At 38.8% G+C, this 72,089-nt stretch overlaps 1 long non-coding RNA gene across 1 annotated transcript; it reads right to left on the bottom strand.

Moving 5' to 3' along the window:
- Positions 1-30,099: 30,099 nt before the first annotated feature.
- Positions 30,100-69,764, bottom strand: LOC150064113 (uncharacterized). Its single transcript, XR_016535112.1, has 3 exons — positions 69,589-69,764; positions 32,250-32,356; positions 30,100-30,360 (listed from the first exon to the last, which is right to left on the bottom strand). It is a non-coding gene; the product is annotated as an uncharacterized LOC150064113 (long non-coding RNA).
- Positions 69,765-72,089: the final 2,325 nt, after the last annotated feature.

Here is a 72,089-nt window from a genome sequence, read left to right as displayed (position 1 = left end):
ATCTTGTCTGTGCTTTATACTTTACTATATAAATATCAAAATAATTTAAAAGAGGAGATTCTGCTCCTAGTTCTCCAAGCCATTGTAAATGTTGCTCTTCAGACTTATACTATATTCTATTTCCGTGCATGATAACAGTTTCAGCAGCTGTTGGATGGCGGATTCACTGGGCTTTCTGGAGTAAATCTGGGAAAAGGTCATTTTAGTCACTGTTCACAGATTGATCCTAGATATATCCAAATTCAGTTTTGAAGCCTTAGAGAAGAATCAGTGGTTTTATTTCAAATGCTATTATTTAAATACAAATCACAATGGTCACTTAAGTGTTCTGACTTTGTCATTTTGGCTTTAATTAATTAATGGATTAATTAGCTAATGAATTACTATGCAACATATATGTGTAGTGTAGCCAGACACACTCTACAAGGAAGGCTCTTGTATTCTCCATTCCTGTATGCATTATATATTATCATCACTCAATAAAATATATTGATTGATGAAGAAAAAAATCAAATAACCAGAAAAAGTTACAGAAAAGGATAAGGAAAGCTAGGAGACGATATGAGGAGGAGGTAAGACTGAAACCCACCCCGAAGACTGTTTTGGAAAATCATGAAAATGCAGTAATTTTTGAAATGTGTAATGATGAGATGTAATTGCTTGCAGGCCATTGCAGATGTAGCATATATGTGCAATATAATCCAGAGCTGTGAGCAGGCTGATTGAATTTCTTTTTCATTAGCTATGGCACAGACTATAAAATATTTATGTTCATATTCTAAATATGTATGCCTAGAGTAAATAAATAATTTACTATATAGAGTATAAATTATTCACTAAGTTATTCTAAATATATACCCTATTTGCATTTTACTGCAACCAAAACAGGTTGGGATTCCAAAATAAAAATATACCTCTTGGAATTCCAAAATAAAAATAAAAAATACATCCCTTGGGATCCCAAAATAAAAAGCTATATAAAAGAACACATACCAGTGAGACTTTAGCTATGATGTGTTTTCTATGAAGGAAGATGAATAAGCATTAGTCAGCCTCAAATATATTGACAAAAAAAGGGAAAAGAAAATTGGCCTTCCTCTTAGAAAACATCAATTTTATCTTAAATCCCAAATGTCCAAGCATGAATTAACGTGAAATTTCTTAGCTGAGCTGAACTTTTGGAATAGAATACTTGTGAGCACAGACAAATACTTTAAAAAAAAACACTAACTATCTTAAGGTTTTTGTTACTTCAAAGACATGAAGAGGATAATGTGCTGTTCAGGTTGGATGCTCAAAGAAATGTTGCCTTGCATCTGGTTCATTCTTTGGAATCACTCTGCCAATATCACATCCTCAGCAATAGTCTTGAAAGAATGCTTCTTTTTGAATAAGCTTGCTTTCTTCTTAAGCATCTTATCTGTGGACTCGTCAAGCAGCTCAGACTCATTGTGTGGCAAGCACAATTCTAAGTCAGAGTCATTTTCGTATTGTTGTCATGTCCATCTTGACCCTCAGACACTGGAACCATGTCTTCTTGTTCATGGGAGTTCAGTCTACAACAAGGGAAGGTATGGATTCATTGCCCCATTCTTTTCTTTTAATTTAATTTTATTTTTTTGGCTTGAACTCAGGCCCTGGACGCTGTCCTGGGGCTTTCTCAAGGCTAGAGCTCTACCACTTAAGCCACAGCACCACTTTCAGCTTTTTCTATATATGTGGTACCAAGGAATCAAAGCTGGGTCTTTGTTGCTAGGCAAGCACTCTACCACTAAACCACATTCCCAGCCCTCCACTGCTCCATTCTTATTTTAGTCCTTGAGACACCATGTGGACATTAATTTTTTTTTGCCAGTTCTAGGCTTGAGCTTAGGGCCTGAGTACTGTCCTTGGATTTTTCTCAAGGATAGAACTCTACCACTTGAGCCTCAGCACCACTTCTGGCTTTTTCTAAGTAGGTGGTACAAAGGAATTGAACCCGGGTCTTCGTGCATGCTAGGCAAGCACTCTACCACTAGGCCAAACTCCCGGCCCAAATGGACATTAATTTTGGAAAGTGATTCTTTCTAATGTACCCTGAGAACTTATTTCAGCTGCATACTCACAAAGATCCTTTAAGATTTTTTTTTATTTTAAACTATAAAGAGGTTACAGTTATATTTGTAAGGTAATGAGTACATTTACATTACTTCTTGAACATTGTTACCCCTTCCTATGTTAAGTTTTTAACAATATAATTATAAATTAAATTCCAACATGTATACACATATTATATCTATCATGCAAATAATGAATGTTAGAGTCTTAATGTACTCTCCAAAATTCATGTGTTAGAACCTTGCTCTCCAATGGGGTTGTGCTGCAAGCTGAGGCCTATTGGAGATGCTCATATCTTGGAAGGACTACTCTCATGAATGGATAAATGCTGCTGTTACAGATTGATTTTTGATTAATTGATTCTTTATAAAAAATGAGTTTGACCACATCTTGTTTGTTCTTCTCCTCGTTACCCTGTGCCTTTTTAAGAGACAGCAGAATTCCTTGGCATATGCCTGAACCTAATATTCAACTTTGCAGGCTTTAGACTTAGGAGAAATAGTTTTCTTCTGTTCACAAATTACTCATTCTTTGCTGTTCTTTTTATAGAATCCCCAAGCCTACTAAGACAATACCTTATTGGTGCATTCAGTATCTTTGAATCAGAGATCCCTTTGTTAAGCCTGAAAAAATTGTTTTCCCCTGTTTTGTGTAGGAATGGAAATGATGTTCCCCTGATATTTTCATTAGTGTATGGTGCACTCATCTAGAAATCTGATGTGACTATGTCAAGAGAAAAAAGAATCACTTGAGCTTCTTGTAACATTTTCATGTTGTGTTGGTGGGTGTATCTTACAAGCTTTTTGCCCATGATCCTACATTGTAAATCACATTTCTTTTGTGGTAGGATCATTGATATCAGGGTACTTTGCTAAGAATACTAGAATACTTTCTAGAATTCTAGGAACATAAGAATCATGGCAATGTTCCAGTGACAATAATACAAATACCCAAAAATCCTCTCTCTACATGGAGTTTGTTGGGTTAAAGGAGGTTGACTCTTATAGTAGCCAAAAGAGAGAAGTTAGTGGAGAAGTTTCTACGTGCAACTCAGGATGGATCCTGTGCTTGACATTTTGTCAAGCTGTGATTGGAAAAGGGAGATAATGACTAGGCCATGATCAGGTAAAAAAATGTATGTTTCTTGGAGAAGACCACCTGTAAGGGGAAAGAAGCAGCCTACCTTGAACAAAGACACAAGCATAAGAGGTAATTGAGTATAAGCAATAAAATCAAAAGCTAACTGCAAAGTATCTGGCCCACTGAATGACATCCTTGTTTTAGCCAGACCTTATGTATACAGGTATTAGAATAGTAATACAGAGAGGAAATATTAAGTGACATTTTGTTTTGTCCTATAATAATCATCTTTGATACATATTAACTTTTTTTGCCAGTCCTGGGGCTTGAACTCAGGGCCTGAGTGTTGTCCTTGGGGTTTCTCAAAGCTAGAGCTCTACCACTTGAACCACAGCACCATTTGTGGCTTTTTTTTCTATGTATGTGGTACCAAGAAATTGAACCCAGGTCTTCATGCATGGTAGGCAAGCATGCTACCACTAGGCCCAACTCCCAGCCCTTATATATCTCATTTTTATCCTTAACATTCACACTGTTCTCACGTCTAATGACGTCATGTCATGTTCATTAAAACTGAATTTCCCAAAAGGAAAGAGGAGCAAGGATGGTGGGGCTACTGGCTGTAATGCAGAAGGAACTTCCATTGTCATAAAACTGATTTGACAATCTGATATAATAATGACCATGTAAACATGCCCTATCTCAATTATGTTTGCTTTTGGGGATAAAATACTTGACAAGTATTTATGTGGTTGAATATGTAGCCATGAATTGAGACAACACTTTCTGTCACTAAATTATTTGCTAACTAATCTAGAGGTCAAAGTCCTATCACTTTTTACCATCTCTTTTTCTGTTTTTCTCTTAAACTTGTTCATCCAATTTTAATAATGCTTTTTCTTTCAGATAGTGAACTTTTTAATGTTCTTTTGTGTGCCTTTGTGTATATGGTAAATATTCTACAAAGAATCTCCGTCACTTTAGTAATCAGAAAGAAAACTATTAAACTAATAATTGTGGTACAAAAGAAAATCTCACAATGTTTCTCATGAGGTCCTCTGTTGGCTTTCTTTCATGGAAACGTTTCTTCTCTGCATGTGAGGAAAAATAGTGTTCAGTGTTTTTCTAAAAAATATTATAAAGTTGATGTACAGAGGGGTTACAGACAAAAGGGGAAAAACAGAAAAAAACACAAAAAGTCAAATTTAAAAAACCTGTTGTTTCTATTTCTTACAGTTCATTTAGATAAGCATCATTTTATACGATCATATGTATATAGCCATTGAGCTCTTGTGATCCTCTCCTAAGAATATCTTCCTTTGATTTCACTCTGTGAATGTTTACACTCGGTTTAATTTATCATCCCCAAGTGTAATTTTTTTTGTCTTTTGCTACCCATTGGGCTTATGTGTAGTTTTATAGGTACATTCTAATTATTATAAACAAAGGAAAACATGTAATCTATGTTTCTTTGGATCTGGCTTACTTTACTTAATATACCTTTTACCAGTCTTTGCTTTTTCTAACAAATGTGGTGATGTCATTCTTTCTGAGGGAAGCATAGAATTCTATTATGTACACATACCATATTTTCTTATTATTTTTGCCCTGTCTTCTTTTTTAATGTTATCACACCTCATCTTACCACTCCTGTTTTTACTGTTGTAATGAGGTAATTCACAAACAGGAAATTGATAATGATCTCACTGATGCTAAGCTGTTTTTATACTGTTTATACCCTACCTGGTTTAGTGCCATATAAAATTCAAATTCTATGATATTGACCATGAACCTAAGTGCTCTCCTGAATCTCTTTCCCTTCACCACATCTGCTCAGCTAACACTTTGTGGCTGAACATGAACTCCAAAAGAGAAGGCTACATGCTGTCCTCTGTCTCTCCCTTCTCATGGCTTCTCCAATCTGGCACAGGAGGGGTAAGGATGATTGATATTCTAAGTCCTGTGCTAGTACTTTCCTCCCGTCATCATAATAAATGGGAAAACATTCATTTTGGTTTTATTTGGGCAAAGCTTCTATCTGTTGGCAGTCTATCTTCTACCTTTTACATTTCTTCCCCCACCCACATTGTGGGTGCCCTTTCCCCTGTAGCCTTTCCCTGAGGCTTAAACTCAGAGCCTTATGTTCTTGTTTGTCCACTTATGGCATTTTTCTGACTAAGAATCTCACAGACTTTGCTGCCCAAACTATCTTTGTATCTCCAGCTTCAGAAGTCAGCCTCCTGAGTAGCTAGGATTACAGGTCTGAGCCACTGGCACCTAGTTTACATTTCTTTCTTTCTTTTTTTGCCTGTCCTGACTGAGTTCAGGGCCTGAGCACTGTTCTTAGACTTTCTCAAGGCTAGAGCTCTATCACTTGAGCCTCAGCACCACTTCCAGCTTTTTTCTATGTATGTGGTATCGAGGAATTGAACCCGGGTTTTCATGCATGCTAGGCAAACTCACAGCCCATACATTTATTTCTTAACAATTAGGAAAAGATAAAAGATGCTTCTACTATATTCTGTAACTATCTACTTTCCACTCAGCATGCAATGTCTGAGCCAAGAATGTTGCTGCCTTATTATTATTCTTCCCTGTTTTCTCCTTTCTGGAATAGCTCTTTTGGAAATCAGTCCAGAGCTCCACTAATCTTAGGACCTGTCAGTCCATGGAGCTTCTGGCTGTGGCTCCGGCTCCTTCGATTCCATGTTTCATTCTCCTGAATTTTTTTTTAAAGACATATGGCATTTCTGGGTATCCGTCTACTAAGAAGCTGTCATAGATTCCTCATGAGCAAAGAATGAGGAAGCGCATTTTGAAAGAGAAAAGGCTTCACATATACTGAAGATGTAAGCCTTCCACATTGCAATGGCTGAGGATGCCTTTGGAGGTCAGAACGTTGTGACGCTGCGTTCAAGCGGCACTTGCTCTTCTTAAGCATCACATGCTAAGTGAAGGGCCATTTGCCTCTCTGTCAGAACACTATCCTCCCACTCTCCTGCCTACTTTCTACTTTAATACACAAGGCCAACGCCTACCTTTCCTGGAATTATTTCTTCTTGCCTTAACTCATGAAATATCTTTCTCCAGGACTCATTTCAGCTTAGCTATATGACCATCCTATGATCACTAACTCTGGACCATAGACTTTATCGCTTCCCTCTTTACCTTGGTCTGTGATTCTTTCTTGCACTATAATTGTTTATTTAGATTGTGATCAGGTCGGGGGAATTTTCAGTGCAGTGATCGGTCGTGGGGCCTGAACTCAGGGCCTGGACAACTGTCCCTGAGCTTTTTCCCTCAAGGCTAGGGCGCTACCCCTTGGAGCCTCAGCACCACCTGTCAGTTTTTGAGTGAGTAATTGGAGATAAGAGCCCTAAGGACTTTTCTTCCCTGGTTGCTTTGAACCATGATCCTCAGCTCTCAGCCTCCTTAGTAGCTAGGATTACAAGCATGAGCCACCCGGCTTTTGGAAGGCATTTTTTGAGTGAATGAGAAATGATGGCTCTGGTCCTACTGTGTCAGGGTCAAATACAAGAACCAGTGATAGGGGACAAAGGTCACTGTGGTTTAGATGTTTCTTCCTGTGATACAAATAGCTAGTGACATATTTCCCTAGTGGAAATATGAGATGAGTATAGAGTCAAGTTTTCCTGCAAAGGAAATCCTTAAGAAGCCTTGGGGACTTGATCGTATGGGGCCATCCTGGAAAGGGCTAAGTTGTACAATGGTATTCTTCATCTCCAGTTACTAGCACTTAAGCCCCTTATGAAACTTTCATTTTGGTTGTCTTTGTGCTTCTTAATCTCCAATGTTGGCAAGAGGGAGTGAGCCAAAAAAGTCTCTTATGTTTCACGGCAGTTTGGCAGTCACTTGCGGCTTTGGAAATCTAAGACCATCCCAACGCTCACTGCGCTGTGGCACAGCTCCAAGTGTTTTAGCTCTGAAAAATGAGCTCCATTTCTGTCTGTGAGCTAACATATGCACTTGCACACACTCTGGCGTTAACTATGTGGAGATAATGTCCTGGAATAAAAATGCCAAACCTGAACAGGCTTCTTCAGATCACAGCCTCTCTCTCTCCCCCCCCCCCTCTCTCTCTCTCTCTCCCCCCCCCAAAGAAGCATGTAACAGCTAGAGAAGTGAGGGTATTTGTTCAAGGTCACAAAGGAAGTAGGATCAGAAATCACGTTCTATATCCAGTCTCGTTTCTCATGTTTGTTCTAAACATTATAAACATTACAACTTCCTAGTCTTGACTTGGAATCATATAGGGGAAAGGAGAGAGAGAGGGAGGAGGCGGGGAGAGAGATCTTTTGTCCAATGGGAATAGTGTAAATGAATGAGTTCTAAAAGGGCTGGTATTAGCCCTATGACTTTATGGAACCTCCTGGAGGCTCAGTTTCCTTGTATTTAAAGTGAGACTAACAATAGTTATCCTCTGAATTGTTTTTGACAATTAGATGGAATCATGTAGGCGTAGTGTCTGGCACAGAGCCTGGCCGCAGAGGATGCTCAGTAAACAAGATTGCTTATTACAAACAAGCATGTTGTCCAGCTCTGTTCCCTTTCCCGCTCCAGAGAGCTTCCCAGTGGGTAAATCCACGCTGCAACCCATTGGCTATGAAGCACTGGAGCAGGACAAAGTAAGAAAGATTTGAGAGCAAATCTACTATATAAGAAAATATCCCAAATTCCCACAAAGCCTAATTATTTGCCATGTTTATTAATAGCTCTGCTCCTGCCCTTCATCCCCAGCAACAAATTAGAATGTGACGTGAGGTATAGCCCTGAATGAGAAGGGCCTCATGCCTTTCTGCAGGGGAAATCGCCTGCATAATGCACGCTGGCATGCGAAGGGAGCCTGGATGGCTGCCTGCTTTCAGCCTCCCATTGTATCTCCCATCATTGTCCAGAACAACCTTCATTTGCGATTTGAGTTTCTTTTATTGCATGTATAAATAAAACCTGACAAAAGTGTAAGTAAACACTTCAGTGGCAAAAGCTGTTAGGAAGAGGGCAAAAATTAATTTTATGCATGAAGAAATCCCATTAAGTAGCTTCATGGAAACAAAAAGAACTGGCATCAGTGGAAGTCCGCTTCTTTAGTCTGTCTGTCTCACGGCCTCTGTCAGATCTTCCTGCTGGGTCTCAAGGTCACCAAAGGCAATGAACATTTCACCTTCTTGGAAAAGTTGTCTCTCATTTAGGCAAAAACTGCAACACTTCTATTGTTGTCCACAGGGCATGCAGGAGGAAGGAGTCAGAAATGTCTACTAGGCTCAGATGTTTTGCCAATAAGGTTGATTCAGAATCCACTTTTGATTGATGGATGGATACCATGTCACATCACTGCATGTTTCCCTGCTTTTGATTCATATTGTTGAGAATCAATGATCCATTACAAGTGAATTGTTTCCTTTCCTGGAGAAGTTGTTGACATAAAGGCAAAATGGATCTGTTCAGGCTCTTTCTACTCATTACTGCCTTCAGCCATAGTGTGTCCTGGGCTATGGCATTCATAAATACACGATGGGTTTACTCATTGCTTCTGGTTTCAGTATCATCAAAGGCCATTTCTTACAGAAATCACTTACTACAGAAATGATCTGTGTCGTCAACAATTTAAATTCAATATATTTATTCCTGAATTGTATTTAAATGCAAATATAATATGTATGCTGATGAAATATAACGTTTTAATAAGGGACTGTGCCCTTAACTAATGTTCCAGCATCAACGAGTGTCTCATATAGACCAGACAATCAGATACCATGGGGCAGCATTGAATGTCACAGAAAACAAGTTACAAAACAATTAAAAACACGAAGGACAACAAAGCAATGATTAAACCATCTCTTTGCTAATAACAGTCTGCTATTGATTGAAAACTAGTCCACAGCAATAGCATCCAGCAATCCTCTAAGGCTGAGAAAGCACCAAAGTTGCTAGCAGCATTAGCTTGTATGCTTGCATGTTACAGTAATGGTCAGAAATCGAGTCAACTGCCGAAGCAGCAAGAGGCAATGACTAGTTCCCAGTACTGACTTAATCTCATCTAGTTCCTGAGACCTTGTGTTAAAATATTGCTTTCTGCAGGCTTCAGTCACATTGCAGTTGTATCACAGACAGTCCATAAATGACAGCTCTTACGAGTTGTGAGGGAGCTGGGATTGGATGTATAAGGTGAGGCAGATTGTAATCTCTGGGCTTCTTCCCATCATGTACATCTGACTACTGCTCCATCTCACTGAATATTTTTGGTTCCATATGTCATGCCTTCGCTTTGATAACAGTACCAAAGGGATTAGAATAAAGAGCAAATACATTTTTTGAAATGTCAGCCCCAGAGTATTGTTTGGACTTGGTTTCCAAGTTCCTCTCCAAATTGTTTTCAAAGAATTCAATTTTCCTTCTTAACTATGCTTGCTGATCAAAGGCACCTGCTAAATTGCTTGGGAATGCTTTTGTCTATGAAAGCCTGTTGCTGTCAGAAGCCCAAATTTAATTGCCTTGATCTCAATTGCTAATTTTGCCTTTTGTTTTGGCTGTGACCACAAAAAGTAATATTCCATCTATTAGTACCTCATTTAAAGTAGGAAAAATTGGCCAGGCATGGTGGCTCACACCTGCATCTACAGCTACTTGGGATGTAGAGAACAGAATGATTGTGGTTCCAGGCCAGACTCCATCAGAACAAACACACTGGGCAGTGTGTACCATGCCTGTAATCTCAGCTATGCAAGAGGCATGCGTAGGAGGATTGTGGTCTAAGACCAGCCAGGGGACACAAATGTGTGAAACCTATCCAGCAAAAAAGGCTAGGGGTATAGCTTAAAGTCCTCAAGTTAAATCCCTGTATTAGCAAAATATTTTTTAAATAATAAAGCAGAAAAACTCTAAGTTTTTATTGCTCCTATAATTCATTGGGGAGTTATTTATCTTGATTAAATGAAAATAGTCCTAGTTACCTCAGATTGTGGAATCCATGCAGCCTGTTTGATATTTTTCGAAAACTGAACTCAAATCCATACTTACTGCTTAAACAGTGTAAAGTTACTTATTTCTGTTCTCATTTTTTTGTGATGGTTCAATTCTTCAAGCTACTGTGTGACAAAATCGAAGGGAATGCTACCATTTTCCAAACTAGCTGTCATTCTGCCTTTGGGTGACTATAGAGCAAATCCTCTTCCCTAAATATTTAGGACTATGGTTTAAAAAACTTTTTAAAATTCCTGTTGTCCTATGAGCTTCTATTCAGAGAGCATTAAATTAATTTGAAGCACACATTTAACAATAGGAGAAATTAGAGGGCAGTGGAACCACAGCAACTTGTCAGAGTCACAGAGCTGGACAGAGGCTGATCAGATTTTTGAACACTACTCTTTAGTGTTCTGAATCTCCCTTTAAATGTTGCTCCTAGTTGGTTGGACAAGTTTTCATTCCTACCGACAGTGGAGTAGCATTCTCTTTTGGCCATATCCCCACGATTATCTATTACTGTTAGTTTTCTGAAATGTGAGCTTCCTTATGACCCAGCAATTCCGAGGCTTAGTGTGTATCGAATAGGCCACAAATATGTCCACACCAGAGTTACCAACACAACCATGCTCATTACAGCATTATTTACCATAGCCAAGATATGAAATCAACCCAGAGGCCCCTCAGTAGACAAATGGATCAACAAAATAAGAGTGTATATATATATATATATATATATATATATATACACACACACATATATGAATTCTATGTGTCCATCAGAAAGAATGGCATTGTCCCATTCATAAGGAAATAGAAAGACTTGGAAAAAATTATATTAAGTGAAGTAATCCGAATCTAAAGATATACAGGTTGCATGGTTTCCCTCATTTGTTGTAACTAGAAAGTGACTATAAATCTACAAGTAAGCATACCAGATGGTTTAAAAGACACAAAAATTATACTTGAATGTGATAAATTAAGCAGGGTTCTAAACATTCACACAGTGAGACCATAGAAGGATATTCTTAGGAGAGAATCACAAAGGTTCAATAGGTATAGACATATGATCATATAAACTAATGATTATCAAAATCAACTCCAAGAAATGGTAACAAGAGGTTTTATTTTGTTTGTTTTTTCTCCTCTGTCACTGCTTTTTTTATTTCTGCGTCTTTTGTCTTGTATGTAAGTTCATCTGTTTGAAGAATGTTACAGGGAATCAAAGAAATGACAGAACAAAGAGTGAGCAAATGCAGTAGTCATGCTAGGTATTATGTGGAAAATGAACTATACATCTTGTGGGGGAGGCAGTCAGGAGGGAGAATCTAGGAGAAAACAAAGGGAAGACATGACATAGTTTTAAAACAAATGTAGTCATTACCTGACTTATGTAACTGCCACACTCTGCCCATCACCTTTACAATAGCACTGCCATTCTCTTAAATATTGCTCCTGGGAACAACTGATTCAGTGCTGTCTCTGTGGAACAATAGTTCCATTGGTATATGAGTGGAGCTATAGAAATGAACATTATAAGCAGAGCAAGTAACTGAGAATGAGTTGGAGATATCAATAGAAAAATCTAAGACTGCAGAGAATGGAAAGATAAAAGAAATCCCCAGTTTGGTTTTCTCAGTTGTTTTCCAATCTGACACATTGAGTCTTGGTGTGGTTTACCAAGATATCCTTGCTAATGTAGGCGAATAAACCAATGGCCCAAATACAAGATAATAGGGCTAAAATGGGTAGACAATGGCATAACTTTTTTTTGCTGGGAAGTAGAACAGGATCCTCCTGTCCCACAACTTTCAGAAATCATTCATTTTTTTCCCCGAATATCTGTCTCTTATTATCTTCAGACTGGCATTAAGAGAAGCCAATGGGATATGTGGAAGCATCAGAACTTGTCCAATCACTGCAGACTAAAGAAAGATTTTGAACTGATAGAAAAGGTTCACCCATCCCATCCTCAGACACTACATTGTGTTGGCAGCAGAAAATTACTAGGACTGTTTTCTCAAAGGTCTCCTTTGGTGACAGAAACAAACCTCCCCAAAGCCTGAATGGCTTGAGTTCCTCTGAAAAAGCACAATATAAAAATAATTTGTATAATAAACTTATTAAGTTCTGGGCCTTGGTAGAAAAATAGGAGAATTCAGCTCCTAGAATACCTTTTGGGTATTAATTACAGACAAATAAATTAATAACAACTAGTATCTCTTCGTCATGTAGAAGTGTTTTCCTGGTGAAAGATTCCAAATCCTGCTACCAAATGCAGAAACAGATATGTTCATATTGTTGCACTGGCAGATTTAAAAGCTATGCTCCCAAAGCATTTTGTATCAGTGGAACATATTTTAATTAGTGTGCTTTTCATAATACATTGCAATTACTCATTTTTAGGTAACCCCCTCTGCTAGAGTTTTAGCTTGGCAAGAGCAAATCATTTATTTTGGCATCCTTGTTTGTTGGTGTGATAACTAGCACATAGCAGTTAGGAAGTTCTTCAGGAAGTATGAATCAAGAAGGCCTCTCTGTCTCAGAAAGACACTGGGAGGCGGCTTACAGCAAACAACACAAATTTCTCATTTTAAGAGTCACGCACATCCTGCTCTTGGAGTGCTGGTTCTCCAAATTACAAAGGGTTGAAAACTAGCCTTGTCTTCCTCCTGCTGTCTTCCACTGCTGTGGGATAGATGTCTTGGCAGAGATGAAGCAAGAAGCCATTCTGCTAAACTTGGCAACTTGCTATAAATTTGGATAGATAGATAGACAGATAGATAGATAGATAGACAGACAGACAGACAGACAGACAGACAGATAGATAGATAGACAGACAGACAGAAAGACATATGTACAGCATTCTGCGTTTTCTCTTGTCATTAATCCTTTTAATCAGGTGATCACTTCATTGTATTTCTTCCCATTATAGAGGAATAGAGAAATCAGTTCACATTAAATCTGGTAAGCTGGTAACTGAGCTGTTTGGCCATTTGCTGAAAATAGTTTGAAAGATAGCTTTTTAGATTTTAGTTTTCTGCACAGATACATTATTGTCTTCTTGATTTAGCAACAATGCCTAGGAAGTTACAACTGGTCTATGCATTTGTTCAATAAATGTTTGTTACGGTTTGAGTAAATTGGGCCAAGCTTACAGTTACTTTTAGAGATAAAACACCAGGTAAGTAAGAGTGTATTAGCAGTTTTCCAGAGTGTTTTAGCTGATTTTTGGTTCATTTCTGCCAGTGTAGAATCAGCAAATGTTTCAAAGCTGACTCCTAGAATGCATCAGCGGTCACATTCTAGGGCCTTGGCAGATAAGAGTAGGCTGATCTAGATGATGCAGAGGGAGAAAGTGGGCATTATTCTCTGGCTTGCATACTCTCCACCCCCCACCCTAAATGCATTTGTGCCCATCATACTGACTCCAAATGAGCTCAACCAGAGCCTGGCAATTTGGATTTGTTCTTCTTTTCCCTTAATGCTTTTTAAAAGGCAACAGGATAATTGCAAATAAAGGAACACATGAAGGAAGGAAAAGATACACCCTAAGTAGTTTTTAAACAATTCGTCTGGAAAGCTTATGCACAGCTGCCTAGGTGTCTGAAGGCCATTACTAGATCCTGGAAGGATAATATCCCTGCTTTCTGCTTGCTGCATTTATCTTCTCTGCTTGGCAGAAGAAAACTATTCTGCTATGCCTCATAGGAGGCCAGAGAACAATTTTATCTCACCTGCTTTCATCTGTGTTCATACCCCCCCCCGCCCCGCCCTCAGAGAGTGCTGGGTATAGAATGCTCAGTAAATATTTGTGTACTTTACACAGTGGTGCAATTTTCTTCTGCACTAACCAAAACAAGACAAAGTCATTTGAAGCGGAGAGGTCTGCAGTTGGGTCTCTTTAAAACAGTGGCTTAGAGGATTCCAATGATCCTTAGTAGAGCCGTATACCATAACCACTCAGAACCATCTTTTCACATTCAATGTGATTCTTTCTAAATCCCAAATCAATATACTCACTCCACTGTTTACTGCTCCCTAGTGGTTAGTTGGGATATTTTGAAAAGGAGTAGAGCATACCATTAGATTTCTGAACCCCCCAAAACATTTTTAATCTTCTTGGGCATTTATTTTCTTACTTAAGAGGTTAAAAAAAAAGTGGGACTTAGATCATCTCTAAGACTAGAGTGACTTAGGTTTTCCTCTGGGAACAACCATTTCTCCATTGATAAGCCCTGCCTGGACCATGACAGGAGCTGATTGAAGTTTGAAGGCCCTGTTCTGCCTCTGGTAAAGAGTCAAATATCTGTGTCAATGGCAGGAATGGAAACCAGGCTGAATAGATAGATGGAGTGCTATACACACAGCTCACAGGTATGTTCTAACCCTTACTAGCTATCTTGCAATAAACAAATTAGTACAATATTGATATCTAACCTGTGTAATGATGAGAATTCAATATAGTGTTACATTCAGAGTGCTTTGTACAATGATTAGGACATCAACTGCACTCAACAAATATTTAGCTATTAGTTTTTCTAATCTCTAGCTGTGCCAAGGGGTTTTCATTTGACACATAGCTATTATTTTTGAGGTAGTTAATGTTCTATTTCAGGTATATGCTTAAAATTTCTTCCACCTCTGATGACTAATTATGAAAGTCAACACTTGCACTAGAAGACAAAGCACTAGGCCATCCTTTCTTTCACTGTTCATTGAAAGGCTTGACTTTTGGATACTCAGGTAAGAAGTGTCATTTGTGTTTTTTTATGAGAGTCAGGAGCAAAGAGAATCAAAAGAGTGATAATTATATTCAAAGAATTGTTTTCTTCTAGTGACTAAGACTCTTTGCTTAGCCCAACTTTTTTCAGTCGCCAGAATCTTCAAGATTAATCTGTATGCTGTTTTAAAGTCTTGTGGCGCTGATCTTTTAAAATCATCTTGACAACTATCTGCCACTCTAGATCTGGTCTCCTATGCGATCTGACCAGGTTCTTTGTCTTTCATCAACCAGAGGTAATGTCTACTCATCCTGGTTTTTCTTCCCCAGGAATCCTGTTATATTAATTTCTAGTAATTTCTGTTAACTACCCTAATAGAACTCCATGGCTTGCTCAAGTGGTATCCAGAGTTGAATCTCTGCTCTCTCCTCTATTTCAAGGCCTCCCTCAATCTTTCCTGAATAAATATTCTCCTACAATGCTTTGACAAACATCATTGTATATTAACAACATCAATCTGCCTTAGGCTAATAACATGTCTATTTTCAAGTGGACTTTTATGCAATGGTACATGCAAAAAGGATTCCTTTCTGCTTTTTATAGTTTACTAATTCATAAAAGATATATTTAGGGGCTATGTATGATGTATCAGATACTACTGTACATATTATAAATTCAGTGGTAATTAAAACAGGAAAGATCACTAGTCTCAAATAGCTCATTCTCGTGGGAGCAGTAGGTAAGAACCAGTAAACAAATACAAACATCTCAGACAGTAATTGGTGCTATGCTAACGGGGTAGCAGTCATGCAACAGAGATACTTTATGCTGTGTGGGCAGGGAAAGGTTCTCCAAGGATCTTCACACTAAATCTTGATCCATAAATTAGATCTTACTCAAAGAAAAAGCAGTATGAGGAGCATTGTTTCACCCAGAGGAAATGACAAGTGTAAAATCCTTCATGTGGAAACATACAGCCAGAATCTGAAAGAAGCCTGTGGTAGCCAGAGCCAAGTTAGCACAGCAAAAGAACTGGAAGTTCTCAGGTGAAGGTTTAGTCAAGGGCTAGATAATTTTGGAAATTCTAGGCCTTGAAAGAAAATGAGCTTGAGCTGGAAGTTTGGCCTAATGGTAGAGTGCTTGCCGAGCATGCACGAAGACCAGGGTTCAATTCCTTGGTACCACATACATAGAAACAGCTGGAAATGGGGCTGTGACTCAAGTGATAGAGCTCTAGCCTTGAGAAAGCCCAAGAACAGTGCTTAGACCCCGTTCATTCTCCAGGACTGGAGAAAAAAAAATGAGCTCGAGTTTTAGTGCCCTGGGTAGGACAGAGCATAATGTACAGGTAAACCTCAGAAAATACCACATGTGAGAGAGTTGCAGAGGGCAGTATCAAACCATCAATCCATTCTGGAATAAGGCACTTATATCACTTATATGTTAATAGTGCATGCATTCAGGATTACATTAGAGAATATATATGTATATTATATACATATATACACATTAACAGACTATTTTGGCCATTCTTTTTATTTTGGTTGTTTTGTTATTTCCCATTTTATGAGATCAGAAATAAAAATAACATTGTAAAAAAAAGAAAATGCATTTTTTCATATATTTTTATTGTAATTAATAGAAGGGTTACATTATATTTGCCAGATAGAAGGTACATTAATTTACGTACATTGATACCCTTTCTCATGTCTTGGTTCCCATTTCCCTCCCCCCACCCCCACCCCTCATCTTGTTTTCCCCCTTCCCTATCCAATTTCAAATAACCAAATACAAATATATCCAATATATCAGATAACAAAGTAAGATACTGTATTGTTCTGAGAGTGTTACCAACACTATCAGAATGTTAAAAGTAAGGAAGTAGCACAATCTAATACCCACTTGGACGTGATGGTTGTAGTTTCTTTATGACAGGGAAAAGGGGACAATAGTTTAACCAATTGTCACTAAGTCTGGTGAGAGCTGAAGAGGCTGGAGAGGTAAAGAAAACACTCACACTTGAAATATGTGTTAGAGGTAGAGTTTCAAAAGGTTAACTTCAAAAATAAATGACATCCTTATCTAATGTGGTATTTGCCCTACATCTGGAAATTTCTCTAAGGCCTTGTACCCAGAATTTGCTGGAGTACTTTTCTTTTGTCTACAAGTGTTCAACTTGGTGTTCCAATAGCTGAAATATGTAAATGCAACTTTTATGAATATTTGTCTTGGAAACACAAAGGTGCTTACATGCAATTCGCACACTGAGAAATTAAATCAATAGGCACTGCCAAAATAAATGTCATTGCTTGGTCTCTTGGAGATGTCACTGTGAGTTTTACTGCTCGTACACATGAAATAAATTACATAAATGTCACAGCAAGTAACTACATGCTTATTAGAGCCTTCACTTTTTATAGAGGGAACAGAAAGGAATTTAGCTTCTCAAGCAAATCTTCAAACCTTAACAGCCTGCTGGTCTGAGCCTTACATGTCTGGACTCCTTACTTGTTGCCCTCCCTCAGATCCCTTGCCATGTGTCCCAAAGAGAAATACATTTCAATACAAATTTTGCATAGTCTTTATTTCAGATCCATTCATTTTTAACATATATTATCTGGGATTCCTGCCATCCTGGAGAGGGGTGGAGGCTCATATACTTCCTTTTCCCATTCAAATGAGGCCAGAGCTCTCTTCTTATTGGTCTTCCTGGTCTGAATATTTTCATATATGTCTGTATGTTTCTCCAGCAATTCTGGGTTCCATCATGAGCAAGGTTTGTATATGGACTTGAAAGGTATGCGAACTGTAATTAACTGGCTAATCATTCTGCATATTATTTAAGCTCATCTATTTAACCAACCATTCTTTCTAGCATAACCAGATTAATATGGTTTACTGGAAGGGGAAGCATGGAAACTTGGAAAATGCCTACCTCTGAGGCAAGAGAGCCAATGAAATCCAGAGATGAACTCACACTGTGGAAGAACGTATTGGAATGCCTCTGCCTTTCTCTCTCTACTGCTGCTCTTCTAGCCCACCACTGGCCCACTGTCTCCAGTGCCAGACTCCTGCTGGTGTCTCCTGAGGCACAGCGGTTCATTTCCCAGGTGCTCCTCTTCATGCCTTAGCCATCTCCACACCTAATTGCTATTGATCCCCATTTGTTGTGTCACTCTACCCAGACTCAAGGTTTCAGGAGGTGGCAGCTCAGGCCTTCCTTGGCAGGAATCCAAAGAGCTAAACTGATATTTAGAGAGTCTTTAGTAGGAGGCAGAATTCTGCATCTCAATCTGTTATTTTTTTAAATTTTTTATTGTAATTAATAAAAAGGTTACATGATATTTGCCATATAGAAGGTGCATTAATTCTTATATGTAAACATATAGTTCAGAAATTTCTTTAATGAAAGGCTATTGAGAGTAGTGCTTTCAACACATGATGACATTAAACATCTTTATATTTTTCCTGTTTTGTAAGCATATGTATATATGTACATATTTGTGTGTATACTTATGATCTGGCTTTTCAAATGAAGTAATAATATACATGGTGACTATATATTTGTGCACATGTATATGTACAAACTTTTCAGCACTCTTAAAACTTTCCTCAAACTCCCTTGTTTTTTCTACTGCCCCACATGGCTTCACATGGCTTTTCCCAACAACTATAGATTAACTTAATTTTCTAGAAGTCTATGAAACCTTGACCATCCTCTCTCTCTCTCTCTCTCTCTCTCTCTCTCTTTTTTTCTCTCTCTCTCTCTCTCTATATATATATATATATATATGTGTGTGTGTATGTGTGTGTGTAGGTATATATATGTATATATACATGCACACACATATATACATATATATAATTTTATATCTGAATTTTTCCTAAGCTTAATTATTACAAATTGTACATGTCTTCCCTATGTATTAACAGCCCTTTTTATTTTCTTTTAAAAATTATTATTTTTAAGTAGTTGTACAAAGAAGTTGCCAACTAACAAAGATGTTTATGAATACAATATATCTTGACCAACATCATCCATTTCTACATTCTCATCAATCCCTTCTTTGCCCACCTTTTTCCTTACTCTTTACATTGTGTAGTATGCAGGCTGGATTCTTGTCTGCATTTCCCCTCTTCTTGTCTTGATTCATCTCTCTCTCTTCCCTTGACTCTACCCTAATCTTTTTGAATACCCCATTCCTGGTCTTTTATCTTGCTGACCTTTGACTTTGCCTTTCTAAGGAATTATACTATTTGAAATCTCCCTTGAATGTACAGTATTTCAGTAAATGTAGTTATATATACTTACATATCATCAATGTATTTACTTATGAGTTTGTAAGCTACATTGAGCTTCCATAATTAAAGGAAAGCATGAATCGTTTGTCTCTCTGGGCCAGATTTGTGTCACTTAATATAACATTTACCAAGTCTTTCTATTTCTTTACAAATGGTATCATATCTTGTTTTCTACTGGGTGAGTAAAATTACATCGAATATATATACATGTATATGTATATATACATGTATAATACATACACATACCATTTTCTTCATCTATTTGTTCATTGAGGGGCCTCTGGACTGATTCTATACCTTGCATATGGTGAATAGTGCTGCAATCAACACAGTTGTGTTGGTGGTTCTTTTTATTTTCTAGTAGCATTGCACTGGAAATATATACCACAGTTTGAACATTTTGTTTTATGGATACTCAAGTTTGGACCTTTTACAGATAAAATTTTTAAATTAATTAAATTTGCTTACATATTTGCTTATATGTGTACCTATACCTTTATTTTTGATGAATAATACTCAAAGGTAAGGTATAGAGGTTATATTGTAGGTGTTAGTTTTTTTATTGTCAGGGTAATGTATAGAGGGGTTACAAATACATTTGTCAGGTAGTAGGTGCAATACTTCTGACACATTGATACATCTTCTCATGTTATTGTCCCCATTTCCCACCAGCCACCCCCTTATTTTTTTAAAGAAACTGGCAAATTATTTCCAAAGTACTTAGGCTATTTAACCAGTATCAATGAATGAAAATTCTAGTAAGTTCATTTCCTCCTCAATGCTTGATATGGAAAAAACTAGTCCAAGTAAGCTATTGGAGTCCAGAAAGCAAATATTTACAGGTCATGTTCCAATGTAAAGAGCAGTTCTCCTTACTAATGCTGGATATAAAATAGTAGAAAATAAGTTTACCATTGTGCAATACTGTTCTATGATGTTATTGGTGAGGAAAGAAAAGATTCTACAGTTTCAGAAAATAGGGAACGCAAGATTCCCTAAAGCTTGGAAGGGTCATTCTACCATTCTACCAAAGGAATAGGGATGAGACATTGGATCAACAAGACACTAGAAATTTGAAATTTGTTTTAAGTTTAAGGCATGTCAAAACTGAAGGAATCCTAGTAACCATGTTCCAAAGAATGTATAAGTAATACACAAAGATTAGAAAGTGAAAATTTTATGTTCGTAAGAAACAAGGCAAGAATAAAAAAATGACTAGAACTTAATTTTAAAAAGCATATAGTGTGTCACCTAAGGAGGAGCCTTTACTGAGGACCAGTAAGTGATCACTGGAAAATTAGAAATGGGTCCTAGAGAATAATTCTCTGAGCCAAGGAGGAGGGACATTTTAGTGGCTTTTAGGATAGTCTAGAAGCTTTAAGAAGGTCTCCTGAGCTAATCCATCCGTTAATTGATTTTTTTAGTCATAATTAAAAGTCTGTCAGCAAATCATGTTTTCATATGTTAAATAAGAAATTCAAGTATTTAATTATCCTAAATTAAGTCATTCCTAGTTTTCACCCTCAGTAAAGGTCCTGCTGTGTACCACATCTTTATCCTCTGGTCTAGTGTTACTTCGATAATGGGAAAATGATAGAAGAGGGACGTTAATCAAGATGCATTGTACTATAAGCTGAAATGTTGAATTGTAACCCCATCCTACAACTACTTCCAGTTAATACAAAAAAATTGTGGTTAAAAAATAACAGTTGGCCATCAGTGGCTCATGTCTCAAATCCTAGATACTCAGGAGCCAGAGATTTGAGGATTATAATTCAAAGCCAGCCACAGAAGAAAAGTCCATGAGACTCTGATCTCCAGTTAACTACTAAAATAGCCAGAATTGGACCTGTGTGTCAAAAGAGAGACAATTTCAGAGATAGTGCCTAGACACAGAGTTCAAATACCAGGATGGACACACACACACACACACACACACACACACACACACCCCATAGCCAGGAAAAATAATAATGGGTTTAGTTTTTAAGTATGCACTTTCTTTATTATAACTGATGAGTAGAGTAGTATTCAGGTAAAGAATTTCACTGTTTTTCTTATTGCACATTTATTTTCTCCTTCTGTAATCTTGGTATTTCTGTGCATTTTTATCCTCAGTCTAGAGATGACATCTACTGTTGATATTACTATTATTATGCAGTTCAGTTTTCTGATGCTTTGCAAAATAAAGCACACCAGAGGAGCGGTTGGAATATGATGGTTTCTGAAGTGTTTCGGAACTTAAAACTATGTGAGTCATTTCCTCTGATCAGGTTGGAGTGAATATTCCATGGAATTTATATGAAATTATTGCTATTATAATGAAGTATTTCACTGAGGGATAATGTGGATATTTGAGTTTTGGAACTAAGGTAAAGAGGATCATTGGACATCTAATGTTTCAAATGTATGGCAATTACACAAGACTATGCTGTAGCTGTCTCTTTTATTCACTTGATTTCTCTGTTGTATTTTATTGCTGTGATAGATCTGTTTGCTGTTACAAATCGTGTCTGTGAACATAAGCACCACTGCTAGGTTCCTTCAGTTATGAATATTTCCTATAAAACAGACTGATGGGCCTTGTGTTCATCCAATTTCAAATTCTATGTTCTCTGATTTAAGTAAAACTGAAACAATCTTCAATTCCGGAAGCAAGATGGCCTGGTTTTGCCAAGGTCATAGCTACTTGAAAAAATACTAGTGTTCTATGTATTTTAACATGTGTGGTTAATTCTCTCTTGCTCATGTCATATCAACAGAGAGGCTTCTTCACTCTGAAATTTAGATTTCACTGAGTCAGGAAAGAAAGACTACATATAGAAAATGTCCTGCAAATGATCTTTTTATTTTACTGTCAGGGTAATGTATAGAGGGGTTACAATTACATTCATCAGGTAATAGGTGCATTACTTCTTGTGGGTACTTCCAAGGTAGTGGTGTAGGAGCCCAGGTTACCTGTGCTTCCATGACTCCATGCAGGAAGGCACGTACACTCCTGAGCACACTCAGTGACACAAGCAGGCAGGAGCCAGAGGGCGCCTGGCCCCTCCCGCCTGGAGCAAGAGGTCTGGATATTCCAGGCAAGTGTCTCAGGACACCACTGACTGACAGTCTCATTAAGGAAAGACCCAACAACTGCTGCTGGTATGACATGGCGGCCACCGCTGGATCTGTATTTTAGTGAGCACGTTTTCTAAAATAAAGTCAGATCTGCACCAAGAGTCTGGTCTCCAGAGTCTGTGTTCCTGGGATTATTCATGGGCTCTGTCACCATTTTACCCCCTCCTAGATGTCCAAGAAGGACCCCAACAACTTCTTGCGCATTGATACCCCTTCTCATATTTTTGTCCCTGTTTCCCTCCCTCCACTCCTTCCCAATCATTTGTTTTCCCCCTTTCCCTTTCCTATTTCAAATAAACATATATACAATATACCAGGTAACAAAGTCAGATACAGTAACAATATGAGATTAACCAAAGGGCTAAAAAAGAGAAGAGAAATAACATAGTACATTAAGAACAACAATGGTCTTCTTAAAGGAATCTGTGTAACTGCAATTACAAGATCCCTATGGAAATTTAACAAAGTAATAATAATGAAAAGGGAGCAGGAAGAGAAGGAAGCAGAAGAGGAGGAAGAGGAAGAACAGGAAGAGGAGGAGGAGGAGGAGGAGGAGGAGGAGGAGCAAGAAGAAGATATTTAGAAACTGTTAATTTCTAAAAAAAATTTACTGCAGGAACAACTTTGTGGCAAGGTCTTTGAAAGAGATATATCCAGAGTAATTTTCTGTGAACGTAGCAATTCATAGAAAAATTTCTCTCTGTATAAGTTTAACATTGCAGTGATAACTTTCCTTCATTTTGTTGATTGGATTAAAATTGTCATCACTTTTGTTTTTTCTTTTGTTAATTGTGGGGTTTTTTTTTTGTCTTCCTTTTTTAGGTACTGGGAATAGAACCCAGGACGTTGCACTTGCTAGGCAAGTGCTTTGCTGCTGAGCTACATCCCAGCCCAAGATTCTCATCACTTTTTATCATAAATAGCTTTCAAGGATATGCTTGATTTGAATTATGGGGACAATTAAAGGTGCTAGGAAAAAATAGGAGGAAAACGTCTTTCCCTTACTGTCTAATAGCACAACCAAAGAAAACAATCACCAAGAAAACTAGAACGCAGAATTATGATACCTTGCTTGGCTAGTGCTGGTCAGCTATGGGAAAAGCAAGAGCATGAGTTCTTGGCACATAGAACTACAGTATGAAATGAAGGTGATGGAATTCATTTTCCATACAATGATATTTATGTAGGCAGTGGTGATGGATAGTGGTAATGCACCATTGTGTTTTTATCCTATTCATTTCCTATGTAAGTAACCTATGTAGCAACCTACAACCAAGAGTGAATCTCCACCCAGTTTTTTCCTGATTCTGACATACCACAAAAGACACTACGGGTACAAGTAGTTATCACTATTGTCTGGGCCAGCATAATCTCAGTCTTCTCCATTTTCATTTTCATTAAGTCCCAGAAATAGCCTTTCCTTCTTTAGTCTCCTGCACAGCTAGAGATGATCAAGAATTAATTACTCAGCTCCAATTACTAATAACTGTACTGTCTGTAGATGTATTTGGGAATGTTTTCTTTATTTGTTGAACGCCTTCCCTCCCTTTATCACTGTTTCAAATATTTGTAGGATGCTGAAACTGACACAATCATCCCGTCCTGTGAAACACCATCAAACCCGTGAATGGCCACCTACACGCATTCTTGCTGTTGTATACAGCAAATACACAGAGTCTCACCTAGGTTTACAGTACAGAGTGTTAGGTTTTACGTTACCTATGTCTATTTGATGCAGCACACTGTGCAGTAATATCCACATAAAACTTCATTATCTGAGGATAATTGGTGCTGAAATAAGGCCACTTAAGGTGAAGCCATGTAAAGCAGGAGCACCTGGGCCATAGTCAATGGAGATGAAATGTTTAATTGGGATTTTTGTCTTGAAAAATGAAGCTAAAATTGCTGCAAATCATTTAATTAAAACTTATCATTTTGGTTATAATTATAACCACAGGCAATAGAGCCTTTGTGATTTGTAACAACTTCATAGAGAAGCAACTTACATATCACAAAAAAATATCATTGTAAATGTAAAGGTAACAGTGTTGACTAAATGCATGCAATTGAGCAAATGTCACGACAATGTTTTTTGATAACATTTCTTATGCCCTAAAAAGTTTCCTTATGGATAATGATGGTGGTCAGTCTTTGGGGTTTTTTTTGTCAGTATTGGGGCTTGAATGCTGGGCCTGGGGTCTGTCCCTGAGCTCTTCAGCTCAAGGCTACTGCCTTACCCCTGGAGCCACAACGCCACTTCCCATTTTCTATTGATTAATTGGAGATAATAATCTCAAGGTCTTTAGTGCCCAGGCTGGATTTGAACTGCAATCCTCCTATCTCAGCCTCCTGAGTAGGGAGGATTACGCCCAGCTGCATGGTGGTCAATTTTACAGCCTCCACACCAGATTCTGAATTTATGGTCTCTACTGATTGGTACACCAGTGTTTGTTTATTTTTTATTTTTGTACCAGTTTTGGAACTTGAACTCGGGGTCTCCTCACACTCTCATAAAGCCTGCTTGCTCTCAGTTCTACTTTGTGTCTGTTATTTTGGATGAAGTCTCTCAGACTTTTCTGTCCAAGTTGACTTTGAACAGTAATCCTCTTGAACTCAGCTTTCTGGGTAGTGAGGATTATAGGCATGAGCTACTGGTAACTGACAGAAATATGTCTTCAATTGTGGTTCTTTTGCTGCATGAATTGTCCACTTTTCTCTACCTGAAAAAAAAACCCATTGTTGATATACACTATACTTTATTCACAAGTTCATAGTTATTTAGATTGTTCTAATCTGAGTCATGATGATAAATGCCATATGAGCATTGATACATGAATGTCTGTGCAGTCACACATTTTCATTTCTCTTGAGGAAATACCAAGGATGAAATTTCTTAGCCCCATGGTAGGTGCATAAATAACTGCAGACTTTTTCTAAAGTGGTTATATTGATGTGTATTTTCACTGGGCCAGCATATATCTTTCCGTTTCTCTAAAAGCAACCCAATACCTTCTTTTTCTGTTGTTGTTTTGTTTTGTTTTGTTTTGTTTTTGCCAGTCCTGGGCTTGAGCTAGGGCCTGAGCACTGTCCTTGGGCTTTCCTCAAGGCTAGTGTTCTACCCTAGGCCACTGCACCATTTCTGGCTTTTTCTATGTATGTGGTACTGAGGAATCGAACCCGGGTCTTCGTGAATGCTAGGCAGGCACTCTACCACTAGGCCAAACTCCCAGCCCCAGCAACCCAATACCTTCTGTTTCTTTTCTTCCTTTCTCTCTTCTTCCTCTCTCCTTCCTCCCTCCTTTCCCTTCCTTCCTTCCTTTCTTTCTTCCTTCCTTTCTTCCCTCCTTTCTTCCTTCCTTCCTTAAGTGCTTGCGCCCCCCCCCCTCTCTCTCTCTGCTTGTTGACTGTTATGAGGTTTGAATTCTGGAGCTTTAACTAGTTAAGAAAGTGCTTTGATATTCTAACCATACCTCCAGACCCTTTTGGCATCTGTTATTCTTTGAATGGGTATTTTGCATTTATGTCCTATCTGGCCTTGACTGTGATCTTCCTGTTTACACATTCTGTGTAACTGGGGTGATAGTTGCACACCACCAAAGTCAATGTTTTTAAAATAATTTTTTGAGACAGTCTTACTCTGGACTCTACATTGGCCTAGATTTATAATTTTCCTACCTCAGCCTTCAGAAGCCTAGGGTTACAAACATGTATGACTAAGTCCTTTAAAATTAATGTAGCTATTTTTGAATTTATCATGATTTTGCTGGGTTATTTTTGTTGTTGTTGTCATTATTTTGCCACTCCTAGGGCTTGAACTTTGGACCTGGAAACTGTCTTCAAGCCTCTTTGTGCTGGAGGCCAGTGCTCCACCACGTGAGCCAGAGTCACTTCTGGTTTTTCTGATTAATTTATTGGAGATAAGAGTTCTTACGTACTTTCCGCCTGGGCTGGCTTCCAGCCTCGATCATTAGATCTCAGGCTCCTGAGTCAATAGGATTACAGGAGTAAGTCAGCTGAATTTCACATTTTTGATAGTGTTTTGTGTATTCTAACTATGATGTATTTGTGTTAGCAAAGTTCACAAATCTGACATTGTAACTCTGAAAGACTTAGAGGTTTAGCTCTTTCAGTTAGCCCTATGAATCATTTCGCATTTATTTTTGTGAATAATATTTAAAAGTTTGATAAGGTTCTGGTAAGAGTTTATAAGAATTTAAATTCTTTGTTAAAATTACTTTTCAATATGAATATGCAGTTATTCTGCTGATCTTTCAAAAACATGATTATTTTCCTGACACTTCTGTCAAAAGTAATTGCCTGTAAGAATTTATTTCATACTCTTGATTCTGTTTTATTGTTCTATATATTCATATGCCAACGTTACCTGGAATCATGCCACATGGTTTTCCAATTTTATTGTTTACCAAAGCTATTTTTCCTATTCTAGGTATTTTCCATTTGCATATGAATTTTAGAAACATTTTGCTAATTTGTGTGAGTCTGATGGATTGTTTGGTGATTAAATTGTAGACTACTTTGGGGAGGAATTGTCATTTAGAAATTATTTGGTCTCCTGGTACTTTAATATGCTATGTCTCAGTTTCATTTATTTAAAAATTTCTGTTAGGGGGCCGGGAGTTTGGCCTAGTGGTTAAAGTGCTTGCGTAGCATGCACGAAGACCTGGGTTCGATTCCTTGGTACCACATACATACAAAAAAGCCGGAAGTGGTGCTGAGGCTCGAGTGGTAGAGCTCTAACCTTGAGAAAGTCCAAGGACAGTGCTTAGACCCTGAGCTCAAGCCCAGGACTGCCAAAAAAAAAATTCTGTTAGTTTTGGTTTATAAACTTGCAATTGTACAGGTTTTGTTTCTTTTGACATTGTTTTGAGTGTACATTTTTTTTTCATTGAACTTGGGGATTTTTTTAGTTCGATTTGGATTACATTTCTTGAAACTCAATATGCATTGATGTTGCATCTTCCTGTTTTCTTTAATTTGGTGAGTATCCCTAGTAGGCTGTGTGTGTGTGTGTGTGTGTGTGTGTGTGTGTGTGTGTGTGTCTATGTCTGTGTCTGTGTCTGTGTGTCTGTGTGTGTTCTTGCAATCAGGATTATACTACTTCAAAGACAGTTTTGTGTTATTCCTTTTCAAAATCTGTGATATTGCCTTCCAAGGTCTGACCTTTGAAAACCCCTGGTGCCCACTCCCCGCATCCAGTTCTCTCTGGTCAGGTCACACTGACCTTTCTATTCATGAAGCATATCATAGCCTCCCTCATTTCAGTCTTTGGCCATTTGAAAATGTCATTTCTTTCCTTAGAACATCCTTTCCTCCAAGAAAATTGGAGTGGCCACTTCCTTTCATCACTTTCCTACTTCTTGTCTCAAATCAAAAATCTTCACTTTGAAGCCAAGTTCCCTAGCCTCCCTAAGAACATACCACCGTGGCTGCCATTCTGGAACTGCTCCATTTTTTTCCAGAGCATGGACAATGCTCAAAACAATGTTGCATTTCTTTTTTGCATGGTTATTTTCTGGTCCCCCACTATAAACTCGAATATACTTTATGAGAAGACAGTGTCCTTTGCTTTCTCATTTCCATAGCTTTGCAGTTCTTTGAAAAGTGCCTGACTTACATCGGTGAGTGTGCTTTCTATCTCCTTTGTCTGATTTGACAGAAGAAAGCAAATGAGAGAAATTTCCAAGTAGGTAAACAAAATTTGCATGCTTCCAGAGTGACTTGCATCCTTTAAAAAAATATTCTGAGGAGCCGGGAGTTTGGCCTAGTGGTAGAGGGCTTGCCTAGCATGCACGAAGACCAGGGTTCGATTCCTTGGTACCACATATGTAGCAAAAAGCCAGAAGTGATGCTGTGGCTCAAGTGGTAGAGCCCTAGCCTTGAGAAAATCCCTGAGCCCAAGCCCAGGACTGGCAAAAAAAAAATGTTCTGAGTACACTTATGAAAGTGAACTATATGACTCGTGGGTGGACACTGGGAGGGACTGGGAAACTGAGAGAAGGGAAAACACCGTACAAAAGGAAATGGACTCATCCTCAAACTTAAGTAGTTGTAATCGCTCTGTACATCACCTCTGTAATAACAATAAAGTAAATAATCATAATAATAATAATGGAAGTTCCTACTATAAAATGATCTGAAGACATCAGAGGACTTAACTGTATTTTAAAGGAAGGAAAGAATATTAACCAGCACGCTTCCATGATGTCTTAGAACTCTGAAACAGGACAGGAGATAGACTTGAGGTTTTCCTGCAAGACTGTGGGGATTGTCTGTCTCACTTAGGAGTTTTGAAGGTGACATGTTTAGTTGCCTCCACGAAGATTTTTTTCTTCTTCTTCTGTGAATTATTTTGGGAACGAAGAGTGTACACGGTAGGTCAGGAAGATTCTGTAAAAACACTGACCAGCTGTGGCATCGGTGGCTGCGCCTGGGCCATGGTTCTTATCGCCCATGTCTGTCATGTCTCTACACTCAGCATATAGCTCAAAGTTTCAGCATCCTGGGATGCGAGCCTGAGGCTAATGGCGCTGACACAGCGCCTCCGGGAGGTCGTCAGCACACCCACCGGAGCATGTACTCTGAGACCCACCAGCTTATTTACTAGTTTCCTTTGTGTCGTTGCCTTGACAAGTAACTCTGGGAATTCAGTGCAATTTTTTCCCCTTCAGCTTGATGCCGCCAGAATATTTGACTTCCTAGATGTGTCAGACTGCCTCTGTAATTAAATGGCTCAGCATTTCTGTTTGTCAGGGTGATATAAAATAAGGTGTGGGGGGATTGTTTGCTTTGTGAAACCCTGCCATAAAACCTTCAGGAGGGATTATACATCATCAGGCCTTTGCTCTCCCAGAAGAGTGTTCAGAAAGACAAAACATCTTTAGTGTCAATTTTCAACTGGGAGAAAATGGAATGAAATGAAGTTTGACATATTGAATGGCTTTCAGAGTGGCTTCACTTGAGAGTCAGAAGAAAGGTCATTTTGAGGATACAGCATAAAAGCAGCTGAGAGGCTTCTGATAATTAATTGGAAAAAGCACCTAAAGACTGCCTTACATGTGGGTCTGTGGGCTAAGAAATGACCACATCCAGTATTAGAAAACTGGACCCAGCAATCAGTGAAATTTGGCTTGCTTGTTTGTTTGTGTGGTACCAGGGCTTGAACTCAAGGTCTTCTGCTTCTTTGATAGGTACCCTAACCGCTTGAATCACACCATCAGTCCCCGACTTGTCATATGCGATAATATATGTGATTACAGAGTGCACTCTGCCTTCTGGTTCTTTCTGGGAAAAAAAAAGTAAGGCAGGAGCGGGGGAGTGAAACTGGTTTGCAAACCGTTTCAGAAAACAGTCTTTAACCTTGTTTACCCTCACCAAAGTTACATGATTCTAATAAATTCTCCAACACTGGCAACTTTTCTGAAGATAGTCAATAAGTCAATATGATATAGTAAAACATGGTCATCACAATTGCATCTTTAAATTATATTACAAATTCAATCTGAAAAAAAGTGCAGGTAGGTTATGTTGAAACCCAGTTACTTTACACTTGCAGACTGTAAGAAGTGTGTTTCTCAGAAACTGTGTTCACATATATAATTTTGGGTGTTGATAAATAAACAAGACTAATGTACATTATCATAAGGTATCTGTCATTGGCTGCAGTGTGTTATAAAGCTGACCAACAGCACAGAGTGTTTGTTTAAATAAATTAGGATTCTCCAAGGCTTTGTACCAGGTATTTTTTTGCACAATTATGGATCAAACAATATACCTATTTTTTATTGTCTCCTGCTCAATTTCTAACACCCAGTGTCCCTAAACACATTAACATGTAGATTCTTTTTCTGTTTCTTTCCAGTTCATGGAAAGTCCATAAAAGTAAAATGCTGCTCCAGAAGCTGAGGACGAGGACCAGGATTTGAGGCTGTGGTGGAGGATTGCGGTGCCAGGCCAGCCTTGCTTCTGATGCCAGTGACTGCTGGAAGCCTAAAAGTGGGTTCATCCTTTCTCATGCACATATACAGGCAGGCACCTAGAGGGCAGAGAGACTCTTAAAGTAACCAGTGGAAATGGGACTGCCAATAGTGCTCAATGGTATTGTTCCAACCCAGCAAGTATATGACCCTGAGTTCAAGTGCCAGAACAAGGAAGGAAGGAAGAAGGAAGGAAGGAAGGAAGGAAGGAAGAAAGGAAGGAAGGAAGGAAGGAAGGAAGGAAGGAAGGAAGGAAGGAAAGAAGAAAGGACTGTCACAAAGTTACCACCATAGTGACCCTTCATCTTAAACCCACCCTTGGAAAGGCAGAACTACTACTTTGAAAAGAACATTGTCTTCCCATATATTGGGAAAAATAAAGTACTTTCTCTATGTCCTCCCCTAATACGTGAGCCATCATAGTAAACAGGAAAAAAATCCTTTTGGGGTTGATGGAAGATGGCAAAGGATAGAGGTGGCCCTCAAAGACCAGGGCAGCCCACTATCACAGGTGGCAACAGAGAAACAAAGATGCAGAACTCAGCAGGCTTCTTATCAGAGCTTACTGGACCCTGATTCCTGGAGCTGGGCTTTCCCTGTAGGACTTAGAGCACCTTGCTGTGAGCTTGCTCTATGATTGGGTTGTGGCTTCCCACACAGGCCAGATGCTAATCCTCCATGGATTTGAAGCAGCAGGTCCTTTGGTATTAGTCATGCTGATCAATTTTAATTGAAAAAGAGAAAGCACTCATTTTGTAGAGTGTGGCACAAGGTGCATCCACTAATGGAGCTGCTAGCAGGAAGCCAGAGGATTTCCTACTTGCGTCTCTCCAAAGCCTCTCCTCACTTGATGAGCTCCACATTCTGAAAGGAATACACACTGAGTAAAGAGGGAGAAGAGGCCTTGGTGACCTGCTGGCTGACCGGCGTAATCAGGTCAGCTCTGCTTGTTAACATGGAGACGGAGGTCACAGCCCCATCACATTTTGTGCTGAGACCCTAAGGGAAAATGAAGTTGGACAGTTGATTTGCTGAACCACTCACCAAAGTTCAGGGCTAAGCATTTCCATTTCTCCCTCCAGCAGATCCTAACCCTGGACCTGAATTTCCTGTGCCCACCGCCAATACCAAACCCAACAATTTTCCCTTACCTGCTTTGAATAAAATGATTTTCCCTCCTTCCCTCCCTCCCTCCTTTCCTGCTTTCCTTTCTTCCTTTCTTGCTTCCCTACTTTTTGTGCCCATACTGAGGCTTCAACTTGATCCTGAGTTTTTTTCATTCAAGGCTGGTGCTCTAACATTTGAGCCATCTCCTCACTTCTGCCTCTCTGCTGGTTACACTGGAGATGAGACTTTCACAGCTTTCTTGTCTGGGCTGGCTTCAAGCTGGTATTAGCCTGCCGAGTAAATAGGATTACAGGTGTGCTCTCCTGGCAGTGATTGGCTAAGAAGATCTTTCTTGAACAGACCTCTTTCCTCCTTTTTGTAATTCCTTCTTGATCTTCAGATTTAGAGTTCTTTTAACCTAGCAAAATTTCTGGAAAGCTTTGCTGAGCTGGTTCATTATTTTGCTCAAACATCATTTTTTTATGGAAGACCTTTCTGAAACACCTGGCCTAAAATCCTCCCTCCCTTTATCATCAGCCAGGACCACATATTCTTGCTAGAGTTCTTTATCTCTTTGTTTCTTTATTTACTAGCTATTTTCCTCCCAGAATATGAACTCTATAGGAAGAGAGTTTATCTTCTTCTGCACCAGGGAGGAACTACTGCCAGAAATGCGTCTAGCACATAGTAGTTGTTCATCCAACATTTGCGGCAAAACAAATCTGCAAGTGGTATAATTACTAGCACTGAATAAATCAGTAAATTATATTTCAGAGATGCCAACCAAGTTGTCTAAAGTTAGCTCACTATGTACAAGCAAAAGGCTGTGGATAAAATGTACCTAGATTGGACTTTAGTTGCACAGGCCGATTCAAGTCAGAGTCTTCTTGTCTTGGAATTACTTCATCATTTCTCCAGGAAATTTAATGCATTCCTATAACCTCTCTGCTAGAGAAAAAAATTGAATCAGCAACTAATTATTTAGACAGTTTCAGAATTCTCTGAGATCAGTCTGAATCCTGTCTTTCTTACCTATGGCTTGGCAGTTAAAAATAATTGAGCAAATGAAATATTAAAAAGAAACAAAACATTCTACCCTCCTGACATTGATGATTGGGAACATAAAACCCACACTATTCCTGTTCTCATGGTTGTTTGTTTTTCAGAACAGTTCTCTTGACATGTACTTCATATACAATGCAATTTACCATTAGTATGGGTCAATGTTTTTGGAATATTCACAAACAGGAAACCTTCACCATTATTGAGCATTTGTATCACCCCCAAGAAATCTCTGAAGCCATTGGCAGCCATTATTTTGCTTTCCCCCCAGAGTCTGGAACCCCATGGTTTACTTTCAGACTCAATTCTTTGCAGTTAATATAAATAGAATCATGTTGCGTCTTTCTCTAGGTTTGTTAATATTTTAGTTGTGTTAGTTTTTTGTTTCTTTATAAGATCAAATAATACTCCACAAGTCAGTTAGTTTAGCTGTTCATCAGCTGGGGGGTGTGGGGTGTGCCCACAGTTTGGCTTTTATGGTTTATGTGATTATAAACATTTGTACATAAGCTTGTATATAAAAATAAGATTACAGTTAGCAGGGCATGGTGGCTCATGCCTGTAATCCTACCTACTCAGGAGGCTGAGATCTGAGGATCAAGGTTCAAAGCCAGCCTGGGCACTAAAATGTCCATGAGACACTTATCTCCAATTAATCACCAGAAAGCCAGAAGTGGCTCTGTGGCACAAGGGGTAGGGTGGTAGCCTTAAGCTAAAGAGTTCAAGGACAGTGCACAGGCCCAGAGTTCAAGTGCCATGACCGGCAAAAACAAAATTACATTTACCTTGAGTATATACTTAAAAGTTAAATTTATATATTTGCTTTTAAGGAAATATCAAGCAATCCTCTTTTTTTCTTACCTTCATTTCTCCCTCTCCCCATCTCTTGAAAACTTTGGGGTTTAAATTCTATGGTTTCTTCCCACTTAGCTTTAGTTTATTTTTTCAGATAGATTCTCATGATTTTTGCCCAAGCCTAGGTTCCAATTTTAATACTCTTGCTTCTGTCTTCTGTATAGCTAGAATTACAGTCATGAATCACCATGCCCAGCTGGTCTTAAACTACAATCCTTCCACATCTGCATAGCTGGGATTATAGGCATGAACCACCATACTCAGCCTTCAAACCATTGTTTAAAGATGTCATACTGTTTTGCCATTTTTTTCTCCAATTGTTATTGTCATATTTTGGAAAGATTACATATTAAATATTGTGTTACTCTTGCTCCTTTGTCAAAGATCAGTTGACTAGATATACAAGAAACTATTTGGGGGGGGTTTGTTTTATTTCACTGCTTTGGTCTGTTTTATTTTACACCAATACCAGATTGTATTAATATTGAAGCATGAACTTTTAAAGCTTAGTAGAATCAGTCCTCCAACCCTATCCTTCTTTCACACTGTGCTTTACTTCTTAAAGTATATTTTAACATTTGCTTGTTGTAGCTGCACCTTTTCGTTGTGAGACCTTGATTGGGGTTACATTCAGTTTATGGATCAAGTTGGAAGGAACTGAGACCTAGACACTACCGAGTCTTCCTACAGATGAACAGCAACTATCCCTCTATTCTTTCATCAGTGAACATGGAATAGCTCACCATTTATTCTTTTTATCCATGAAAATGAAATATCTCCCCATGTATTCTTTTTTCCTGGGGCTTGAACTCAGGCCCTGGGCACTGTCCTTGGGCTTTCTCAAGGCTTGAACTCTGTCACTTGAGCCCCATCACCACGTCTGGCTTTTTCTGTGAAAATGATACCAAGGAATGGAAATCTAGGGCTTCATGCATGCTAGGCAAGCACTCTACCATACCACTAGGCCACACTCCTGTCCCTCCATTTATTCTTTTTATCAATGAACATGGAATAGGTCTCCATTTCTTTAGGTTTTGTCTCACATAGACCTTTATATATTTTGTTTTACTTTCACATATTTGATTTTTTGATGTACTAAAGTAAATGATAATCTATTTTTTTGCCAGTCCTGGGCTTAAGCTCAGGACTGTCCTTGGATTTTTGTCAAGGCTAGAACTCTACCACTTGAGCCTCAGCACCACTTATTGCTTTTTCTAAGGATGTGGTACCAAGGAATTGAACCCGGGTCTTCGTGTATACTAGGCAAGCACTCTACCACTAGGCCAAACTCCAGGCCTGATAATGTATTTTTTAAATTTCAAATTCCACTTGTTCATTTCTGGAATGTAGGAAAGCATGGACTTTGTACATTAAACTTTGCTTTAAATGTTTACATGCTCCAGAAAAGAGCCTGTCACAAGTGACTTGTACTGAAAAAATCCAATCATGTGATTCTTGTCCTTGCTCCTGTTGATGTGTTGAATTATATTAACTGATTTGCGTATGTTGAACCTGCTTTGCCTCCCTGTGATGAATCCTGTATGATCATAGCATATAATTTTTTTTGAAGAGTTGCTGAAGATGCTTGGCCAATATTTTCCTTTTTTTTCCTCTTTTTTTAAAATATATTTTGTATTGTAATTAATAAAAGGGTTACATGATATCTGCCAGATAGAGGGTGCATTAATTCACTTACATTGATACCCTTTCATATGTCTTGGTACCCATTACCCTCCCCCCACCCCCCATTCCCCCACCCCCGTCTTGGTTTTCCCCATTTCCCTATAAAATTTCAAATAACCAAATACAAATAAATTCAATGTATCAGATAACAAAGTGAGATTCTGTAACTATATGAGATACCCAAGGGACAGCAAAGGAGATGAGAGATAACATAGTAGATTAAGGACAACAGTGGGACTGCATTAAACTGCGGAGCTTCTGTATGGCAAAGGACATAGCTAGTGAATTAATTAGGAAGCCTACAGAGTGGGAGAAGATCTTCACCCAACCAAACAACAGATAAAGGCCTCATATCTAAAATATATCAACAACTCAAAAAATTGAATCACTCCAAAACTAGTCTCCAAAGTAACAACCATCCCATTAAAAGATGGGCCAAAGACTTAAAGAGAGTCTTCTCTGAAGAAGAAACAAAAATGGCCTATAGACACATGAAGAAATGCTAAACATCTCTGGTCATAAAAGAAATGCAAATCAAAACAACTTTAAGATTCCACCTCACTCCAGTTAGAATGGCCAGGATCAGGAAAATGAATAATAACAGATGCTGGAGGGGATGTGGCCAGGAGGGATCACTACTACACTGTTGGTGGGAGTGCAAACTCGTTCAACCACTATGGAAAGCAGTATGGCAGTGCCTCAAAAGGCTAAATATAGAACTCCCCTATGACCCAGCAATCCCACTTCTAGGCATTTACCCAACCATCCAGAATCTAGGGCATACTAAACCCACTAGCACAACAATGTTCATTGCAGCATTATTCACCATAGCAAAGATATGGAACCAACCTAGATGTCCCTCAGTTGATGAGCGGATCAACAAGTTGTGGTATTTGTACACAATGGAATTCTATGCTGCTGTCAGAAAAAATGACATCGACCCATTTGTTAGGAAATGGAAAGACTTAGAAAAAAATCCTATTAAGTGAAGTAAGCCAGACTCAAAGGAACATAGGCTCAATGGTTTCCCTCATATGTCATAATCAGTAGAAACCTTGGGCTCTACTAGCAGAGATTTACAATAGAGCAAAACCTAGATACATAAGGCCATATAGTATGAAGCTAATTGAAAGGACCTCCAGGATATTGAAACATTGGCCAGTATTTTCTTGAGAAATTTTGTGTCAATATTCATCAAAGAAATGGGTCTAGAGATCAGTGGAAGATGATGGCAGTTCAGTGTGTCTTTCTGGGCTCTCGCCAAGATACCAGTTCTAGCATTGTAGGAGAAAGTTCATATCCAAAGATCCATTCTAAGTAAGCTTTAGCACCACAGAGATCGCAGTCAGAGAGGAGAAAGGCAGGAAGCTGGCGCAAGAAGACAGCGTGGAGCGACCCTAGCTAATTGGAGCTGCCAGGGCAAAAAAGCCTCCCTCCTGAACCTGAGCAGACAGCACATCTCAGCAGCGCAGACCTGTGGGCTCCAGACTGAGCCACACAGAGCCTGCGCTAGCCCAGGGCCCTCACCCGGCCATTGCACGGATCTTCCAGCTCCACGGAACCGGAGAATCCAGCAATTTGTGAGTACCTTCATGGACATTTCCACTTCTGCTCACAGACCGGCATTGGGAAGGAATCCCCTCCCCCACCAGCCAAGAGCAGCGCCATCTTCACTGATGGCAAAGACCCTGCCAAACCAACTGCAGCCTGAGAAGTGGTGCTGGCAGTGCCATCATTCAAAAGGGCAAAAGTTTTCCCAGAGGCAGCTTAGCCCCTGGCGCTAGCCGAAGTTCCTCCCCCTGGGCAAGGCTGTGTTCCTGGTAAACAAAGCCACTCACAGCTTCACCAGCTTTTATTATTTTCTGCCCAATCAAGCAAATAGATCAGAAAAACCACACGGCCAAATCACAAGAGAAAAAGACTTTTTGAAGTGTTTGGATCCCCAATTTAATGGAGACACAAGTTTCATATCCCATTGCCCCTCCCCGCAAGAACACACTGAAGAATACCCCCCATATTTTTTCTACCTTTTTTCATTTTCATTTTTATGTGTTCTTCTTGGTTTTTTTGCCATTTTATCTCCACCTTTTTTTATGTTATGATTCTTTCTTCCCCCCTCTTCCCCCCCCCCCCCCCCCCCCCCGTTTTCCTTCTGTCATTGTGGTCTCCTAGAAACATAGTGACAGCACTGAGAACAGACTGGATACAAATGATATTTTTATTGATACAGTCATCTCCCTTTTAAACTCTGGGTTCTTAGCCCTAGTATTTCTTGTCTAAGAACTCACAATTTTGTAGGATCTCCCGGCACCTTTTTTTCCTGTTTTTCTTTTCTTGTTTGTTTATTTTTACTTTTTAAAAAATTTTGTCATTGAACTCATCTATATATACTTCCTCTTTTCTTTATATATTCTTCTTATTGTTCTTCTTATTTTCATAAGTTTTATTTTATTTTTTCTAAATTTTGTACTCAACTATTTTACCTTTCTACCACCCTAGGAGAGTTATCCTTATGCTATCCCCTTTCTTCATTACTATATTAATCTTACACTCCTACATTACGCTTTTCTTACCTCCCCTCTTGTCTTTCATACTATTTTTCTATCTCTGGTCCTCTGTTCATCCTTCAACTTTTATGATGCAGGGATCTACAGTGGATGGTTGTTGAACAATACTGTATATCTAGGTGTTCAATTATACTGTAGCTCTAGAGGGACTTAAATACAATAGAGATTGGATTGAGGGTTTGTTTTTAGTCATAAAACAGTGAATGGTGGTGGTATTAGATCAAATCAGAGAAAGGCTGTATATGTGGGACTACATTAAACTGCAGAGCTTCTGTATGGCAAAGGACATAGCTAGCAAATTAACTAGAAAGCCTACAGAGTGGGAGAAGATCTTCACTAACCATACAATGGACAAAGGCCTCATATCTAAAATATAACAACAGCTCAAAAAATTGAATCACTCCAAAATTAATGTCCAAAGTAACAACCATTCCATTCAAAGATGGGCCAAAGACTTAGAGTATTCTCTAAAGAAGAAATAAGAATGGCCTATAGACACATGAAGAAATGCTCGACATTTCCAGTCATAAAAGAAATGCAAATCAAAACAACTTTAAGATTCTACCTCACTCCAGTCAGAATGGCCAGGATCAAGAAATCTAATAATAACAGATGCTAGCAGGGATGTGGCCAGGAGAGATCATTACTACACTGCTGGTGAGAGTGCAAACTCGGTCAACCACTATGGAAAGCAGTATGGCTGTTCCTCAAAAGACTAAACATAGAACTCCCCTATAACCCAGCAATTTCAGTACTTAGCATTTACCCAATCATTCAGAAACAAGGACATACTAAATCCACTAGCACAACGATATTCATTGCAGCCCTATTTACCATAGCAAAGATATGGAACCAACCTAGATGTCCCTCAGTTGATGAGCGGATCAACAAGTTGTGGTATTTATACACAATGGAATTCTATGCTGCTGTCAGAAAGAATGATGTGGCCTAATTTGTTAGGAAATGGAAAGACTTAGAAAAAAATCCTATTAAGTGAAGTAAGCCCGACTCAAAGCAACATAGGCTCCATGTTTTCCCTCATTTGTCATAATCAGTAGAAACCTTGGGCTCTACTAGCAGAGATTTACAATAGAGCAAAACCTAGATACATAAGGCCATATAGTATGACACTAAATGAAGGACCTCCAGGATAAGGAAACAAAAGCCATATAATGAGTGATTGTTTTCCTTAATGTACTGTTATCTCTCATCTCTTTTGCTGTCCCTTGGTTATCTCATATTGTTACAGTATTTCGCCTTGTTATCTGATATATAGGATATATGCGCATTTGGTTATTTAAATTGGATAAGGAAGGGGGGAAAACAAGATGAGGGGTGGTGGTGGGGGGAGGGAAATGGGGACCAAGACATGAGAAAGGATATAATATATGTGAAGTAATGCACCTTCTATCTGGTGAATATAATGTAACCCTTCTATTAATTACAATAAAAATATATGGAAAAATAAATAAATCATAAAAATTTTAATTTCTGCACCACTCCCTCCCCCCCAAAAAAATGGGTCTATAGTTCTCTTTCTTTGATGAGTCTCTGTCTGGTTTTGGAATGAGTCAACCATAGAATACTAATTTAAGGCTTCTAGTTAGACCTTGTTTCTTACAACATTCATATTTCCATGGACAAATCATATAACCCCAGTGTGGCTATATTTTGCTGACTTTCCAGCTGAAAGACCTTTGGAAAATAAATTTCTGTTGTTTATAAGCTATCTGGTTTGTGGCATTTTGTTATAGCAACACAAATGAAAATCAGGTGGAGTGCTTAGGTTTCTTGCTTGTGAGAAAGAAATTTTCTCAACTAATTCCCTCATGGGCTCTTGCCAAGAGGTAATGAAAAAATATTAAAACAATCTCACTTATTTTTATCCTTAAAAATGTCCTCACATATTAGGTGATTTAAAAGAAGTTACAAATATCAATGCCTAATTTCCAAGAGCAATTCAGTTAGGTTTTAGAAATAGTGATGGATGTCAAATACCAGATAATTAGGCTGTGAGAAAAGAGTAGGAAGAGAAATGGGTTATAGGCTAATAGGCTTCCATAAGCCTATTCAAATAACAGTCACTGTTTATAAACTGCAGAAATTCTTCAGACTGTGTATCAGTGATCACCTTTTTCTGGGCAGTTGCAAGTGCTATGGCATGAATGTTTGCTCCCAATTGCACACACAGTCAACACATGAAAACCTAATTCCCAGTGCAATTGTGTTAAAAATCCAGACCTTTGGGATGCCATTAGATCACAAACCAGGAAGGGGTCCAGGCCAGATCCTGAGCCTGCTGTACCTTCATCAGAGATTTCCCAGCTTCCAGGATGTTGGGAGAAGCATGTCTGCTGTTCACAAGCCACCTAGTTGCACTTTTATTAGTTATGTGACAAGCATAGCATACACACTAATTCTAGCTATCACCTTTAATTAGGACTCAGAGAGACTGAGTATTTCTCTCCTCGGTCTTCGGAATAAGCACTCAGGATCAAAGAACTACGTTGTGTAAATAATTTAAATAGATACCTATGTTATTAAAGTAGGCATTCAATATTGAATATGAAAATGGTTTTTTTCAGCCTTTCAATTTGGTGACTACTGCTTATGTGAGTGGGTCCGTGCACAGAAATAAAAAGGATACATGGCACAGTCCCTGTTCAGGGATGGGGATGAGCCTACACTCCTGTGCAGGCATTCTGTAATCCCCCCACTCTCCTGGGATGGAGAAGATGGGAGGAATATCTCTCTACAGTAGCTTAGTGGTTCATGCCACAAGTTTTAACATCTGCCACAGGACAAACAAATCTGTTCCTATTTTTCAAAAGGAAAAAAAAAGAAGAAGCAAGTGTTCTCCCTGACCCCAGATAAAAGTGGCTTGGAATTCAACAAAGCATGTGATAAGACATTAGACAGATCTTAAAACTTCCTAAAAAATAAAGATCATTGTTCCAAAGAAAAAAGCATTTCATTTATGCTTGTGAGAAAGGGATCTTAAGAAAAACAATGTAGTTCATATATGCCATCACAAATAAACAAAAAGAAAGCCCGGTGCAATGCTGTTTTTTTTTTGTTTGTTTTTGTTGGTTTTTTTTTTGTCAGTGCTGGGGTTTGAACTCAAGGCCTGAGTGCTATTGCTGAGCTTCTTTTGCTCAAGCTAGTGTTCTACCACTTGAGTCACAGCACCACTTTCAGCTTTTTTCTAAGTAGTTTATTGACCATACCATCTCACAGACTTTCCTGCCACAGCTTCAAACCACAATCCTCAGATCTCTGCCTCCTGAGTATCTGGGATTACAGGTATGAGTCACTAGCATTTGGCACAATAATTTCTGAGGATAGTAAAGAAGTCTATCAGAAAAATCTGACAACAAAATAGAAAGCTATAGGATTTCAGCTGTGCACCAGATTTTCAAAAGAAAGTTTAAACACAAGGGGAAAATGGATTGAAAATAAGACAGACTAGACCTCATGGGTTAAATTTCCCTTCATTTCCTTTTTTTTACTGTAATTAATAGAAGAGTTACATTATATTCACCAGATAGAAGGTGCATTACTTCACAAACATTGATACCCTTTCTCATGTCTTGGTCCCCATTTCCCTCCCCCCTGCTCATCTTGATTTCCCCCCTTCCCTATCCAATTTCAAATAACCAATTAAGCACATATAAAATATATCAGATAACAAGATGAAATATTGTAACAATATGAGATAACCAAGGGATAGCAAAAGAGATGAGAGATAACATAGTACATTAAGGAAAACAATCACTCATTATACGGCTTTTGTTTCCTTATCCTGGAGGTCCTTACATTTAGGGTCATACTATTTGGCCTTATGTCTCTAGATTTTGTTCTATTGTAAATCTCTGCTAGGAGAGCCCAAGGTTTCTACTCATTATGACAAATGAGAGAAACCATTGAGCCTATGTTCCTTTCAGTCTGGCTTACTTCACTTAATATGATTTTTTCTGTCTTTCCATTTCCTAACAAATGGGGCGATGTCATTCTTTCTGACAGCAGCATAGAATTCCATTGTGTACAAATTCCACAACTTGTTGATCCACTCATCAATTGAGGGACATCTAGGTTGGTTCCATATCTTTGCTATGGTGAATAGTGCTGCAATGAACATCATTGTGCTGGTTTCCACATGCCTATAGGTTTTCCTCCAGACTCCTGGGAAATAATGCCAATGATTTTTCCCCCTTCTTAAAATAATGTTTATAGATCTTGCTTCAACTCACTAATCCATGTGTACTTTATTCATCTGAAATTCTATTGAAATGGAAAGCATATCCTTGTATTGCCCATCAGATGAAATATGGATTCCATTAGTCAATAAAAGTACTACTAAATATCCATCAAATGAACACACAGCTATACCATTCATGATACTTCCTTTCTAAAACGGCTAGATACCTACAGCAGAGAGCTCCATCATTGGATCAGATTTCTTTTCATGATCTGTTCCCTTTAATGATCTCTGCCCACTGTATTAACCTTTGCCCCTTTATCATCAGACTTCTCTGAGATGAGCTTTAGCAGTTACGTCCAGGTTTTGTATGCTGTTTGTATGGATGAATCTCTTTTATTTCAATCCTGACTTCTCCATCAAGACAACACTTTACTCCTGCATGATCTCTATTCCCCAAGGAGAAGACCTCATACCAAGATGTTGGGAGATCATGTAAACAACAATTTTACAAGGAAAATAAAGCTGAATAGAAGTTAAGACTCTACACAGACTATGCGTCACATGTCTATAATACTAGCTACTCAGAAGGCTGATATCTGAGGATCCCAGTTTGAAGCTAGCCCAAGAAAATAAAAGTCCTTAAGACACTTACTTCAAATTAACCAGAAAGAAGCCAGAAGTGGAGCTATGGCTCAAACCAAGTAAGAGTACAAGGCCTTGAGTTCAAGTCCCAGTACTAGTATACACACACACACACACACACACACACACACACACACACACACACACGAACTCAAAACAGGAAGCTGAGGAGTGCAGTACCTAGGCAGAGGCCATTGACTTGAATTTAGTGAAAATGAGCATAGTATTTTAAGAATCAATGATTTAGGATGACTAACCTCACACTGAAGAAGTATAAGACAAAGGAAATCATATATTTATGACCAGAAGTTGAAGAGTTGACAACGTTTTCTTTTGAAGTGAATCCAAGCTTTGATAACCCTGCACACACAAGTTGTATTGCAACAGAAGTGAAATTGGGTTGCTTTAACCACCATATTGGACACTCCACTGACATGGAGCTCAGTGGCATGAAAATTCACTCTTGGTTGTGCACAAATGTATTGCCTGACCTTGCATTAGGATAATTTTTCAAAGGACAAGATGTACTATAAATTGAGAAAGAATCACACTTTTTCCCAAATGCCAGTATAAGGCAGATATTAAGATGACTCTGTTTGCACTGGAGCTCCTGAAATAAGGAAGCTGTTGGCTGGCTCTCTCTGCTCAGATTTGGTTTCGCTTTTCTATTTGCTACAGTGATGTTCATAATAAAATGTCAACAAAGTAGAAAGGAAGTCATACCTGCCCATAAGATGTGCAGAATAAGTGTCCCTTCTTAAGACAACATTGGCAACTCAGGTATATACATACCTGATTCTCTCATAGGAACAGGCATCCTGTACAGGAGGTGAACTAACTTTTTAGTATTAGTTCCTTTCTTTGGGGCTGCATTCAAGAAAGAAAAGTTGTCTGTGTCTTCCCTGACTTTAGCCATAACTAATTGAACCTTTTACATCAAAGCCATAAAAAGGGAAAGCGATAGATATCTCTCACTTTGTTAGCTATTGTTTTGTCCCATATTCGATGCTTGTTCATTTCTCTGTCAAACATCAAAAAAGACTGGAAATCATAGAGTTTACTCCGTATCTACTGACTGCAGCAGTCCTACCTCAAAGCATAGAAGGGTCAGGTTTTGAGCCAAATATTTCTCTACTCCCTCTCATTGAGAAGGCACAGAGAACAAGTCACATTCTGTCCCCACTTGCAGTCCAAGAGTGACCCTTTATTACTACTATCAGTTCTCTTCGATGGAGAAACTTGGGCTTTATCTAATACATCAGTTGCTACAGGTGTCTCTCGGGCTGTCTTTACACCTCCAGCCTTTCCTTTTCTAGACATTACTGAAAATGTAAGTAACATGAAGTTGATAGGATTGTATCATGGATGATACATGGTGACAAGCATACAATGAATATACGCTGAGTATTCCCCTGTGTGCACCCCACCCCTGAGGCAGTTACAAATGAACTTCTGCCTACTGCGATGGTCTTAGGTAATAATGGACTGGCAACATTCACCTTCAAGAGGATTCATGTAACATTTGCATGTTGAAAGTTTCAACACAAACTTGTTTGTGTTTGTATCACAAACACACACACACGCACAGACACACACACACACACAATCTTCTGATTGCTTGTGACACAAGTTAGAACAAGAAGAGTTACCTCAAGACACTGCTGTCACAGTGGGAAACATCAACTGCTAAATCATTTGATGCTTGAGAGGGCAGATGACGCGGCTCATTGGACGGCTCACCCTTAGCCCACCAGCCTGGACTGAAAGCTTTGCATGGCCCTTAATGATGTTATAAATATTCAAATGGTGGCTAAAAGTCCCCCTATTCCTGGTAGACCCCTGGTTTACTAGTTTGTATATATGTAATGATACAATGATATGAGATTCTTTTTTTCTTTATTCTGGCAGTTTTGAAATCAACTATCATGGCAGGGATAGTCATTTTCCTGCAATGCTTGTAAGTTTGTACTTGAGCTAATAAGCATGGTAGGAGTACGTAACTGGGTCCACCATAGCTGGAGAAATACTGGCATGTATCTACTAGCAATGAAGTTTTAGGTTCCCATTTGAATGACTGTGTGTTTGTGGGCGGGGGGAAGAGATAGAGAAAGACAGAGAGAGAGAGAGAGAGAAGGAAAGGAAGGAAGGAAGGAAGGAAGGAAGGAAGGAAGGAAGGAAGGAAGGAAGGAAGGAAGGAAGAAAAAGGAGAGGGAGATGGAAGAAGTCAGGGAGAAAAAAATCCTTCATAGGAAAAAAAATCATTCATTGATTTATGCAACATGCAACAAATACTTATTGATCTAACATGCCTACCCCTGGGGATGAAGTTTAAAAACAGAAAACAGGGTCAGGAGTTTAGCCAAGTGGGAGAGTGTTTGCCTAGCTTGCACGAAACCCGAGTTCAATTCCTCAGTACAGCATACATAGAAAAACAAGCCAGAAATGGTGCTGCGGCTCAAGTGGTAGAGCTCTAGCCTTGAGAAAGCCCAAGGACAGTGCCCATGCCCTGAGTTCAAGGCCCAGAACTGGCAAAAATAAAAAAAAAATAAAACAACTGGGGATTGGGGAGAAGGAAATGGGGACCAAGACATGAGAAAGGGTATCAATGTATGTGAATTAATGCACCTTCCATCTGGCGAATATAATGTAACCCTTCTATTAATTACAATAAAAATATATGAAAAAAAAGAAAACAAGTGACTCACAAAACTTACTGCCTAACAGGAAAGAAAGTTATTTCTTGAACAATTAAAACTAAATATAAGAAAGATTAATTGGAAAGGACACAGTGTGCTGAAACTATGCTCATGTCTTAGGTTAAGTAATCAGAATAAAGTGAAATCAGTTGAAGATAGTGGAAAGAAAAGTTATAATCATGTACTGAAGTATATTTAGGAACACTGTGCATATATTTTATTTTCTTGTTAAAAATAGCTCATTGATTGAGGGTAATTAAATAAAATTGCTTTTATTAGAGGAAGGACATGTCTGGATCATCCAGACATTGGAGATTAAGTCAAGATAAAATGGTACAGGTGGTTCCACACTTGTAATTCCAAGCAAATGGAAATGACTGAGCTTTGCAAGGAGAAAAGTAATAAATCAAATGTGGAAGGGCTTGGTAGGTGGATGCAAGAAGCATGAAGATCTTGCATGCATTAATTATCAGTTGAGCTTAGTGCTTGCCATTGTTCTCTCCCAACCATGTATCATAAGACATACGCATCATTAGCCTAACTGGAGAGATGGAAACAAGCTTACATTGTCTCTCCAATGTTCTATCAGCTACCTCCATTTTTATACATTCTCTAAATCTACTGTACTATGCCTGATACCGAGAGGTCACAGAGGGCCTATCTCCCAGGGGTGTTACTGAATTCATCAGGATTGCTAGGGATTGTGTCAACCTGCTGTCTCAGCTGCCCTTCTTGCTCTTTCTCTCCCAAAAGAGCACTGGCAGAGGTAAGACAGGAATGGGTATATTGAATAAAGAGTCAAAATCTTGGTGAAAAGAAACAAGCAAAATGGTCAAAGCAAGGCTAAGGATAGTAGGATAAAAGTGCTTTATTTAGTGACAGAAAATAAAGCTAAGTGGTAATATTCACCTCTTTCTTGGCAGTCCATGCTACTATCACAAAGTACTATAATGTAGCTAGTTTGAGTAACAGATACATATTTTTGAGTGTTAAGGAAATCAAGGTCCTTTGTTGTTTTGTTTTAATTAGTGATAACTCCTTAGCTGGCAAAGGGCTACCTTCTCAGTGGGTTGTCCCCATGTGATGGAAAGATTCCATCTCGATTCCTCTTCTTATGAGATTTCTATTCACACATAAGAGCTCTGTCTCATGACTTCTCAAAGGCTCACTTCCAAATACCATCATTACATGGGGGGTTATGGCTTTCATATATAAAATGAGTAGGGGGAGTTGGGCTAAACATTCATCCAATACCAATGGAATGATCTAACATAGAGTTCTTCATTAACTATACTTTTCTAACCTAGTGTATAAGTAACTTTTTCATATCCAACAACTCATTTACTGTTTTACTCATTCATTCATCTATCCATCTACCACTTACCTATCCATTAATTAATTAATTATTTTTGTCAGTAATGGCAATTGAACTCATGGCCATTAAACAAACATTCTAACACGGAATCAAACTTTTAGTTCTAATTTTCCCTCTTAAGAAGAAAGCAATATCTAAATACCCAGAAGTGGCTCATTTACTTTTCATATATGGTTTCTAGATAGTTTCTCCTGCTGATTTCCAGTTTAATTCTGTAACTCACTGAGAACATACTTTGAATAATTTCAGTACTTCTACATGTGTTGTTGATAGCTTTACAAAGCAAAATTTGATCTATTTGGGGTAATGTTTCACATATACCTATGAAGAATATATATTCTCCTGTACCTAGGTAGAATGGTTGGGATACATCAACTTAATATTAAGCTAGTAATAGTACTAGTCAAGTATTGCCTACTTGTTCATCAAATAGTGAAAGAGAAATGTTGACCTACACAAATGGAATTATAGAATTTTCTTTCTTTTCTCTTTGCACAATATGGTAGCACTGTGTTCCTGTATTTGTTGTTTTGCCAGGCGCATTAGTATTCAGTTCTTCATGAAGGATTTGCCTTTTCCATCATGGAAAGTATAACACATGGTTGCTAATTGTTTCTTCTTCTTGTACTATTAATACCATTCTTAAGCATTTGCTGTTGTTGGTGGTGGTGGTGGTGGTGGTGGTGGTGGTGGTCATGGGGCTTGAACTCTGGGCTGGGTTTCTGTCCCTAAGCTTTTCAGCTCAAAGCTATTGTTCTACCACATTGAGCCACAGCTCCACTCACTTGAGCATTCTTTTAATGTATTAATGTATATCTTTCCTATCTTGGTTTACTTCTAGTCTATCAATGCTTTGCTCTTTCAAGCAATAGATTCTTTTTGCTCAATGCTTATTTTGGTGGAGGAATAAAAGAGATGTAACCCTCTTATTGTGGTATATGTCAGGTTTCCACATGCCTCATTTTCCCGAGTCTTTCTCCATAATTTCCCCTCATGGCTGCAAGACTGAGCCCACCAGCTCTATACCTACCTCAGGAGTAGGTATGTTTGGTATGTCTTTGATTGATATCTTTTCTTGTTGTTCCCTTTCCTCAGTACCTATGAGCTTTTACCAGTGCTCTAAGAGTGTAAGAAGAGATAGAAGAGACAGAGAGCTTTGTCCTCACTCTACATCCTACAGTTCACTCTTATGGTATGCCTCTTAAGGTATACATTTGCAACATTCTTGCTGATTGTTCCTGTGGATATATAATCCTTTGTGTAAAACTGCAAGATGAGTAAAAATTCTCTGTGTCCTTTAGGGGTTATATGTTCTTCAAGTCATCAATTTATTTGAAAACTAAACTCCTTACCTGTCACAAACTGTGTCTATTTCAGGGAATATTTCACATATCTTCGCAGCTTTCAGCAAATGTCCTGAAAGGAATATGCCACTCTGTTTCCTTCCTTTCTCTTGTCCTGTTGACTCATCTGCGAATATGAGAGCTGGAGCCAATGCAACCACCTTGTATCATAAGGTGAATGTGTAGATGAGAGGGCAGGTCTGGTAGAGCAGCAAGCCAGAAGTACCATACATTACTGTGTTATCTATATTTGGGTTTAATGGAGAACTAGGATAATTTTAAAGCTGTTTAATGTCATTTTGGATACACTAAATCCTTGCTGAACTGAATTCTAAATAATAAGATGAACAATTATTCATACTCGGGACAAACAATTGATGTCAGGATGAAGGCAATCTGAGGACAAGAGCTGATATCTTCTGATGTCTTCCTTCTGCAACCCATATTCAACAACCAGCACCTGGCCTGGAGGTTCAAAACCCCGTGGTATTCAATAAATATTCAGTAATGAAAAGTGCAGGCCTACCATCTGACTCTGACTCCAACTTCTCCAGACTATATATTTTTACTGTTATTTTGGGTAAATTTTTTTTTGGTGGGTCATGGAGCTTGAATTCAGCCTGGGCACTGTCCCTGAGCTCTTCAGCGTAAGGCTACTGCCCTACCCTTGAGCCAAGCCCCACTTCCCATTTTCTAGATGTTAACTGGAGATAAGTGTCTCAGGTCCTTTTGTACCCAGGCTATTGATTACAGGTGTGAGCCACAGTGCCTGGCTGGTACGATGTTTTAAATGATGACTTATAAGTAACTCCTGCACCTGCCCCATTCATTGCGACATTTTCTACAAGACGCATCATTAACGGGATGAATTGCTTATCTTTCTTTCTTGTTTTTTTTCGCCTTTTCAGATGTAAGGTGCATTAAAAAGATGAGAATACATTTCAGAGAGAGGTAGATAAGAAATCAGGACCTGAACATCTCCTAGGTGAAAAACCTGCCCCCTAATAAATAATGGTAGCTCTAGGTTAAGTGCACACACAGCTCTTTACCTGTTTCACTCTGACTGAAAGTCAAGTCATGGAATATTCTTGAAGATCTAGTTCTTTTTGTTTCCCCCCAAAATACAATTATCCACTTATTTACATCCCCTCTTGAAGAAGTAAATATCAGTGCAGTTCTCCCAATCTGTCACTGGACCAAAGAGAAAATTGAAGAGTTTCTAGCAAGTATCTAAATGAGTCCAGGATGCACCTGGACCATTCTTGTTCAGCTCTAAGTTTTTTAAGACCAGGAGCTCTGCCAAGCATTTGAATCTTAAATGTCGTTCCTGAAAAACATAACATGTAGGATGTTTCTTATACCTATGGCAGCTGTTACTACAAAAATACCAGTAACTAGAATCTTGAGGAATTTAATTAAAGATGAAGGAAAGTGGATGAGAAATAGTATTTCTCCCTGTAACACACACACACACACACACACACACACACACACACACACACGTTCTCTCCACATTGCTAGAATGTGTCTGTCCTTCTCATCCCGGCAGCAAGAATGTATCTGAAATTTGTCAAAAATACTGGCTTTGAGTCATTCTGTAGGCATGGAAAAGGTAAGATTAATAAAGAACATTTGTTATAATTCTGCAACCAATTTATGTAATGGAGTTCATAATAAATAACCACACTTAACACAAGCATTCATCAAAGCCAATTTACACATCAATTTGTTCACTATGTGTTAAGCCATTTATAAGAATAAGTTGGTTTCTTTCTCTATTCCCCATTCTCTGTTAAAGTAAAAATTATTGTTAGATATGGTAATTTTTTGGCTTTTATAGAAGCAGCGTTGATGGTGATATATGTTGACTTCCTAGCTGCTGTTACATGATGTATAATTTTGCACAGCATGTTGCTTCTGTCTGGAGTAAGAGGAAATTATTGTTTTAAAAATATAAAACCATTATTGATAGTCTGTTCTCCAATAACTTGTCACCTCAGGTGAACACAATCACCACAGGAAAAGCTGTGGACTTCCATAGTTAGTTCACTCACCATTACACACAGACAAAGGACAGGGGCCACCCCAGCCAAACAAAGTCACCAATAATTACCAAGCATCTTATTATAAAAGCATTCTAGAGTTATGCCATTCCTAAACTTTATCCAACACCATCATCTCTGCACTGTCATGGCGATAGGATAGTTCGTACCTTTGCATATTCTAGAAAAGTCTGAATTACGTGGTCATTTTTAAACAGAAGTGGAAAGAAAAATGGATCCAAGATCCCATAGGGATATAGGAAAATTGAAGTCAGAATGTATGTAAAAAAAACAAATACTAAAAAGAAAGACCGTGATCTTCTCTTACCAGTCAAGTCCATCATGGTGACAGTAGCTTGTCTGGTATAAGACATCCATATTATATATTCATGGAGGATATGAGTATGTTCCTTGTTAATGACAAGAGAACTTGGATAGACATCTTTAAATTAATGGTCCTGATGAAGGGCCATATCTTTCTATCTCATGCTTTTTAACCTTAGGAATTCAGTTATACTATAAAAGGTTTTTTTTAAAGCTGAATACAATAAATTGTATTCTAACTTATAACTTGAATCTGCCTCATCATGTCGTTTTGCTAGTTCTTTATCACTTTCTTTCACAGTGATAAAGTTTACTTTATCCATTTTCTTCTTGTTTTATTGTTTCTTACAATCTCTTTTTCCTGAGATAGATAAACTTCCTTAGAGCAGTGTTCGCCTGAGTCTTTCAGACATCCTCCATGAATTTGTGGCTGGTGTATGGTATACTCTGTTTAAACCAAAGTTGCAACAGAGCTTTTTGTCTGGGACAGGGCATCTTGGGCTTAATGATATTGACATTAGTGTCTGAAGCAATGACATCTTCAGGATTCAATTTCACACAAGCTCTTTTCTCCTCGGTACATAGTAAATTCTTTACTTTTATCTATCAAGGAAACAAGTACTGGCAAGGATTGAAGAAGGAGAGGAATCCATACACACCGTTAGTGAGAATGTAAATTAGTGTACCTTAATGGAAGTCAGAATGCGGGTTCCCTGAGAAATTAAAGTTAGAGCTACCATATGATCTGGCTATACAATTTTTTTTTGCTAGTTCTGGATATGAGCATTGTCCTTGGACGTTTTGTTTTTCTCAAGGCTGGAGCTCTATCACTTGAGCCTCAACACCACTTCTGGCTTTTTTTCTATGTATGTGATACCAAGGAATTGAACCCAGATCTTTGTACATGCTAGGTAAGCACTCAACTGCTAGGCCAAACTCCCTGCCCTGGCTATACCACTTCTAACGTGTACCCAAAGGAATGTATGTCAGCATACAATAGAGATAATGCACAACCATATTTCTCTCTCTCTCTCTCTCTCTCTCTCTCTCTCTCTCTCTCTCTCTCTCTCTTCTCTCTCTCTCTCTCTCTCTCTCTCTCTCTCACACACACACACACACACACACACACACACATACACACATACATACATACATATGAGGGTATTTTTTAATCATAAAGAAAAATAACATTTTGTTATTTACAGGAAAATGAATAGAATTAGGGATCATGTTATGTTAAATAAGCCAAGATTCAGAATGACAAATATCGTGTGCTTTTTCTCATGTACAGAATCTAGATATAAAAATGAAGGACATGAATATAAAAAAATAACAGTTTAGGGCAGGGAAGTGAGGACTGGTAGTAAAGGGGACAGGAAAAAAAGAGTTGGATGGAGATGAGTGCATGCAACTGAAATTTATTAAATATATATGAAAATTAGATAATATAGAAGAACATTTTTAAAAAGGTGGATGTGATCAAGACTCATTCTGTGGATATATGGAAATCTCACAATATAATGCCTGTATACAAATTAATATATATTAATAACAAAAATAGAAAAGTGTCCACTCCATTAAGCAAGTAATTCTAAACAATAAATCTTATTCCTTTTTTGAAATGAATGGGTATATACTATGGTTCTCAGTCTTTTTTTTTTGTACCTTATAGCTTTTATTCAGGAAAGAACAGTGAATTTTAGGTTTACACAGAGTCAATAATGAAGACCAGTTGAATTCTTTGCTATAGACACAACAATAGAACAATCAACAACTTACATGTAGTTAATACCAACTCAGTGGCAATATTGCTATGACCCAGAGCTGGTGTGTGTGTTTCTAATACCTTTCTTGATTTTAGACTGTGGGACTGTTGACCTGATTCTGCACATGGTCAAGTAGCTGTAGATTTGAAGATATGAGAGAGGCCACGGTGGGTGCCCAAAGCTACTTGCATCCGTGGCTTCTTACTCCAGGCTGATAGACCAAAGCCACTCACTACCCATGAGTCCCAATGCCACATGTTGGCTGCTTTCATTTACAGTGGCTGTGACCTATGGTTTTACTAAGATTATGCAGGATCTAAGCAGGCTATGAGTCCCCGACCACATTCAGATGCTACATTTCCAGCTCTGTCTTGCACATGACTTCAGTAAGTGAAGGAATTTATTTATTCCTCTGTCTCTCTTCAGATCTCTACATAGGAGAGTTATGCCTTTTTTCTAGATATTCATCAAAGAACAATATCTGTCATGATTCAAGTTATGGTGTGAAAAAAACAGTGAAATCATTAAGTACAAATTTGCTAACCAAAAGCTAAACAGGAAGCCTAACAAAGTAGAAACAATCTGAAACAGCAGCTCTTTGTGGCCTGGTACCCACACAGGCATGAAGGTGTTTCTGGGTAGTCATGTGAGAATTGATTTATGCAGTCCTGAAAAGGTGATGTGAACTACCTATCAATGACCTTTGACTCTTTCTTCTTACCCTAGACGGTTCTGTGGTCTGCAATGATGAACCCTCAACAAAGAAAGCATCTAACCTAGGGAGGAAAATAGCGTACCTGACCCAAAGACAGGAGAGAAGGTTACAAGAAGTAAATGTTTTCTGACAGTAAAGCTTATTCTGACCACAGCTATTAATTCTGTTGTCAGGAGGAATAAAGACACTTCTTAAGAAAGGTATCAAAATGAGTTGGATCTAGGAATTCCAAGCAGCTTTTGGCATGGAAATCCTTCAAAGCCTCCCTTTTCCTGTCTGTTAACTCTACCCAAAACCTGCTTCAAATCTTTGGTAAAAACAAGCTCTTATTCTTCAGACCCTGAAATAAGATGCTTAATCTCTTTGGGAGACAGTGAGTCCACAGAAAATCTGAACTATTTCTATTTATTGATTTTTTTTAATGGTTAGAGAGAAGAGTATAGATCTGTATAGAAAATGAGACATGAAGAAGAGACTGAAACTAGTTTTTAAATCTCTTCTCTCTCGGGCACTATTAAGGAAAAGAAAAGCAGTATATTTTCCACAGGTATTACTTTAGCCCTTCATGAGAAACGCATCTGCTCCCAAGTGTCCTTCAGTAGCCTCGACCTGGCATTGCAGCACACAGGGTGGCTGCCATCTGTCTCTACCAGGACATACGAGATGAGGCACTTGGGGCCACGCTCAAATGGCTTGCTTTCCATTTCTAGTCCACATGGCCTCATTTCCACTTCCTCTTTTACTCTGTCTTGGAGACCATGCCAGTAACATGTCTAGGCCTCGTCAACTCTTATCCTTGCCTTTTATATTTACATTATTTTATCCTTCTCCTAAAATCAATCTGCCCTCCCTCTTGCTTGAGTGAAAGCACTCTGTGGTGCGGTCATAGCCTGTGCTTTTTCATTGCAGTAGGCTGTTAGAATCATAGGGTTTTTTTTTTATTAGTAGTAATCTTCATCAGTAACTAAATTACCACATATAAATACTCATTAACACAAGTGTTGCCTCATGTAGTTCAGATTCAAGACCAATTCACATTTCCTGTCTTACTAAGGGCCAAGCTCAGACCTTTTCTACTGTGACATCACTGCTGAATTGTCACATTGAGTCTCTGCAAATTCCTCTCTGGCATTGGTTGAGGACAAATAAGAGATAACATGTCACTTGCTGTGAGAGGTGAAGGGGCCCCGCCCCACAGGAGGTAACCCACATTCTCACGTGGTTGGTGTGTTCTTTCACTAACAAAAGACTTGTTATGTGATCTGTGGATGGCCATTACCATGAGCTGTCAGAAGTTGTGTGTGTGTGTGTGTGTGTGTGTGTGTGTGTGTGTGTGTTGTTCTGCATGTGGTATGATTCTCCTCCTATTTGCCCTCATCTTTCACTCATTCTCTTCTGTCTTAGGCTCTCATTGGCAACAAAGGAATGCTTTTAAATCACTTAAGATTCCAGCTGCTTCATTGATAAAATATAACACAGTAAGCCAATTATTTTGATTATTTTTAACTGAGTTTTTCCCCAATATAAAAGCAATGACATATCATAAGTGAGCTGATCATTTGAAGTGAGAATTACAATTTTAGTGACACATTGAACTCAGTGACACAGTGAGCCTGTCCCCTTACTATTATATGTTCAAATAAATATATATCATGTAAGCTTCCACATTCATAAGAAATCAAACTTAATTTCATAGAAATAGCATATTTCACCCCAACATCAGAAGTCTGTAAAAGATCAATCAGATTGTACAGTATGTAAAACATCTGTGTGAACACAATACGAAAAATACAATATTCAAATTCTACTGCTAAAGTCTATCAGCAGGCAGAACTAAAAAGCAGCTAAGCAAATTCTTCCATCTCTAGAATCTATACTCACTGTGTTTTATATTTTTAACTAAATTCATTTTTAGCTGATCCATTAATAATTGAAAACTACACCTCTGGATTTGGTGCTATGTGAGACATCAATGAATGTTCCTATTGTGTAATATTTGAACCAGATACAGCAGATTATAGCCCCATATATCTATCATTTCTTCATAGTGAAACTCAGAATCCTTTGTTCTAGCTTTGTGAACTATATGGTGCATTTAGTTATCTATAAATACCTTACTGCAAATTGTACTCCCAAACTTCTTACGCAGATCGAAATGTACCTTAGTAGTCATCAATGAATACTCCCACTATCTAATTATGTTTACTTTTTTTTGCCAGTCCTGGGGCTTGAACTCAGGACCTGAGCACTGTCCTTGGGATTTTTCCTCAAGGCTAGTGCCCTGCCACTTGAGTCACAGCACCACTTCCAGGTTTTCTATGGATGTAGTACCGAGGAATCGAACTCAAGTCTTTGCGCATGCTAGGCAAGCATTCTACCACTAGGCCAAACTCCCAGCCCTAATTATGTTTAATTTTAATGTGGACAGGCAAGATGCCTGAAATATAAGAAATGGATCATGTAAAGTCAATGAAGTTATCAAATACAATTGGACCAACAATTTTTAAGAGTAGGCCTATGTTTCTTTTTCCTTTGATCACTGTGCCTGATGCTAACTGATGTCTTATAGTATCTCTTTGTTTACTCAACTCTTTTAATCCAACACCTTGGTAAATTGGGTTGTTTGTCTCTTTTATCTAATTGAAGACATTCTGCCATTTCTAATCCTTTTCTTAGAAGTATTATAGATATCAAAAGCCATATTTTGCTCTAGCCTTCAACAGCCTTGGGTCACAGGAAAATGTCCACTCTCTGTGGCTGCTGGTGCTTATGATAGAGGCTACTGTATTTTGAAAACTCCTGTCCAAAGCCTGTAGCTTGACTAATGGATTTGAGCAGCCATGTCAGTCTTATTCTCTTCTCAGTTTGAAGATGCTCTGTGGTACAACAGTGTTTCATTTCTACCAGTAATTCCAGATCACAAAATTCAACTTGACAGGCATACGTACAATCTTCTTTACTCTAGCTTTCAGTACTCAGATCTGAGGTGAATAAAGTTCACAAGTTGGTAGTTAGCAATGTACTTTAACTATTTGTACAAGCAGCAGAATGGCTGAGGCAGACCAAGGCAGACTTGACTTTCTGGCCTAGCAAAGAGTATCAATATGTAGACCCCATTCATTAGGAGTTTTGCCTTCTCCATCCCTCTTTGGGCCCCATGGGATCATGGGATCTAATCTTCAAGGATCTGTTCCATGCCCAGGATGGCTTTTCAATTTGTAAAAACCAACACAAAACAATTACTTTTGAAATAGTAAGCTTAATGAGTGTTTTACATGCCCAGAATTCCTATCAAATATCATAGCCTAGAATCTAGATGGACCAAGGGCACAAAGCACACTTGTGGACCCAACATGATGTATTTTAGTCACATTAACTATCAACATATGATAACAATAGGGTTGTACATGTAATATAAATATGAATATCTACAATGAGCTGTTAAACTATCAGAAGGTATTAATGACTTTCTCTTCTGATATTGAGACAGTTTTACTGACAGGAAACTGCCCAGTTTAAATGACAGTCGGTTTCGAGCCCTTATGAGTGCAATTGTTTCCTCCAGACTGAGTGCAAATTTCTGTGGCCTCTGTCATTGAACTGGCCTTGGTGCTTTTATGAGACTAGGCAAAATGTCTCTGGATACATATCTTGGTCAAGAGTAGACACTAAACGGAGAGACTGAGGAGGTCAAAGACATTTTGTGACATTTGTCTCAAAGAGAGGTCAGTGCACCTTGGCTGCCAAGGGAAGAGTGAGAATTCTCTGAAGAAATTTCAAATGCCTGTGAGCAGAAGGAAAAGGGATGGAATTGTTAGAAATAGCAAATGCTCACTAGCAGCTCTGTTTGTGGTACTTTGGTGTAAGATTCTAATGTCTTTAAATTCTGCAAAGCTGTGATAAAAAGCAAAACTAAGATGACTTCTTCTGTGCTTTGGGTATATTCTCTACAGACTACATATCACGGATATGTGGCCATGAGCTATGAGCCTGACTCCTTATAATAAAGGTTTGAGGCCATAGGATGAACAGGAAAGTCTCAGTCTTGGTATTGCGATTCTAGAGAAAATTTTAAGTAATGAAATTCTTAGGCCATGAACAGAATCAGAAATTTCTCTAAGAGTACCATGAGGCAGAGACGCACATCTAAGGGTTTTCCCCATGGTGTGTCCTTTCCCATCACTCTCAGCCACATAAAACCTACTAATCCACAGTGGTGCCGCAGGACAGAAGACTGCTTCCCCTCAGGATTTGCTGGAATAACTAAGGATGTCCCATATTCTCATTTTGATCTGTGTCACTTCAACTATCAGTAGATTGTCAAAAGGTAAAACGATTTCTTGCCACAGTACTGCCATGGACCATTCATACCTCAGGAGATTTAGGAATGATATTAGCAAATATGCAAAGTGTGTGACGCTGCAGAGCTGCTGCAAAGATTTGTTCAAGGCAGAGGAATTATTTATGCCGGAGGGAAGAATTACAATAGGAACACACAGGAATTTGAGTGAATGAATTCCGAACACCGTTGAATTTAGTGTCTACTATGAACTTCTGTTTGTTAAAACAATCCAAACACCTTTAAGTGTTGGTAAGTGTCAGAGACCAAGGAGTTAAACGGAACAAAGCAAAGACCCTCTAGCCTTGAGCAAATCGCATCTGGTTGAGTCATCTGCACAAAATACTTCTCGGAATAACCGCAGGTGGTTGCTTGGGTTAGCACAACGGCCAAAAGAACAGCCTGACCCACCCCTAACCTTGAGACTTCTCCTTCTTGTTATCACAAAAACTCTCCATCCCCCCCCTCTATACTCCCTTCCTTACACTCAGGGTATATAAACCCTGCTTTACTTTTAATAAATGAGACCTTGACGCGACTCAGATTGTCTCTGTCTTTCTTTATGCGCCTGGTCTCCTTCCTCTCTTTCCCCCATTGGTTTTCTTCTTTTAGGAGGTGCCTCTTCGAGCCGCATGAATAGCTGAACCCGCGGGTCGGGAGAAGTGGCGCCCAACGTGGGGCTGGAAGCACGGTGACCTACCGGACGGCGTGGAGAGCAGGGGACCCCGATTATATTAAGGTAGAGACGCCCACACCGCATCGCTCGTGCACCGTGGGAGAGTCTTGAGGTAAGTTCTGCCGTCCCATCAACCATGGGCAAAGCGTTATCAAAAGAGGTTTTATATATAAAAGAAATGAAAGGATCACTTAGGGAGAGAGGAATAAGAGTTAAAAAGAAAGATTTGGTAAAATTCTTTTGTTTTGTTGAAAGAAAAATATGTCACTAAAACCTTATAAAAATATTTATCCTATTATTCCTAAGACTTCTCCTGATAATGGCAGGCTCAACCCCCCCTCTGAGGTGGAGCTAGAGGAGGAGGCAGCGCATTATGAGGAAGAAAGATATGGCCCTTTTCCTCTTCCCCAAGTTTCTGTAGCTACACAGACTCCAGAGATAAGGGCCCTTCACTGGCCCACCCCTCCCCCCTATCCAGACACCCCTCTCCCATCAGCCCCACCACAGGAAATGTTGAGATCATTCTCTGTTCCTCCGGAGGTGCAAGGTCTCCTTAAATCCAAAGACTCTCCCTTGAAACAAGTGACAGAATTAAAAAACGTGCTTCATTTAAAAAGAGAGTTAAGGGACCTCACTTTGCAAATTCATGATTTACAAATGGATCTTATTGGGGAAGCCTTGACTACCCCCCATGCCTCGGGTAACAAGCCCGCTAAAACACCCTCGGCCTCAAAGAGCCGCAATAGTAGACTCAGATCCGGGGCGCAAACTGTTTCCTTCTCCTTCCCGGTAATTACTCGCTCTAACACTCAACCTCGGGAACAAGAGGGGGAGGGAGGAGAAGCAGGAAAGGAGGAGGCGGACACCACCAGAAGGCAGGAGGAGGGACAAAACCTAGATTCCTCTGCCTCCGAGGAGGAAGGGGGTGATCAGGAGGAGGCAAGGAGACATTCTCAAATTACATATAGGAGATTGACGTTTAAACAAATTAAAGAACTACATTCGGCTGTTAAGAATTATGGAATTAACGCCCCTTTTACTTTAACAGTACTGGAGGGCCTCGGGGGTGAGGGACATTTATTGCCTCTTGAGTGGCACAAGATTGTACAGTCTGTTTTAACCAGGAGTCAATATCTAACCTGGAAAGCTGAATTTATAGATAAGGCAGAAAATCAAGCCATTACCAATAAAAAACATACACAAATGGCTTCATGGTCTTCTGATAAAATTTCAGGGAGGGGCAAATTTGCCTCGGAGGAAAAACAACAAAAACTCCCTGCAGGAATATTAACCCAGACTGCTCAGGCTGCCCTGGCCGCCTGGAGAGCCGTGCCTGCTGCAGGAGCGGTTACTACCTCTCTTTCCAGGGTAGTACAAGGCAATAATGAACCATATTCTCAATTTGTTGCCAGACTGTTAGAAGCAGCTGAAAGAATTTAGGTGAGGTAGATACAGATAATATTATAGTTAGACAGTTGGCCATAGAAAATGCTAATGCAGCCTGTAAAGCTGCTTTAAGAGGCAAAACAAAGACCCTAGATTTAAATGGTATGATTAAAATTTGCAATGATGTGGATTCCTTTGAACATAAAATGTCTAAATCTATTAATTTGGCCATTGGAGCCATACTCCAAAACCAGACTCCACCTTCAGGAAAACTAGGACGAATATCTAGCCCTAAAAACTGTTTTAAATGTGGACAAATTGGACATTTTGCTAGAGAATGCCCTGGAACTATTAAACAACCCAATGTTCCTGGGACGATTCCCCTCCCCCTTCCCCTTGGCCTTTGTCCTAAATGCAAAAGAGGCCGTCACTGGGCTAGAGAGTGCCGGTCCAAGACCGATATAAATGGCCAGCCTTTATCTGTGGTCTCGGGAAACGGGCTATGGGCCCCAGTAGGGGGCCCTACCTACCCACCACGACAACCAATGACCCCTCCCGCCCAAAATCTGCCTCTGATGCAAACATCGCTGACTCAGACTTGTTCCGAGCCACTGCAGGCAGCGCAGAACTGGACCCTCTGTTCCTCCACCACCAGAATTATAACTCCAGAGGAAGGAACAGTTGTTATAAACTCTGGAAGGTTCGGGCCTCCCCCGCCAGGAATGTTTTTTCTTATTATAGGCCGAGCTTCAAGCTCACTGCAAGGACTCTCCTTTAAAATGGTTTATCTGAATAAAAAAAGGATCTGAAAGGAATTCTCTTAAATGTTTGCTCAAAAGGGAAAATAATCATGGAATGTTCATGTAAGTCGTAAAAGGTTTGAGTATGTCGCCAATGATATGAGTATGTCTTGAGTAAAGTTGGTATGCAGTTAAACTGCAGTAATGTAAATAGAGTCAGAATTGATACACTGATGTGAGGGGTTGCTATACTTGGATGTATATTTTCTAATTGTGTGGGTTTTCTTGGGTGCAGAACTGGGAGGGAATGCTGTATGCCCCTCCAAACCAAAGAATGCTGTCTGCCCAGCATTCTGCCCAGGTCTGATAGCAATTGTTAGCCCCCCCACCACAAGGCCATATGTTATCTCTGGTATCAGAGGCAGCCCCAGGAGTCATTTAAAGGAAAACTTGGGAAAGCTAAACTAGCTGACAGTGCTAACCATGATTCAGTCCAGTCCTTCCAGGCCTTACAGGTTGATCTAGGGACATGTTCATCGTCTGGTTTCTAACATCCTGGCTCTCCCACAGCTATCCCTAAAGAATATTTTAAAATTGTAATAGATATAAAAGACTGTTTTTTCTCCATTCCCCTCGATCCTGGAGATTGTAAAAGATTTGCCTTTTCCATACCCATGATAAACCATAAAGGCCCTAATCCCCGCTTTCAATGGCGAGTGTTGCCACAGGGTATGGCTAATTCTCCCACTCTTTGTCAAAAATTTGTGGCTCAATCCATAGACCCAATTCGTGTTCAATACCCTCATATATATATTATACATTATATGGATGACCTATTAATTGCTGCCAAACTAGAAATGGAGGCACATCAAGTGACTCAAAAAATAGTTATTGCTTTACAAGACAGAGGACTTTTTATCTCCCCAGAAAAAATTCAAACTTGCTATCCCTTCTTGTTCCTGGGTTTTCAATTAGAACCCTCTTTAATATATGCTCAAAAAATTCAAATCAAAAGGAATAAGCTAAATTGTCTAAATGATTTCCAAAAACTCCTTGGAGACATTAATTGGCTACGTCCTCACCTTAAATTAACAACAGGAGATCTCAAACCCCTGTTTAATATTCTACAGGGAGATTCTGACCCTTCCTCCCCCAGAAAACTTACGCCCGAAGCTGAAAAAGCCCTAATAAAGTTAGAGGAGGCCATTACACAACAAAATATAGGTTACTTCAACCCCTCCTTGACCCTTTATTTAATCATTTTTGCCACAGAATTTACACCCACCGGTTTATTATGGCAAAAAACCGTGCCCCTGTTATGGATTCATGCCTCCGCCTCTCAGTCCAAGGTACTCCCCTCCTACCCCTCTTTGGTCTCCCAACTTATTTTTCTGGGGCTCAAGACTTCTGTCAGATATTTTGGCAAGGATCCTGATATCATAATCACCCCTTACTCTAAGGAACAAATTAATTGGTTACAACAAAGACAAGATGATTGGGCTGTTTTATGCACTGGGTTCCAGGGTAGCTTTGATACTCACATGCCCAGCGACAGACTTATTCAATTCCTTAATATTACTCCTTTTGTTTTTCTAAAAAATACCTTGATAAAGCCCATCCCCAATACTTTGAGCATCTTTATTGATGGTTCAAAAAATGGAAAAGCTTCATATGTTATTAATAATGTTTCCCACTTTGTAAATACTTCCTTTAAATCTGCTCAGTTAGTAGAATTATTTGCTGCGCTTTGTGTTTTTTGGTTATTAAAGACCCACCCTTTTAATCTGTTTTCAGATAGCCATTATGTTGTCAGAGCTTTACAAGTTTTAGAAATGGTTCCGGTTATTCAGCCTACTACACCTACTTTTCAATTATTTTTTGAATTGCAAAAACTTATTAGACAACGTTCGTACCCTTTCTTTGTAGGACATATTCGTGCTCATTCTGGCCTACCTGGGCCACTAACCCGGGGCAATGAATTAGCTGACTTGGCAACCCAAATAGTTACCCTATCTCAAACAGTTAATCCGGTGACCCTTGCACAAGAGGCCCATGCTGTTCACCACCTTAATGCTCAGACCCTGTACTTAAAATTTAAAATTACTAGAGAACGGGCAAGACAAATTGTTAAAAACTGCCAAAATTGCCTAACCCTGCTCCCTGAACCCCATGTAGGTGTAAACCCTAGAGGGCTCATACCTGGACAACTTTGGCAGATGGATGTTACTCATGTCCCCTCCTTTGGAAGGTTAAAATATGTACATGTTACCATTGATACCTTTAGTGGATTTATTTGTGCCTCTGCTCATTTAGGGGAGGCCACAAAAAATGTTATAAACCATCTCCTATATGTTTTTTCTGTCATGGGACAACCCCAAACTATAAAGACGGACAATGGGCCCGGATATACCAGTCAAAAGTTCAAACAATTTTGCTCCCAAATGAGCATAAAACATATTACTGGAATCCCCTACAACCCCCAAGGACAAGGAATAGTGGAAAGGGCTCATCAGACTTTAAAAAACACCCTCATTAAACTTGCCTCACAAGAAACATTATATTCCCTTAAAGGAAACTATAAGACTTTGCTATTACATGCTCTCTTTGTTTTAAACTTTTTAACCCTTGACGCTAATGGCAAATCTGCTGCAGAACGCCTTTGGCATCCCACCACACAAACAGATTACGCCCAGGCCCTATGGAAAGACCCACTGACGGGAATATGGAATGGCCCTGACCCAGTCATTATCTGGGGAAAAGGATCAGCTTGCATTTATAATTCTAAAGAAGGGGGAGCTAGATGGTTGCCTGAAAGATTAATAAAACCATATAATAAACAATAAAGCCATATAACTAATTCCAGGGTGGCGCCTGAGAACAAAAATATTTTTCTTTTACAGGTCAACAAACATGATGATGAGGCCTTCCCTGTCGTCACTCCGCATGATGCTATTGACGGTGATGCTCTCTGGCAGAAGTTGTCCTCCAAAATCGACGAGGATTAGACTTACTTTTTCTACAGCAAGGAGGCTTATGCGCGGTTTTAAAGGAAAAATGCTGCGTATATGTAGATAGAACAGGACTTGTTAAGGATAGCTTAGAAAAAATTACAGCTAGCCTAGAAAAGCGAAAAAGAGAAAGGGAAAAACAAGAATCTTGGTATCAAAATTGGTTCTCCACATCTCCCTGGCTATCAACTCTTTTACCCTCCCTCTTGGGCCCCCTTGTGGGACTTCTCCTCCTAATTTCTTTTGGCCCTTGGGCTTTTCAGCGCCTTACGCGATTTATAAAAAATCAAATTGATTCTGCCTTTTCCAAAAACTCAATCTCGGTGCATTATCATCGCTTAGAGGCTCAGGATGACCCTGTAGGGTCCGAAACAAGCACTCCCGAAAGAGGTCTCCAGTTTCATACACTTCTTGGCTGATAAACCCCAAGCGGCTAGAGAGGATCCAATGACGGGATTATTATGGAGCTTACCCTGGGTGGCACAACATACAGAGGCCGTCGAGGCCGGCTCAACAAGGCATGTTGCCAGGAGTAAGGGTCCCTCCATATAGCCTAAGACAGGGTGTTCTCTCCACCTATAGAGACCTTGTTCTTTAAAGGAAAGGGGGAATTGTCAGAGACCAAGGAGTTAAACGGAACAAAGCAAAGACCCTCTAGCCTTGAGCAAATCGCATCTGGTTGAGTCATCTGCACAAAATACTTCTCGGAATAACCACAGGTGGTTGCTTGGGTTAGCACAACGGCCAAAAGAACAGCCTGACCCACCCCTAACCTTGAGACTTCTCCTTCTTGTTATCACAAAAACTCTCCATCCCCCCCCCTCTATACTCCCTTCCTTACACTCAGGGTATATAAACCCTGCTTTACTTTTAATAAATGAGACCTTGACGCGACTCAGATTGTCTCTGTCTTTCTTTATGCGCCTGGTCTCCTTCCTCTCTTTCCCCCATTGGTTTTCTTCTTTTAGGAGGTGCCTCTTCGAGCCGCATGAATAGCTGAACCCGCGGGTCGGGAGAGGTAAGATGTAAATATTCAGTGTACAGCTTGTACTAGTGGGTGGGGGGTGGAAGATGTATATATATATATACAGAGAGAGAGAGAGAGAGAGAGAGAGAGAGATCTAAACTAGTTTTCAGTTGTTTGTGAGGAAGAATGGGGAATGAGAGAGGAAGACAGGACAGTGAAAGAAGATGCTGAAGCAAATGTGATTTCTCTGTGGCCAGTGATGGAAGAGTGATGAGTGATGAAGCATTGGTGAACTCAATTCCAAAAGGAAGCAAGTACTGTGTAGCTGAAGATCCTGCACTTCCCACTCAGATGGTTCCTAGCTTCCATGTGCATGTGTGCGGGAGATAGGACTGCTACATGCAATAAAGCTGCAGGGTCCAAAGGAAGACAGCTGAGATGCCCATGGCAAAAAGGGAACTAAGATATTGGGATCTAGAAATATCTGACTGAAAAATGCAAGGGAAATCTATCAAATAAGTTGCTTGAAATGCCATCAAGCAATTAGTCATGGAAAAAGACTGGCTAAGCAGAAAGGAAACAGGATTCAGAGTCCTAATTGTGTTAAATTCAAATGGGGAATCCAAGGGTCAAGCTGCAAGCCAACTCTCTTTCTCAGATGCAGGCAAAAGAAAAGCAAGGTGGATACAGGAACATTGAAGCAGGATTATCACAGACTCAATGCAGCAGAGAGATAACTCATGCTCAGTCTGACTGGTGATTCTGAACACTGCTTCCTTCAGTTCCAAAGGGCAAAGCTGTGTTCTCTGACAAGGTAGCAAAATAAACAAGTAATAATCTGCTATAATTTTACACACATGATCTAGAACAGTGAAATATTTAGAGATATCAGATGAAGAAGGAAAATATGCCCCATTCCCAAGTGGAAAGAAATGGGTCAATATAAATGGAATTAAATATGACCAGATATAGTTCAGCAGATCTAGAATTAAATGTACCTATAGATATGGGCTAAGTAATCTAAAGAAAAAGTTAACAATCTTCAATAAGAAATGTTCTCATTGCCTTACTTTATGTAACTGTAACCCCTCTGTACATTACCCTTACAATAAAAGAAAAGAAAAAGAAAAAATGAATTAAGCAAAAAGTATTTGGGGATAAAAGTCTTAAAATAGTTATTAGATTATTACTAATTTATTATTACTAATTTTTCTTGAAAGTCAAGATGAAATTCTAAAATTAGCTACCTATGGTGTCTCACTATGTAGCATTTAGTAACTAAGGAAGCTAATGCAGGAATATCACTTTAGAATAATTTGGATGACACTGTCTTAAACAATAGATAAATAGATGATAGAAAATTTTAAAGTCATCTACCATTTCTGAGAATTGATAAAACTCTGGCTTATTGGTATTTTACAATTTACAAAGAAAAAGAAAAAAATTAACAGAAAAGTTGTTTATAGAATAATGACCAAATTTTAACTGATAAAAGGTATATCTGCCTAAAGTGGTCACAAGATATGAAGTGAGTTTTTGAAGCTATAGGGTGTGAGTAGAAACCTCAGATATTTCTGGGAAATTATAAAATAACATACCAACTTCAGATATTATTTGTATTTTTCATACAGTTCCAATTTTGCCCACATACAATTCAAACATAGTTCCTAATTATCTTCTTAGAGAAATGGGAGTATGTGTCCACACAAATATCTCGTAGTATTAGAATTCTTATTACTAGGATTAGAAGCAACTGTCATCAGAGGAATATATTCATAAACTTCGATACCAAGAGATAGCAGTTTTGACAGTCAAAAAAATAAATCATACTACATAAACAATATGAATGAATGTGGAAAGTATTACTCCGCATGTAAAGAGATAACTCCAAAATAATATGATAATATAGACTGTAGGAACCTATTGATATCGAGTTCTAAGACAAAGGAACTTAATACATAATTATTGCCCCTTTGCAAAGAAACTGTGCAGGAAGGAACATAACAAAGTTTAGGATATTAGCGATGTTCTATATCTTGGCTGAGCCCATGTATAATTGAAAACAAATCTGACCGTACTCATTAAACTGTACGTTTTAATCCATTTAGAAATTGTTCTTGATTACATTAAGATTTAAGAAGGTAATCCAATATGGGCAGAATTTTTCTAACAGCACCTTTGAAACATTAGACAAGATGAATCAATTTTGAAGGGAATATTACCTTTCCAAGTCAATGTGAGTAAAGAACCCAAATAACAGAATAACTATGAAAGCAAAGCAGTGAATAACAGATCTTCTTACACATTGTTCTGTTTCACTTCTTTTGCTGCTGCCTGGTCATGAATTACTTATTTTGTGACACGACCTCCTTGGAGAGAGAATGGAAGCAGAGCCTAGACAAATGAAGCCCGAGCCAGCAATGGCGGAAGAGGACTTGCCAGGAGCTGAAAGAGAGAACATTCTTTTTTTCTGCTAGAGATTTTGGGGGAAAAAAAACAGCCTTCTAGACACCCTAATTTCAGATTTCAACTTCCAAAATGGTGAGGAAATAAAGTTCTCTTATTATTAAGCCTCCTAATCTTATTTGTTTTGGCATCTTTAAGAAATAACTTCTGAGTTTCCCAAGGAGAAATGAAATAGTTATTAAAAGAAAAAACCTATAAACTTTTCATGAATGTGAGCAAGTATTGGAGAAAAGTGTTATATAAACATATTTGAATTGAGAGGAAACAATCCATATTTTGCACATACATGTGAAGTAAATGTAGAATATATTTCCTATATACTTCATATTTTTATTCAACAATGTCCTTCCTACTGTGTAATGGAAAAAGTAAACAAACAATCATAGTATAAGAAAATAAAACTTAAACTTGTCAATTTATATCATTAGTTACTTCCATATTTCACCTGTTTTATGCAAATAAATCTGGTCCTTTATCTTTCTTCCTACCCTCTGTTAGTAATGGAGAGAGTGGGCAGGTAGGGGCGTGTATACTAAAATCGTGGTGGAAGTGGCAAAATGGAGTCCAGATCCAAGACTTCGCCTCCATTTTCTCAAGTGCCCCCACGTGGTAGTTAATTCTTATACATTGTAATGGGTCTGCTTATTTAGCCATTAGGCTTCATGGTTCCGGTTCCACACCTTCAGTTATTATTACCAGCTAGTCACAATTCCACACGTTTCAAGTCTAAGTTCTGCTTATCTGCTACATCCAAACATTTTGCTCTCACTAAGACATGCAGGACCTTCTGCTCCCACTAACCACTTAGGAACTAGAATATTTGTTTTAGAATTGAATTGTTGTCTTAAAAAAAAAAAACCTTATAGCAGACATGGCACTAGACGTAACTTAGAGTTGGGCAATTCTAAACTTGGGAAACATAGATAACCAAAGGAATATGTGGAGAAATTAAGTGGATATGGGAATTTAAAAGCAAAAATGAATTGCATCATATTTTAGAGATCTCTGTTTCATTTTACATTTCTACTGACCACAAATGAATTAAGAAATATAGGCAGTTTGGCTGTCAGTAGAAATCATGTCTTCCTACCATATTACAGTTTTTAAAGATTGTTCAATACACTTATTTAAGATTTGCAATTATTCAAACTGTGGCTAAGTCTTTGTGGAGACATGAATACATGCCATTACATTACTATATTTATCGGTATTTTATATTATCTTGACATTTGTGTAATTCTGATATACTAGGTTTTCTTCATCATGTTGCTATCTTATTTTATGCAACTGAAAAATTATTTTGGTATACTTCAGTGATTTCCAAAATGTACAAAAAGTTTTGAGCTTCTTCAAATATCTATGATCCTAAACATCTTAATTTCTTTAGCCACCATATTTTCCTGGAGTTAGTCTTGTTATATAAAGCACCGCTTCCCACAGTCTTACTTAGAGAGGAGGAATTCACAGCACGTGTGCTGGCCTTTCTGTCCAAGTCCTGCTTCTATTCTCTCTCATAGACTCCACCAGGCCTGGCAGAAGTGGTGTCTGGGTTTTGTAGATCGTTCTGTGATCGATACTGCTTTAGAACTGCCTTTTTTTAGCTGCATGACTGTGCTCCTTGATGCCTGTTACTTGCATGGATAATAGTGAGATTGGTATTTTATTTTTGTACCCTGTGTCTTGTATATATGTTTATCCAAACTTGGGAAAGGAAGGGGTACAACAAAATGGTGAGATAAAGGACAAAGGGTGAACTAATGCCACAGTAATATTCACAAGACAATATGTTTGAAATGAAGTTTACACCTTGATGTGTGAGGAATGGGAGGTTGGTGAGGGAGGGAAAGAAGGAGAAAAACGAGGGAGGCGGTAACAACGTAGGACAAGAAATGTATGCTGTACTTTGTGTATGCAACTGTAACCCCTGTGTACATCATCTTGACAATAACATTAAATTAGAGCCGGGTACAGTGACTCACGCCTGTAATCCTAGCTACTTAGCAGGCTGAGATCTGAGGATCAAGGTTCAAAGCCAGCCTGGGCACAAAAGGACTTGAGACTCTCATCTCCAGTTAACCTCTAGAAAATGGGAAGGGGAGCTTGATTCAAGGGTAGGGTGGTGGGCTTGATTCAAGGGTAGGATGGTAGCCTTGAGCTGACGAGCTCGGGGACAGTGCCCAGGCTGAGTTCAAGCCCCATGATGCACAAAAAAAAAATAATTAATTAAATTAAATTAAAAGAGAAGAGGAAATTGACAGTTTTGCATCAAAGAAATAAGAATAATTTACCACCTTATTTTCAAAATACTACCATGAAAATTCTTCTCTAGTATATTTCTAGATAATAATTATAATGGAATATCCAGCTATCATTTTCTTTTGGTATATTTTATTAGCATACATGAACTCTGCAAAGATGTTTGTGAAATTTTCATAGGTGTATACATTGTGACTTGATCAAATTTACATCCCCATCTGTCCCCTTTCCCCACTAGACTTTCTGCCTTCCATTCTACCTTTTAGATTAATTGGCATGTATTACACACACACACACACACACACACACACACACACACACACACACACACACGAGAGAGAGAGAAAGAGAGAAAGAGAGAGAGAGAGAGATGAAAGTAAATATGTGGTCTGACATTTCACTTAACATCATGTTAGATAGTCAATAAATATATACAAAAGATGCTAACCTCATTAGTCCTAAAGGATATGCAAATAAAAACTACAATAAAATGTCATATCACCCTAATTAGAACAGCTATTACCAAAATAAAATAAATAAAGCAAATTAAAGGGCGTGGAAGGGCATGTAGAGAAAGAAATTTGCTGGTGGGAATGTAAAATAGGATAGTGACTGTGGATAACAGTACAGACATTCCTCAAAATATTAAACCTAGAACTGACAGATGACCCAGCAATGATAGTGGGACCTTTACTTAAGGAAGAAAAGGCAGCACACAAAAGAGATGCCTGTGTACTTGTGTGTAATACAGCACTATTAGCAATAGCTACTAGTCTAGATGGCCATAAAAGATGTACAGTATATACAGTATATATAACTAAAATAGATAGCATACATATATGTGTATATATACAAACGTAAATACATATATGCATATATTATATATACCATATAGTATTGCTCATTTATTTAAAAATTATGAAATACCACCATCTGTAGAGAAATGGAAGCATCTCAAAGGCATCATATTAAGCAAAATAAGCCAAATATACCAGTATCTTAAATAAGGCCCAGTAAATAGAACGATTACCAGATAATTACTGGATTACTACAAATCCCATGTAAACTTACAGCCAACAAGTCTTTCTGTGGGGAGAAGCCTGTCATGTGATAACATTGTAGAGAACACTGCTGAAGAGCAGCAGGAAGCTGAGGCTGGCACCGCATCCCAATTCTCCCCATTGTGTGTCCACTTCAACACTGACCACGTCACACTCCAATCACCATGTCATGTAAGGCACTGCGACCAGAATAGACACAAGTGACAAGATCAGGTTCTTAAGGGACACCAGATATCTACACTCATTTATTTCTTCTTGTAGTTTAGCTTAGTAATGCCTCGTTTTGAACTCAGGGATTTGTACTTCCCAGGCAGGTACAGTAACCTCTTTTATGCTTTCTATTATTGAACAGGGTCTCATATGCACACCTTGGCTATCCGGAGCTGCAATCCTTAGAGTTAGAATTTGCACACAACTAGAACTATGGAGATATGCCTCCATGCCCAGATTTTGCTTTATTTGCTGAAATGAGTTCTTGGGAACATTTTATCTGGGCAGGTCTGGAATTGAGTACCTAGGATCATAAGCTTGTGCATTTGATCATCAGCAATACTGCTGGTCCCCAGTATAGGGTGACAGTCATGTGGAATAGAGATAGGAAACTAAGCCATTCATGTAACATCTGCCTTGATCACATGAAATTTCACTGACCTGAAGATAAATGTGTAACAGTGTGACTGACTCTTCAGCTCTCACTTGGCTTTCTTGCTCTCCAATTTTCTCCACACTTCCAGTTCAGCATTTTGTTGCTTAAGTTGGAAGTGAAGTTTTCTGACTTTTTGGCCTAGGCTAGCTTTGAGTCACAGTTCTCCAGATTCCATTCTCATGAGTAGCTGGGATGTCAGACACGACCCAGCAGGAAATGACATTTTTTAACCCAGGAGTCTGGGCTGGTAAACAATAGTATTATAGCAGCAGCTAATCTATAAACTCAGCTATGAAATATCTGTAACATCATTCACCTTCATTTTAAATTTCATCATTTACTCTATTGTTACTTTGCCAGCACATATGAAGCCTCAAATATTCTTCCAAAAGTGAACATCCAATTTACATTCTACTGTTTCTGTCTTTTGCACACACCTAACTTGGTTCAGTTGTAAGTCAGTGAAATCCTTTGGAAGACATATGAAATGACCTTTGACTCACCCTGTGAACAGTCACACAGTACCTGATCAGAGGTCAGCTGTTAATAGTATGTTCAAGTCCATGTATACACAGGCATCAACAACTATGCCACAACTGTCACTTGGCTTGCAACACTGGAACTTCCATGAATTATAGAAACACCCTCCCTTAAATTGTTAAAATGTAAGATAAATGTAATTCTTACTATCATAGAAAAATGGCATGTCCTCTGATCACTGCATTTGCAGCCTGAATTGCTACTATTGAGAGTTGGGCTGTCTTCAGTAGATGGGTTTTATTCTTGACAAAATGAGTGAAAGCAAGACAGGTGTGTGAGATAACTGTCACGCCCACTCCTCGTTCTGCTGAGTGGGTTGCAGGCCTTATTAAGTATTCTTTGTCTTTCAGAGGTGGGATGGCCTCTAACCTGAGATGACTTGGCGCTTGGGTTGTCACAGAGGGATTCTGAATCACATTGGTGCACGTTGTCACTCACAGATACAGGCAAGGGAATCTGTGATTATGCGCCAGACCTGAATGCATTCTGCTTGATTCTTTACCCAGAATCCTATAGGGAAAGAAGTTGACTGGGCCGAGGGAACACACCCCCGAGCCAATGAGCCACCCCAGCTGTACCATGCTTCAAGTAAGTATATGACTGCTTCCCCTAGCTGAACAGGTAGACATTGGGAGTCTGTGTGCAGGAGTATATGGAGAGTCTGATCATCTGAACTAGGCTAGCAAAATGTGTATCTGTTTCAGTCAAGTGCAGGGAAGGTGTCGGGGAGAAGACTGTGGCCAGAGATTAGGGGCACACTCTATTATCCTGCTTCTCCAGATTCCAGCATAGAACCTCAAGCTTATTCTAAGCATGAGTCTAACCAGCCAGTTCATGGTGAAGTCTAACTTCCAGTTTATGGTAGGGTTTAACCTTCCTGCTCATCGTGAAAGTATAATTTTTGAGCTAAAATGCTGAGATTAGTTAGCACTTCATTAACATGGTATATAAGCCTTTAATTCTTGTCTCATTCTTGTTCATGTTAGGCTCTAGCCCACAGTTCAGAAATCCTGAAGGACTATATGTGAACAGTAGAGTCAGAAATTGACTTATAATTCACTCAGAGTACAGAAATCCTCCAATAGATTTATTTACTCTTGTTTAATACCCGATCAAGTGTTTTACTCTAGCTTATATTGAGGATGGAAACTTTAAGCTTTCCATTTGTAGTTGACAGAGTTGGCTTCTTCAGGCAATATTGAGAAATTTATACTTGTTCATTTTCCTTATAATTCCTTTCCATAATAATAAAGAATAGTGCCAGACAGTTCCAGAGACCTATGGATCAGATAATGATTGGGTTTACAGACATAAGCTCATTTAAT

The sequence above is a fragment of the Megascapheus bottae genome, chromosome 4 (assembly GCF_031878675.1).
Source record: "Megascapheus bottae isolate mThoBot1 chromosome 4, mThoBot2.hap1, whole genome shotgun sequence".
Lineage (NCBI taxonomy): Eukaryota > Metazoa > Chordata > Mammalia > Rodentia > Geomyidae > Megascapheus > Megascapheus bottae.
The sequence above is the reverse complement of the archived record's forward strand: the minus strand, read 5'-3'. Positions and strand labels throughout refer to the sequence as shown.